General features: G+C 53.8%; 1 protein-coding gene across 1 annotated transcript; it reads right to left on the bottom strand.

Moving 5' to 3' along the window:
• Positions 1-13605: 13605 nt before the first annotated feature.
• Positions 13606-47036, bottom strand: DISP3 (dispatched RND transporter family member 3; the record flags this gene model as incomplete). Its single annotated transcript, XM_080691132.1, has 20 exons — positions 13606-13968; positions 14394-14560; positions 14874-14987; positions 15379-15538; positions 16307-16452; positions 16907-17033; positions 17713-17885; positions 17959-18089; positions 20061-20245; positions 21399-21535; positions 22075-22185; positions 24237-24398; positions 25043-25204; positions 25377-25525; positions 27367-27506; positions 31247-31407; positions 31785-31919; positions 32820-32956; positions 44989-45208; positions 45962-47036. The coding sequence occupies 20 exons, from the start codon at positions 47034-47036 to the stop codon at positions 13606-13608; spliced, it is 4155 nt and encodes a 1384-aa protein (XP_080547258.1).
• Between the last annotated feature and the right edge of the window lie 23676 nt (positions 47037-70712).

Raw genomic sequence — 70712 nt, 5'->3', positions numbered from 1 at the left:
CACCTTGTGGCTGGTTTTATGTGTTGACACATAAAGTTAGCCACGACAGCAGCTAATTAGCCGGTTGTTTTAATCATAAACTGGGTCGTATTGAGCCTAAATGACTGCCAAGGTGGCCAGGCCCTGCCCCACGGCCCCAGCCCGCTTTTCTCCATGTTTTATTTGCATTCTCTGCACGCCATGCACGCTGACCCTGTTATGCTGTCTCACCTCGGTACCTCTGCAGTAGCTGAGCCATTTTAAAGTCTGAATCAGGATCTTGCTAAGTTGTTGAGGCTGGACTGGAACCTGTAGTCTTCCTATCTCAGCCTCCCAAGTCCTGGGATTACAGGTATACACCACACCTGGCTTGCTGAACCCTTTTACTTAGGATGTGTTTAAACTACAACTCAGCTGGGCATGGTAGCATTTTTCTTTTCTATGGTTTTTTTTTTTTTTTTTTGGTCCTGGGAAAACTTTTCCTTCCTTCTCTTGGTACTGGGGATTAAATTCAGGGACGCTCTACATCTGAGCTATACTCCCAGCCCTTTTTATTTTCTATTTTGAAACAGAGTCTTACTGAGTTGATGTCTCAGTGAGGTGCTGAGGCTGGCTTTGAACCTGTGATTCTTCTTTCTCAACCTCCCAAGTATTAGGATTATAGGCATGTGTCACTGAGCCCAGCTTAAAAAAAAAAAAAAAGGTATCCTTAACCCAGTACTTGGGAGGGTGAGACAGGATTATAGGTTTGAACGAGACCTTGTTTCAAATAAAAAGGGCTAGGGCGTAGTTCAAAAGTAGATGCTCCCGGGTTCAATTCCCGGCATCAAAAAATTTAAATATAAAATATGTATTCTTGAATGTAGGTTTCATAAAATAAGATGAGCCCTGGGAGTTCTGAGCTTTTTTTTCACGTACTCTAATAACAATTGTTAACTCTGTGCGACCTGATTTACCTGGGCATTCCTTGAAGTGCGGGTCCCTTGGGAAACCTGGGGATGGGCGTCAGGTGGGGGCCGTGGGAGGTACGTGCTGGGTGTTTTCCCAACCGATCTTCTCATCACACATACATTTTTAATACTGTCAGAATTTGATCTGTTATATAAAGCTGGAAGCAGTAGCGTTGTGTGTAAATAGCAAACCGTGGGAAGATTGCCCTGCAAATACGTTCTGCCAACCCCGCTATTGCCGCGTCCATTTAACGCGGGCCGCTGTCCGCGGTGCTGAAATAGCAGATCCCGCCCGGCCTCGGGCTTCGCGGGCCGCTGTCCGCGGTGCTGAAACGCCCCACGTCCCACGACGGAGCTGCCTGCCCTGCAGTCCCGCACCTCGCCATTGTTGGGTCGCATGCAGCGATACTGCTGGAACCACAGTCTGGATCAGAACTCCTTTCCCACCTGGCATCTCTCAAGCTCATCCGGGGGCTAATACCACCGTTCTGTTCCGCCGTAGGGAGGGTGGAGGGGTATGGGGTGCCAAGCCCTTTCCGCAGCTCCATGCTGTGTGGAACCCCAGGTGTTGCTATCACACCGACGATGCCATGGGGAAATGCAGGGGTGCCGCAATGACAGCTGCCTGTCCAACCACGGGCTGCGTGGTCGGCAGTGGTGCCCGCGCCTGAGGAGTCATGCCGGAGCATTCCCATGTGCACGGCGGCGAGCAGACACGCTCCAATTTCACTTGTGATGGAACATAAGAAGCATGCTCTGTGAATCTTGTGACCCTCGAGATGTAAGAGACGGATGATTTAAACTTTGGGGTGGCCATTTAAAAATATTTGTTAAGCCGGGTGTGGTGGCGCATGCTTGTAATCCCCGCGCTTGGGAGGCAGAGACAGGAGGATCGGGCAGGTTCGAAGCCAGCTGCGCTGGCTTAAGAGACCCTGTTTCAGAATAAAAAATATAAAATAGGTCTGGGAGTGTAGCCCGGAGGTAGAAGGGCTTCCAGGAACCCCAGTACCACCAAAAAAAAAAAAATAAATAAATAAAAAAATTTGTTAAGCTGGGCACAGCGGTGCATGCCTGTAATCCCAGTGCTTGGGAGGCTGACAGAGGAGGATCACAGGTTTGAGTTCAGCCTCAACAATTCAATGAGAACCTGTCTCCAAACCAAAAAAAAAAAAAAAAAAAAAAGTAAAAAAAAAGGCTGAGAGCGTAGCTCAGAGGTAGAACGCCCCTGGTTCAATCCCTGGTACAACAATAACAATTATACAAAACAAATGAAAATTTGAGGCATAACATATAAAGTGCACAAATATTAACTATAAAGCTTAGATAATTTGTGTGTTTGCGTTGCCATTATTCAGATAAAAACACATAACCTTTCCAGCATGCCCTACCTCTGTGCCCCCTAACAGGCATCACCTTCCCCCAAGGATAATTACTTTTCCGACATCTATCACCATAGAATAGTTCTTCTTGTTCTTGAATTTCATATACACGAGATTACTCAGTGTGTAACTTACTGAATTCCACCTCTTTTGTTCAACATTTTGTCTTCAACTTCGCCCATGTTTTTGCACATGGGCGTTTCATTCTTTCCTATTGCTGCATAATAACCTTTTGTGTTTATCCATCCCATTTTCAATGGACTTTGGGGCTGTTTCCAGTCTGAGGCTGTTGTGTATAAGGCTGTGGACGTCCTTGTGCACGCCTCTGATGCACACTCATGTATGTTGGATGGACCCGGGAGTGGAGTTGCTGGATCATAATATATATGTACGTTTTCAAAGTGGTTGTATCAATGTAGTCATTAAATAATTAATTCCTCCTTCTTGATTTTGCTTTTTCTATATTCTCTTGATCAATGGAGAAGCTGCTCTGGGGAGAAGGCTGTATTTAAATAATTGTGGTCTTGGAGTTTTCTAGGGAACTTTATTGATCAGCATTGATTAGATGGCCATTCCCTACTAATTTGCCTAGACATCAGAGACATCCTTCTCTCCCACCTTCCTTCTGTTTGGTTATTGCCATTACTAACTCTGTAATGGAATCCGAATGAGGTAGTTCAATCTAAACGAAGTTTAGAGTGAATAACCTCCTATTCTGCCTCCACACACCAGACTAGAGCATGCCCGAGAGGAGCCTCCTCCCAGAGCAAGAGGAGGGCATGTAGCAGGGGAGGCGAGCTCCTTCTCCTGTGGTCTCCCCAATTCTCGCCTTTCCCCCAGATCTTAGGAGGTTTGGGGCCAAAATATCTACTGCCAGTGTGTTGCGTTTAGGTAATTTTAAGGCTCAAATCAAGCTGTATTAAAGACAGTTCAATACTCTCAGGGGCACACGTGGGATACTTTGCAGACTTCCTACATTTTGATTTATCAGTTAGAGGGCCCAGTGGCCCCATCTCTGCCGTACCCTACCCACTCCTGTCTCCTCTGACGCTGAGGCCATGAGCTTTCCCATTATACGATTACTCCTCTGGGATCTCTCTTTTCTTCTCCTTCTCCTTCTCCTTCTTCTCCTTCTCCCTCTCTCCTCCTCCTCCTCCTCCTCCTCCTCCTCCTCCTCCTCCTCCTCCCTCTTTCTCTCTCTCCTCTCAATACTCAGGATTGAACCTAGAATTGTTTTACCTCTGAGTCACACCCTAAGGCCACTTTTTAAATTTTTTGTTTTGAAATAGAGTCTCACTATGTTGCTGAGACTAATCCTGAACCTGCGAACCTCCAGCTCCCGAATCCTGGTGTTACAGGCCCACACCACCACGCCAGCGCTGTCTCTGTCTTTGTACATCTTATGTCTCTCTTCTTTCTTTCTCTGTCTCTCTCCTCTTTCTCTCCATCTTTCTTTCTTTGTTGCTCTCCTTTTTTATATACTGGGAATTGAACCCGGGGGTATTCTACCTCCAATCTACACACCCCAGCCATTTTTTTGGGTGGTACTGGGGTTCCTGGAAGCCTTCTACCTCCAGGCTATACTCCCAGACCTATTTTATACTTTTTTATTTGGAAACAGGGTCTCTTAAGCCAGCGAGGCTGCTTTGAACCTGCGTGATTCTCCTGTCTCTGCCTCCCAAGCGCGGGGCTTATAAGCGTGCGCCACCATGCCTGGCAACCTATTTTTTTATTTTTTACTTTGAAACAGGGTTTTGCTAAGTTGCTGAAGGTCTTGCTAAACTACTGTGTGCTTGTCTAGAACCTGTGATCCTCTGGCTCAGCCTTCCAAGTGCTGGGATTACAGGCACACACTACCATGCCTGGCTCTCCATTTATTTATTTATTTATTTATTTATTTATTTATTTATTTATTTATTGTTTTTGGTACTGGGGATGAAACCCAGGGGTATTCTATCTCTGAGCTAAAATCCCAACCATATTTTCCATTCTTTATTTTGAAACAGGGTCTCACTGAGTTGCAAAGAGCCTCACTAAGTATTAGCTGAGACTGTGAACCACGATCCTCCCGTCTCAGCCTCCCAACTACTGGGATTACAAGCGTGCGCCGCCACGCCCGGCTCTGTCTCTCCTCTTTTAGCACCAGGTCTTTGGCATCGTCCTCATTCCTTTCTCTGGATCTCTTCTCCCTCCGTTCCCTCTCTCCCCCACATCCTCTGCTCTGTGTACTCTCTGGAGGAAAGTTCTCTGAATTCAGAACATCTAAAACGGCGGGCGCAGAATAATTGAGTAGCTGATACCTGTAAGCTCAGGCCATAAGAAGAATAATTAAGCTTGGTTCCTTGAGATGGAGCCATGAAAACCTTTGGCTCCATCTCAAGGAACACCGGAGCTGCGTGTTAGCAGCAGCAGCAGAGACGGGCAGTGTTTTGTGCTCTGTGAGCTGAGAGTAATCATAGATTCTCAGGAGGCCTTTAGGGGACGCCGAGCCCAAGCTGCAGTCTGGGATCCAGGTCCACCTGTCTCAAGGCTGACCCCCCTACCAGCCATCAAGGCTACCTGCAGGCAATGCAGGCAATGGTCTCTGAATCCCCCACCGCTGCAGGAGCCTCCCCGGCCCTCCCGCCCCTCTGGCCCGAGGATGGTCCCGTCAGCACTTTTTCTCTCTGTGCAGATCAATGGGGCCCTTGGATATGACCTAGAGTTCAATTATGGCTTCAATTATGAAATAAAGAGGCTGTTATCGCACACCTACCTCTTATTATGAACAACGCACCAGGGCCCGGCGGAGACTAGTCCTGGGGGAAATCATTAGCCCACTAATTTGAAATCAATTTAAAGTGCATTTGCTTAATGGCATGAGCATTGTGAATTCTCTGTAAATTGTTAATTTAGTCGCACGTCACACCCGATTTTGGTTTTATAAATTGCACTTTGGGGCTGGCCGGGGTGAGCACCTGGTCCTTCCAATCCCTGCCACCCTCGCCCACTCTTTCTTTCTTTCTCGAAAACCAAGCTTCATTATTCTTCTCATGGTCTGAGCTCGCAGACGTCAGCTACTCAAAAGCCTTTTGTATTTGGAGCAGTAAGGGCAGGAAGGGGCCCCGGGGACAGCTCGCACACCCATGGCCGCCTCTGCGTCGCTGAGTTTGGAGAGGAGGGCGGAGCAGATCAGGAGCCTGGAGGAGCTGCGCTGCCTCAGAGGTGGCTCTGCGTGGCTGAGCAGGGGTGCTCGTGGCCTCTCCTCTGTGGTCGCTGTGTGTCTCTGGGCTGGGGGACGGAGGCGTCGCCCAAGAAGCAGCTTCGCAGGGTCAGCGAGTGTGGAGTGGCCAGCGGCCCGTCTGTCCCCCATGGCCGCCGCCACGGGATCAGGCTGCTGGCGTACGTTCAGCTTCTCCTGTGCACCGCGCACCTTCAGAGACGAGGTGGCACCACGCGCGCCCTGAGCTGGGCAGGGATCCCTACACCCAAACAGCTGGGACGCCCTGGGCTGCTCGAGCGGCCCGGACCTGTGCGGGAAGCCAAAGGTCACGTGTGAACGAGGAGCCGCCCTCAAAAACAGGGGCATCGCTAAATCGCCCTTGGCCTTTAGAGGACCCTTGTTTTGTCCCTTGGTCTGTGCTGGAGCCTTGTCGACTCCTCTCCAGAGCACTGAGTTAGAGTTATCGTTGTCACATTGAACAGAATGAAGTAACTGTTTTCTTTCTTTCTCTCTTTCCTTCTTTCTTTCTCTTCCCTCCTTCCTTTTCTTCTTTCTTTCTTTCTTTCTCCTTCTTTCCCTTTCCCTCCCTCCCTTCCTTCTTTCTTTTGGGGATGAAACCCAGGGGCATTCTACCTCTGAGCTCTACCCCCAGCCCTTTTTAAAATTCTTTGTTTTGAAAGAGGGTCCTGCTAGGCTGCTGAGAGCCTCACTTAGTTGCCGAGTGACTCTGATGGAACCTTTGGTCCTCCTGTCTTGGCCTCTCAAGTACTGGGATTACAGGCACACACCACCATACCTAGCTCGGTGTATCTTTTTTCCAGGAGGGGCGATAAAACAATAAAGGGACAAAAGCCTGGGACAGTGGGATAAGCCCCGGGTGCGGCCAGCGAGTCCTCTTCGGAGCAGAGCATGCTACTTCTCTACCCGTGCCTTTTCAACAGACCCATCACCAGACCCTGATAAGACCAGGGAAGCAGGACGTTTGTGCAAGATGAGATTGTTACTGGGAACCTAGATAAGCCCTCCAGCCTCGCTTGTTCTTAATCAACTTAAGGATCACTAATTCTGGAGGTCACGCAACCAGGCCTGACTTGGTCGGTCTCCCCTGGCTTTGCCGAGCTCGCACCTCCGTGTGTGGGTTATGATGATAACGGTTGCCTAGGTAACGCTTTGGGGACCTGAAGTCGCTTTGGCTGGAAACGCTGACTCTTCACTGGGTTCTGCAGATGTCCGGTGGGTGATGGGAGAGGGAGCTGTCTCTGTGCAGTGGCTGCCCCATCTGTCGCTTCACTTTGGGGACGGACTCTACTCGGCTCTGCGTGCAGACCCGGTGCTGGCCTGCCAGAGCTGGCATTTGATTTCTTCTGGATCACCTGGTGCTTTCAGCGGCTACAGCGACCCTGAGTATCCAAGTCCTCGAGCCCGCTCCTAATGCCCAGACAGAACCTCAGGGGCAGGGGGTTTGCACAGAACCACGAGGAACTCAGCAGTCCCCAGGACGAGTTGGCAGAGACCTCCACACGGGCCAAGCCTCCCACAAGAAGGGGCATCTTTTGGATCCATGCCCCTGGCCAGTCAGAAATCACCAGATTTAGCTCAGCCCAGCAAGTCTGTAGACATCCAGAGACACCCTTTGCTCAGTGTGCGGCCTGGCGCTCCAGCCCGTGCTGTCGCCTTTCCGCGGGGCCCTGGCGGTCCCCATTGGCCACGGCACCAGCTGAAGCCCGGCCCATTTATTTGCTTGCCCTTTGCCCAATTTTGTTTGTTTGTTTGTTTATTTATTTATTTACTTATTTATTTGTGGTACTGGGGTTCCTGGAAGCCCTTCTACCTCCGGGCTACACTCCCAGACCTATTTTTAAATTTTTATTTGGAAACAGGGTCTCCTAAGCTAGCGCACGTGGCTGGCTTCGAACCTGCGCGATCCTCCTGTCTCTGCCTCCCAAGCGCGGGGATTACAAGCGTGCACCACTGCGCCCAGCCCTTTGCCCGATTTTATTCCCACTGGACAATGCCCAAAGTTCTTGTCTCCAGCATCAGGGGGCTCAATCCATCCCATTGTGGGGGCCTGGCATACTTGCATGCATTCCCTGGAAAGCCGCACACCAGGAATGAGCCTGAGCCACCGGCTGGACGGCGACTGACATGTGTCCCTGTGACCCCTGACCCCAGCCCGGCAGCCAGCCAGGTCCCCCACAGCAGAGCCATCTGGCTTAGGTACAGCTGGCTGCTGATGTATGAGGGAACCCGCCAGGGTCAGCAAAAACACCCAGATGAGCCCAACTTAATTTGTGACCCCACAGACTCATGAGAGAAATACATGGCTGTTATTTCAAGTCCCAAGATTCTTAAGTGGTTTGTTAGGCAGCAAGAATTAATCGATACATCAGGACTCAGCGAGATTAAGTGGCTTGCATGGGGTCACACAGCTCCAGGCGGAGCCCAGGAGCTGATGGTCTGGTTCACATCGCAGGATGGGGTTGTCCCCAGGCATCGGGTTCTGCTGGTATTTTCCTCCAGCCCTTAAGGGATGAGAGACACGTGGGTGGCCAGAAGGAGAAGGGAAGGGCAGTGGGCACAGAGGGGTGAAGGCACCAAGCTAGGTCCTCTCCCTGCAGCCATGCAAGGCAAGGGTGTTGCTCTGCACCCGTTCTGATGAGCCTCAAAAGCAGTGTGAAGAAACTTCAAGTGGAGGTAATGGACGGTGCTTCAGTCAGCTACTGCTGCACCGTGCTGTGTAACGACCATCCCCCCACACAATGGCATCAAACAACAGTCATTCGTTGTCAGATGGGAGTGGGCTGATCTCAGGTAGGACCAGTTGGGGTTGGCTCTGGGCCACAGTTCCATGGGTCTCCTAGCCTCCTGGAACCAGTGGGCTCTCAGGCACCTGTCCTTTCCCTAGAGGGGCTGAAGCACAGAGGGCCAGTCCCCCCTTGGCCAGGAATATTTCAAGCCTTTGCTGGCTTCACTCTCACTACATCCCAGTGGACGACAAAGTTCTCCAACAGTACAAGAAAGCAGAGCCCACCCCCAGTGGGAGGGGCCTAGCGGGGAGGGAACAGTTCCTGTTTACTGAGGGCTTTGGTGCTCCCAGCACATACATGCTCTCCCGAGTTGGGAGAGACCTGTCTGCTAAGGACACACTGCTGCAGGGGTAGCAGGTATCGCTGTGGCCACGGCCTGGGCAAACATCTCATTGAAATGCAAAGGCCATGCACGGTGGGCATGATCCTAGTTAATGGATGAGCAAACAGGTAAAGAAAGGGTACGTGACTTGCCCAACTGCTCAGCTAATGGAGGCAGAACGAGGAGGTTTTCCACGAGAGCGGAGCGGGGTGGCCGCAGGGCTCATGTTACCCAGGGCTGCGCCTTCCAGGAAGGGGACACTCCCATTCCCTCTGCCTTTTTGTTCTCCTGCCGCCCCCCCCCCCCCGCCTGCAGCCTGAGTCAGCAAGTGACAGCCACCTCTCTCCCCTGCTTCCAAAAAATCATCTAGATGATGTATCCCTGCAGCCCTAAACCCAAGAGTGCAAAGATTTGTAACAGAAGCCTTCCTCCGCCGCTCCCTGCAGCCGGCTGCTCCCCCCCCACCCCGACACACCCATAGCTATGGTTCTAGTTCTTGTATTTCCTTCAGAATTATTTTATGCATATACAAGAAAAAAAAAACGAGTATAGCTTTTCCCACCTGCCCGTATCTTTGCACGAAAACCAGCATCTCTTACTCGGAGTGGAAACCTTTCCTCCCCCGTTTAGTCTACCTTGGCAGAGTTTCCGCATTAGCACACAGAACACTCTCTCCCTCTCCCTTCACAGCTGCAGAGAATCTGTTGTCTGGTGGACTGAGTGTAATTACTTCGTGGGTCCCCGAGCTGATGGATGATGGGGGCCATGGTCCTCTGTGACACTCAACAAATCTTCAATGAATAACTTCTGCTCTTGGCCAGTGTAAGTTTACCCGTAGGACAGATTCTCAGAAGTGGGACTGCTGAATCGAATGTGTTGTGTGATTATAATTTTGGTAGTTAATGTCAAGTTACCCTCCATGGTTGAACCAGTTTACACTCCCACCAGCAATGCATGGGAGAGCGTTTCCCCTCAGCCAACATGCTAATGGACTTCTGCTTTTTTTTATTTGGTACTGGATTGAACCCAGAGCATTCTACCTCTGAGCTACATCTCCAGCCCTTCTAATTTCCGAAACAAGAACTCACTGAGTTCCCGAGGGTCTCACTAAACTGCTGGGGCTAACCTTGAACCTGTGGCCCTCCTGTCTCAGCCTCCCAGGTACTGGGATTACAGGCATGTGCCACCACACCTGGGTGGTCTTCTGCTTTTAAAAGCCTTTCATTCTTCCGGGCACACATTTGTAATCCCCACTCCACGCTTGGGAGGCTGAGACAGAAGGATCGCACAGGCTCAAAGCCAGCCTCAGCTGGTTTAAGAGACTCTGTTTCCAAATAAAATATAAAATAGGTGTGGGAGTGTAGCCCGGAGGTAGAAGGCCCCTGGGTTCCATCCCCAGTATCACCAAAAATAAATAAATAAATAAAACAAAAGCCTTTCATTCTATCCCCGTACCTTCAGGATAAAGCCCAGTTCCTGGGGCAGATATGAAGGTGGGCAAGTCCTTTCGCAAGGCTTACTGTCAGCTGGGGAGGGGGACAGGAACACAGCTCATGTCGCTGGCCTCTTTAACAGGGGCAAAGGAGCTCCCCTGGAGGCGTCACTGAGATTGACAGGTGTGATACAGCAGGGCAGGTGCCCATAAAAGCTGCCCCCAAACACCTCCTGGCCTCGGAGGGGAGAGGGAAGCAGAGATTCAGCGCCCCGGGTGGGTGTGCGTGTGGGTCCTGCTCCCTTGGCCTCCCCGGTGCCCTCGGCTCCTCCCCGAGCAGGGCTCTACCACCTCAGCACTCCAGGGGCCGGCGCATCCTGGCAGACCCCAGGCTGGCTGCTATGCCCGAGCAAACCAAGAGCATCTCATTAGACTCAGCAGAGCTCATTAAGGCCTCAACGGCAAAGGAAGGTCAAGGTTCTTTTCATGGGAGTTAGTGCTCCTGGGACCCTGTGGTGCCAACATTAAGCAAGATGGAAAGGGATCTGGGTGTAGCAGAGATCCCCAATCATCACCCACACCCTTCTCCCAGCCTTGCCTCTGCGTCCCCCGGGAGGAGACCACTGTCGGCTGGCAGCGGCAGATCTGTCCCCATGCGGTGTCAGGGAACAGGGCAGGTGAGTACGGAGGAGGCAACGCAGATCCGAGGCTGACAGTGCCGCCCCAAAAGCCGGCGTGCGGTGCTCACGTGCCTTCCCCACCCTGGCTCCCGGGCTCCCCTGGGAAATGGGAACCCATCTCGCGGAAGTCTGAGGCTCACGGCAGCTGCGGGCGAGGCCCAGCCACCTTGGGGTGGTGAAGCGATACAGGACCTGCCCCCCACCCCAAGGCACTCTGGAAAGGCAGAGGAAGAGTTGTTCCTTAAAAGAAAACAAGCCAGCGGGGCCTGGTGGCACATATCCTGTAATCCTAGCAACTAGGGAGGCTGAGGCAGGAGGATCACAAGTTCAAGGCCAGCCCGGGCAACTTAAGGAGACTCTGTCTCAAATACTTTTGAAAGGGGGCTGGGGATGGAGCTGTGGAAGAGCGTCCCTGACATCAACCCCCAATACTGCAGAGAGCAGATCAGCAGATAAATAAAAGCAGTAATAAAAGCAGAGAATTAAGTGAAGGCTCTGTGCATGGGCATCATGGGAGCTGCATGCAAATGATATGCAAATGACCACATCTCCACATTATAATGAGGTTACTGGGAAGGTGTCAGGACAAGGCCTTGGAGGCCCCGTCTTTTTTCTACGCACCCTCTAGGGGGCCCGTCAACCTTCCAGTGCCCCTGCCTCCCCCAGCCTGACCTCCGGAAGCACCACCTCTACAGATGTGGCTATTTGGAAGAGGACCGACCCCACAGATGTGACCCCACGCGCAGCCCCGGACCCCTGAGCAGCCCCTCCAGGCCGGTGCTCCAGGTGAGACCCCTCCCCAGCCACAGCGCTCTTGGCTGGGCCCCAAGGGCTCAGAGTGAGGCGCGTACAGACCTGAGGCTTTCCCTCCAGATGTCAGAGCAGGCCTCTCGATCTGACCGCCAACCTCAAACCTCCCAGAGAACACCATTGGCCTCGTGACACCTGTAATGGGAGACTGGGCACGCCCTGGGGACAGCTGGCCGGGCGCAGACTCTGGCTGGCCCTCAGCGGCTACCTGACCTCAGCGAGCCGCTCTCTCTGGGCCGTGGTGTCCAAGGCCATGGTGTCTTAAGGCCGTGGGCACCTTAAGGCTGGCCCGTGAGCAGCTGTGTTGAGCCGCTATAGGATGGACCGCCTCCTTCCCCCTCCCCCGATTGTTCTGGACTCCTGGACCCTGTGCACGTGACCTTCCTGGAAATAGGGTCTTTGCAGCTGATCAAATGCAGGCGAAGTCACTCAGGTGGGGCCTAATCCAGTGTGGCTGGTGCCCCTCCCACAAAGATGAGGATGGGGACAGAGACACAGAAAGGGCAGAGGTCATCCACGAGAAGGCAGCAGCAGACTGGCCTGGCACCTCACAAGCCAGCCAGCACTGAGGACGGCCGGCAGCAGCTGAAGACCCTCCCTCTCCTGCTGACCGGCACCTGGACTTGGGCCGCCAGCGTGGTGGGGGAGGGGCCAGCTCTGCTGTGAGCCAGGGTAAGCCGGTAGAGATGCCTTGCTATGGCGGCCACAGGAGACCAACAGCCGCTCTGATGACATCTGGCTCTTGCGTGCCAGCCGGCACCACTGGTGGCTTCATTTCTCCCCAGAGATGGCGGATCCTAAGGTCTGATGTTCCCTCAACAGTTACTGGGCACTGCTCCGTGCCAGGCACATGCTAGGTGGGTGGGGGGCACAGCAGCGACCATGTCTCTCACCTCAGGCCCCTAGGACCAGGTACGCCAGGCTGGAGGCCACCCTGGATTCCCTTTCTCATCTTCAGGGATTAGTTCCAGCTCAGACTATGTCCAGCTTCATAACACCCAGGAAGCTGTATCTGTCCCCCAAGAAGAGGCCAGTGCCCGATGCCAGGTATCCAGAAGGTGCTTAAACATGTCCCAACTGTGGGGCCAGCCATCCTCGTAAAGACAGACGCACCCCTCAAGCCCCACCCCCCGCGGTGGAGGCCCCAGCACACCCCGTGACCGAGTTCCCGGGAGGGTCGGACACCTCGGTGCTCCTCCGTCCCTGCCGAGGTTCAGTGCCGCCCCGCCGGGCCCTGGCTGGGCTGCATGACGACACCAAGATATTTCAACTTTAGGAGTATGATGAAGCCAACGATGCTACGATGCTCGTGTTGACAGCAGTGTCTGCAGTTTCATTTCACTTTAATGGGAACCACCTGCCGTGAGCGGGCGGCCAGCTCCTCCCCACCAGGGCCGCCCCTTATCCTTGGTGTCAGGTGGGGGAGAGATCTGAGGAAGGTCGTGCTGGCCCGCAGCCCCTGGGGAGGGTCTTAGAAAGGAGCCCCCAAGGCTGGGGCTGGGGCTAGGTCATGCACAACCCCGGGCCGGGTCACTGTCCTCAGTGGCTCCGGTGCCTGGGGAGGGGTGCGGGAGCACCCAGCACTGGTCACACAGGCTGTGGGGAGGAAGGACGGGGACCTAATGGGAGCCAAGCCCCCGGGCCTGTCCTTGAGCACACAGTGCTCTGCCTGCAAGGCCCGGCCAGCTCTGGCTCCACCCTGGCCCCCACAGGGTGGCCACTTTCTCTCTTGGTAACTCAGTTTCCACATCTGCATATTGGGGGCCCCAAGTTCCCACCTTAGAAGCCGTGAGCACCAAGGCAGTGAGAGAAGACCCCGGGACAATGACCAGCCGTGGTGACCAGGCACGGGAGGGGCAGGGCCCGGGGCTGGGTGGCAGCTGGTGCAGCCCCAGCTGGCACTCTGGCTGTGATGAAGGCGGTGTCCACACCGTGTGGGCGCTTGCTGGGCCAGGCCCAGGACCCGCGCTCTCTGGAGCCAGGCTGGGAAACCAAGGCCCTCCAGGGCCAGAGATGGCTGGTCCCATAGGATGCAGGCGTAGGGCTATAAGGCTGTCCCACTGGGCAGGGGGAGCTTGTAGCCGCTGTGCAGGAGCAGGAGGCAGGCGCCCAGCCCCAGCGCCCCCGCCAGCAGCACGGCACCCAGGGCCTTGAGGAAGGAAGTCCTGGTGCGGGTGAAGGAGCCGGGGGCCATGATGCCCAGCAGGGCGGTGCTGACGGTGAGCGTGTAGAGGATGGACACGCCCGTGTTGAGCGCCACGATCTTGCCGAACTTGGCGAACGGGGCGATGATGCAGAAGAACAGGGGCACGGTGGCGACGACCGTGGTGAGGGCGCTGGACACGATGGCCACGCCCACGTGCCGCACGGCCTCCAGCGTCCGCCACTGGCGCTGCGAGTGGGCGTCCTGGGCAGCGGAGAGCGAGAGCTGGGGCTGGCGCCAGGGGCCTCCTGCCTGCCCGACTTTGGAGGGCGGACACACGCTGCTGCCTGGAGCCCCCCCCCTCCCCCCAGGGATCTGAACCGCAGGTCCTCGCAGCCAGGGCCCTGATCAAACCATTTTGTTCTTTTGACCAAAAGCAGTTAATATGCAAATGACTTAATTTTTACATATTTATGAATATCTCCAGACCTGTGTAATTCCAAATCAGGGGAAAAAACCCTAAATTTCACCAGGCCTGAGCTGGTACATGAGCCGCAGCGAGCTGGCTTTAGGGTCATGGTCGGGATGCCCCCCACCCATGCCAGGACAGCACTGGCAAGCCTTGGTTCCCTAGGTACAGCCCGGGGGAATCCAGCTGTCCCCGGCTGGACTCACAGGAGGGTGCTCACCTCGGCCTGGTGCGGGGGCAGGTTCTCTCCGGCCAGCAGGTAGCCCTCTACCAGATGGACGCAGTAGTCCACGGAGGAGCCGACCAGGATGGACAGGGAGATGGCTTCCACGGCGCCCATCTCCCAGCCGCTCCAATACATGATGGTCACCACGAGGCACACGATGCCTGCGGGGGCCGCAGAGGCGGTTCGGACCCAGCCCCACCCACAGGGCCGCAGGGAATAGGGGCACCTAGCCAGAGCCCCACGCAGGGTGACAGGAGGGATGAGGTGTCAGGCCCAGAGAGGACAGGTGCAGCCACAGGCCACAGAGCCAAACCCTGCGATAGGGTCTTTCTGCTTCGGGTGGGGATGGTCATAAAGCCTTCGCCGAGGAGCCTGGGGAGCTTGGGTTCAGAGGAATGAGCTAACTTGCGGTTCCAGGGAGACCCTGCCCATTCCCAGCCCCACTGGACTGGCCAGCGGCCCCCACCTACGTACCCAAGATGCTCAGGAGCACGGGCAGCAGGAGCAGGATGTGGGTGGTGAACACGGCCACCGCAGCCACGCAGATGAGCAAGGAGAGGACCAGGCCGTACAGGGCGCTCTGCACCCCTGCAAGGTGGAGCCGAGGGCCTCAGGGGAGGCCTCCCCTCGCCCCATGGCCCCTGAGCTCCTCTGAGGGGACAGCAGGCCATGCGGCACAGGTGCCAATCTGGAGTTCAGGAGCTAACAGGTCAGGCTCTGTCTCTTAACTGACAGCTGCCAATGGCCACTGGTTACTCTTTGGGTGGCCAAATTCAGGAGCACAAAATGCGGCCAGATGCCCCCAAGCAGGTGAGGACCCAAACTGTGGCTTCCGATCCGCGGCCCAGTGACTGCATCAAATGTCACCAGGGCCCCTGGCCGTGACTCGGGACGTCCAGAGCGTGGCTGGGCCAGCCCTCGCTGCGCCTGGCGGTCTGTGCAGGCCCTGGGCAGCCCGGTGTGAGCCGGGCTCACTCACCTATGATTTCCATGAAGATCTGCTTCCAGTGCTCACAGGTCTGGAAGCCGCGGCGCAGGGCCGAGCCCTCGGGGAAGGCCTGCAGCTGCTGCCGGAGGAAGCTCTCCCAGCGCAGGTAGTCCGAGTAGGTCTGGAAGGAGGACTTGCCCTTGTACGTGGTCTGTGGGGAACACAGCCGGTGAGCTGGGCGGGGGCTGGGGCTCACCCTCCCCAGGGATGGCTGCTTTGCTCTGCGGCCAACGATGGAGAGGGTCATGTGGGCATGACAGTCTCAAATGAGCTCCCACAATCCCGGGACGCAGCATCGTTCTACAGCAGTGCGGCTGAAGCCCGTCCTTCACCAGAGCCACCTGCGGCTCCAGGGACCCCTGTTCTTGTGCCAACTCTGCATCTCCCTCCCTCTGCCCGCACAGCCAGCCCAGGCTGCCAGGCCCTGTCTCCTTTGGGTGGCCTTCCTCCATAGCCCAGATGTGCGTCCTCTGGCTCCCAAGTCTCTGGTGCACCCCAGCACAGCTCCGTCACTGTCTGGCAGCGCTCAGACAGAGGGCAGGAGCAGCCGGCCCGGCTCACAGTGGCCAGCCCTGCCCGGTGCCCCAGGGCACAGAGCCGTGACTGGAGGAAAGGGCGCCAGGCCCGCGCCGGAGCTCTCTTCTGCTATCTCACTGACCCAAGTCTTCTGGGAGACCATCGCCAGGGCCCATGGTTCTGACCTGCCGCCAGGCCATACAGCTCAACAGCTGCAAATCCCCGAGCTCTGCTGGTGAGGCGGAAGGGCTAGCAGCCCAGTGGGGCAGAAAGGGGCAGGCTCTGAGCCCGACACTGACGCCCCGAGCCCCGTGACCTCAAGCAAAGGCCTCCGGATGCCTCTCTGGTCTGGGGATTGGGACACACAGGCCCAAGGCCAGCACCGCGGGGCGCCCGGGCTCACCGACTCGAAGGCCATGGAGATCCACTGCACGCGGCCCTCCCTGACGCCCACCGCCCCGTGGGACAGCTGCCCCGGCAGCAGGTTGGGCTCGGGCAGCTCTTTGCACTCCGGGTGCAACATCTGCAGGAAGGAGGAGATGCTGTAGCCTGTGGGGAGAAGCGAGAGGGCGGTGGGGGCCAGAAGGGCGCTGTCCCCCCACGGGGCACAGGCAGTGGCATTAGGGAACCCACAGCATGCACCTGCTGTGTGGGGCCCTCTCAGGGGCAGCTGAGGATGGAGGCAGGACTCCAGGCAGGTTATCTGTGGGCCAGCCCTGAGCCACGCCCCAATTTTGGAAAAGCTCCTCCTGCAGGTGTGCCTGCACGCTGCACGCACGCCCCTCCACACCAGTCTTGCCTCCGCACAGGCCCGCGCCCATCTGTGGAGCACGAATGCGCAGCCCATCCGTGAGCCCCAGTGTGCATGCACCCCAGCGCAGGTGCCTGTCTGCAGAGGCGCCCACACGCCAGGCACGTGGTCTTGGGCTGGCCCCCAGGGACTGTGGCCCGGGCCACCCCAGCTGCACCTCCCTCCCAGGGCCTGGCTCTCAGCTCCACACACCTGAGGGCAGGCACTGGGCGCCGCCCGGCTTCACCAGCTCTGAGTTGCCCGCGATGGCCTTGCAGAGGCGACAGAGGTGCCCGATCTCTTTGAAGAGGTCAAAGCTGCTGTCGTAGACCACGCTGCCCTTTCCCAAGGAGACACAGCCGCCGGCCCACTCAGTGAGACGGGATGTGGTCCAGCCTCCACTCCCGCCCACCCAGCCGTCATCCTGTCTCAACCCTCGGCATGGCTGCCCACTGTCCACACTGAGCCCGCTCTGCCTGCTCCCTGTGGGCCCCTGGCTCTCCTCCTCTCCTCCTCTGTCCTCAGGGTTTCCTGCTTCTCTCCTTCCCAGCCGGCCACTGAGCCACTGAACACCTGCAGACTCCAACTGGAGCCAACACAGACCTCTCTGCTCCACCTGCTCCCGGCCGCGTTCGCACCGGCCATCCTGGACCCCCGCGCCCCCGGCTGCGGCTTAGGCAGGTGTGTCCACTGGGCCTTCCTACCACAAACCTCAGTGCTTGCTAGTGAGGAGCCCAGTCCATGTCCCAACCCAACCAGCACCTCCAGAGCTCAGTCCAGGGGGGAGGGGTGCTGGAGCAGGCGCCACGCCCACGGCTGGCCAGGAGGGCTCCACGCTGCGCCCACCCTGCGTGCAGGCAGGCAGTCTGCGCAGTCTGCCATGCCCCCAGACTCCCAGGGGACCCTGCAGCCCTGCGCAGCCCCAGTGGGCCGGGCTCCTCAGGGCCCGAGGGGGTCCTCTTGGGCTGGAGGAGCCACTGAGAGGGGCCTCTCTGGGAGCCTGCCGGGGGCCCGCGTACCGGGTCTCCAATGACGTGGTTGTCCACCTGCCGGGTACGGTTAATGCCAACGATGCCGAAGACCACGAAGACCATGGCACCTGTATCGACCAGCGGCCGCGCGGCAGGCTTCCCGCAGCCCGTGTGCACACAGGGGTTGAAGCCGAAGGTGGCCGAGAGGCGGGCCTTGGATGCTGCAGAGGGGAGTCAGCATGGTAAGGGGGGCCCCCAGGCCCCCAAGGACCCCCATAGAGGCCCCACACGTACCTCTCTCGCTAGGCACATAGAAGAAGCCTTTGGTGGGCCCATCAGGGCTGGAGCTGAGCAGGCAGCCGGGAGGCGCCACACACACGCGCCCATGGAAGGGGGGCTTGTGGGACTGCGCAAAGTACAGCTTCCTGTGGAGGCAAGGGAGGCCAGGGCTGAGGCTGGAGAGGCCAGGAGTGGAGGCGAGCACAGCCATGCCAAGGGCCGGGGAGGCTGCGAGGGACACTTGGGCTCCCCGCACGGGGACGGGGCTTGGCCGGGCAGGCCTGCTCTGGTCTTGGACCCAGCTCCAGCCCCTCCCCTGTGGCTCGCAGGGTCCCACAGGTGGCAGGGCAGCTGGGACAGCGGTGTGCTCCGGCTGGCCTCCATTCAGGAGGCCCGGGCGGCCTTGGTGCCCTGCTCAGTAGCCCAGGCCGCCTCAACCCGAGCGGCCGAGCAGCCTGTGTTTACAGCGTGGGTTCCACGGCCACACAACTTGCTGACCGCCAGGCCTGGCGTAGCTCGGAGCTCCATCTCGAAGGTGACTCATCAGCAGCCTGACTGGCCAGGCCCTGCCCCTGCGGTGTGTGCAGAGTGAGCTGGAGGAGACAGACCAGTGCACACGGAGGTGCACGCCTGGAATCCCAGTCCTTGGGAGACCGAGACAGGAGGATCGCAGGTTTGAGGACGGCTTCCGCAACAAAGGGAGAGTCTCTTTCAAAATAAACAACATAAAGGGCTAGGGACGTGGCTTGGAAGTAAAATGCTCCTGGGTTCAACCCCCAATACCAAAAAAAAAAAAAAAGAGAGAGAGAAAAAAAAGGAAAGGAGAGGCAGAAGAAGCCAGGTAAAGGACCCTTCACCCCCCGAGACAATGAGTGTCTGTCTGGAAAAAACCCAGCAAGAGCTGTCTGGGCCCCCCGCCTCTCATGTGCACCCCTTGCCCCAGATGGAGTTCAGCCTGGCGTGGGTGCTGCAGACCCTGAAGCCAGGCTCGGTCAGGGAGCGCAGTCCCCTTGTTACGGGCCGGCCCAGCACCGCGTCCTCCGCCGCTGCTTTCCAGGCACGTGTGGCAATTTGTAATGACACTGCTGTTTACTTGTCAGCTGCCTGTCTCCCGCTAGACGGCCCGAGGGCAGCAGCCACATCTGTCTGTTCAACACCCCCTCCCCTGCCCAAGCACGGGCCGGCACACAGGCGGTGCTGAACGTGCGGTGAATGGACCGGTGGACAGAGCCTCCGTGGGCACAGTCTCAACCACAGAAACGATCGCGAGGCCACGTTCACGGCATGGGAAATGAAAGCTGGGACCGAAGCCCCCAGGTGGCTCAGGGCCCCGCGAGGCAGAGAAAACAGCCTCTCTTCCACAAAACTCGGACATTGCTTGGCGCCAGGCCCCAGGCGGGGACGCAGACAGCCTTCCTCCCTCCCAGTCTAGGGGAGGGCGGATAGAGGGTAAACATTTTCAGAATTAAAGCATACTCAAGACGCATTCAGTCATCGAGTGTTCACCAAGCACCCGCCACTGGCTGGCGTGGAGCAAGGCTGGCACAGCGCACAAGCCCACGGGCCCGCCTCAGGTGGACGTTGTCCTGGGAAGGGTCAGGCCTCACACCAGATCAGAGCAACTGTGGATGGTGACGGGGCCGGGGGAGGGGAAGTGTGTGAAGAGCTGGCCAGGGAGACGTCTGCCTAGGGTCAGTCTATTCGAGGAGGTGACATTTGGGACCTGATTCTCAAGATGTCAACCACCTGAGGGGCTGAGAGAGCATTCTGGGTAGAGGGAACCATGACTGCAAAGGCCCTGGGGCAGAAATGTGGCTAAAGAGCTGTGAGATGGCCACTGTGACCCCACGGAGCTGTCAGGAGGGACAGCGGCAGAGAAGGTCAAGGGCCTGTCCTCATGCCAGAGACATTGGAATAGGTATGTGGAAATAGAGGTTTCTCGAAGTGTCTGCTGGACTCTCTCATGTGATGGAGAGAGGGAGACGGAGAGGGGTAGAGAGAGAGAGAGAGAGAGGGAGGAGGAGGGGGAGAGAGAGAAAGAGAGGGAGAGAGGTGTGTGTCAGTAGGGCAAAGCCAGGCCGGCTGGTGGGAGTGGCTTATGTGCAAGCCTCTGTTACCGGGTGTGCTGCTGCTCCTTGGAGGCCACGTAAAAACTGAAGTCAAACTTCCAGCCCCGCTTGGCGTCGCAGGCCAAGGCCGTCACCATCCACTTGCGGGAGGCGCTCGCGGCCTGGAGCAGCCCTACTGTAGACATACAAGCGGTCAGCTTCTTGGTGAATTCACCAAAAGGCGCTCTATATACCTAGCAGTGGAGCGACAGAGACAAGACACCACGTGACTGGGGGGCCGGCGGGCTGGCCTGGCCAGGGCCTGTGCCCTTCCTCCCCGTCCCGCCCAACCTGGCCCCGCTAAGGCTCGAGGCTCGAGGCTTGGGAGGCCTGGGGTGGAGTCTGAAAACCAGGGAATCGTTTCTTCTCTGAGACTCGCTTCTCCCTTCCCCCACTGCTGGCTGAGCGTCCGTCCTGTGCCAGGCTCGAGGACACGCAGGGAGCAGGTGGGCACCTCCCTGCCCTCGCGGAGCTGGCGGTGAGGAGCCCTCAGGCCCTGGCAAGAGCTGGGTCTCCACGGTCAGGGCAATAAAACAGATTACAAATGGCTGGGGAACAAGAGGGCCCGGGAGAGCCTCGGGGTCCTCATCGTCCAAGTGGAAACAGACCCGGGCCACACCAGCTGGCGCAGGAGCCATCACCTGGAGGCACAAGGTTCAAGAAACCAATGACCCGTGAGGGGAACTGAGGCCCGGGCTGGCCCGGGGAAGAGCTCTTTTGGGTGCTAGAGCAGCTGCCCCAAACATGAACCAAGGGCCGCCACGCGCCAAGCGGGGGCCATGCTCTAGGACAGACCACACAGGCCTCGCCTCCTGCGCCCGCGCCTCCAACAACACTTTATTTTTTGGTCCTGAGGATCAAACCCAGGGACATTCTGTCTCTGCACTACACCCCTACCCCTGTCTTACTTTTGTTTTGAAACAGGGTCTCCTAGGTTGCTGAGTCTCACTACATTGCTGAGGCTGGCGGCAAACCCGCGATCCTCCTGTCTCAGCCTCCCCAAGTACTGGGATTGCAGCTGTGCGCCACCAAGCCTGGCTGGCTGCTACTTTTTATACCCCCCGTTTCACAGATAAAGAAACTGAGGCTCAGACAGATGAAGTAATCTGCCCAGAGTCATACAGGTCATCCATGGCAGAGCCAGGACTCAAGCCCAGGACTGGTGGCCCAATGCCCACACCTCTGCCACCCTGCGCCACGCTGCAGGTCCGTCACAGAGCTGATGGTGTGTAGGGGCCCTCACCCACCTGCAACAGCTCCGTCCTCGAGGGCCCCGCACCCTCCCCATGTGCGGCACCGAGGGCCCCTCCCTGGCCGCGCAGTCGCCTCCCGACAGCGCTGGCTCACCTGGAAGGAGGGCACCTCTCCATCCCCGAGGGCCATGGCCTGCCAAGGGGCAGGCAGGCTGGCGTTGAGGGACAGTCTGTAGACAGCTGGGTGGCCTTCACGCTTTGCTTTGGAGACATACACGGTGCCCACGGACCCTGGGGAAGATGGAGGGGCGGAAGAGCAATGGACAGTCATCGCGACAGCCTCTGACCCTGAGCGGCCTGCCTCTGCTGCACCCTGGCCCCGGGCTCCTCTCCACGTGCTGGACCAGATCCTGGCAGCATGGAGGGTGGGCGGTGGCACACTCTGAGGAAGTCGCGGTGACGAGGTGCAGCGGGGGCTGGGGTAGCAACACCATCAGCGCGTCACGAGATAAGAGCGAGGCTGGTGTGGTGATCACGCAGAGTCAGGCACAGCGGCCCGTGGGGGTGCCGTCCCCTGACGGAGACCCCAGCAGGGAAAGCCGGCCTCCAGAGCTCCGGCGCCCCTCCTGGCCTCAGGACAGCTCTGGGGAGCAGGTGGGGTAGTGGGTGGTGGGAGGAGCTCAGAGTTCTGGCCTACAAGGGCTGCTGGGATGGGGGCCAGGGCCCCGAGTTCGCCCCACACCCAGCCCTTCCACAGTGCAGGAGAATCAAGCCTGAAATCCATGTCCTTCTGGTTCAGGGCCGCGCACCCAGCACCGCGGAGGACTCACCCTGTGGGGCGGCCTCCGGCCGGACCCAGGACGCCCCTGAGCCTCGCCTCCTCTTCTCGGGGGATGTCCGGATGCTGCTCTGGAGGCTGTAGGGTTTCTCCTGGAACAGACCTGCCCCCACCCCACGTCAGGGGCAGCAGGGCCTCCCTGGCTACACCCCGTGGGATGAGGGCAGGGCTGGGATCCCTGGTGGGCCCAGGGACTGGGGAGGGGAGATGGTCAGGGGTCTGACAAAGGCTAGACAGAGCTGACAGACATCTAAGCCTAAATTGTATTCTCTGGGCCAGGCCTCCCCAGAGAGAGCCAGGCCTCCCCTCCCTACTTGTCCATCCTGTGCCTCAGTTTCTCTGCCAGGCAGAGACGATGCTGCGCCTCCCCCAGGGGGGCTGGAGAAGGAAGCAGGATGCGCCCCCCCTGCACCTACCATGTGCTTGGCACGTGAGGAGTGCTGGACTGTGGGAGCGGGTGGGAATGGGGCAACTGGCTGGCAGAGAGGACGGGCGTCGGCCTGCTTTGTGCGCGCTGTGGATGAGGCCTTTGGTTCTTTTTAAATTGGAGGCTGAATCCAGGGCCATTCTACCTGAGCTGCACCTCCAGCCCTATTTTTTTTTTTTTTTTTGAGATAGGGTCTCATTAAGTTGCAGAGGGTCTCACTAAGTTGCTGAGACAGGACTTGAACCTGTGATCCTCCTGTCTCAGCCTCCCAAGCGCTGCAATTCAGGCGCATGCCACATGCCTGGCTAAGGTTTTTGTTTGAATGAATCTTCATGCATTGAATGTGCCTGTCCTCACAGCAACCCCAGGAGGTCACTGTCATTAACTCCGCTTGAGAGAGGAGAAAGCTGTGTTCAGGAGGCCAGAGACAGGCACAGGCCAGCAGCGGGGAGCCTGCCGGGGCTGGCCTGGGCTGCCCTCTAACAGCCAAGCCCTCCTCGTGAGAATACCAGGAGCCCTCTAAGAGAGACCGCTGCTTCAGAGACCAGGGGCGCAGGCCGGGCTGCCTCGGCTTCTGGTTCGCGCCAGATGTTCAGGGGATGAGACCACCCTGGGGTCTGTCTGCCCAGGGCCTGGGAGCCAGTCCAACGGGGGGGGGGGGGCAGGAGGCCCTACAACGGCCGTGCAAATGGAGCAGAGCTCTGTGCCCAGGGACGGGCTGGGGCTGGCCCCGATTTATGAGGGGCTCCTCGCGCGGGCGCCTCTCTGAGCTGGAGTCGATTATCATGCGCTCTGCTAATGCCATGGCCAAGGGGAAGCCAGGTTAATCTGAACACCGCCCTAATTAAATGAAGGCAATTACAGCCGGCGGCTCTTCTCCCAGGAGCTGGGGCTGCTCACTCGAGCATCCTTTCTATCTGCCCAGCGCAGAGGTTTGCTGTGGGGCCCACTTCACCCACCCGCGACCTCGGCTCCCCTCACCCAGACGCCTCTGGGGCAAGGAAGCGTGTGGCCCCGCCCTGCTCATCTGAGCTGGCCCCAGCACCATGCCCTAAGGAAACTAAGTCACCCCGAAGCCCTCAGGGCTCCAGGGCGCTGTCAGGTGGCCCAGCGCCCCGCGCCTCCTCCACCTGGCCTCCCAGCCCAGCCCTCCGTCTCTTTCCACACAGCCCCCGCCACACTCACCATCCTCCTTGGCTCAAACCCCTACACTAGTCTCTAGGGACAACTAGAACAAAATCCAGGCCTTTCGCCCACCTGCCCGGGAACGGCTCTTGCGCCCTGAGTTGGCCCTGCTCTTCCCCACCGCTGCCGCCTACCCCAAAACGTTCCTCCCCGCCCTCCCTGACCAACTCCTCTCCTCTCCCAGCCTACGAACTCCTTCCTATCTTTGAGTCTCAGCTTAGACATCACCTCCTCCAGGAAGCCTTCCATGACACGGTGCCCCCAAGGCACTCTGTTTTTCCTCCACCAAAGCTCACGTCTAAACCAACAGCTGGTCCTGAATGCTGGAATGAGGACTCCCAGAGCTTAGGAAGCCTGGCCCACCAGCCCATGGCATCTCCCCAGAGCCTGCTCACAGCAGCACCCATGAAATGTTTAATGAATGGGGGGGGGCTGAGGCTCAGAAGTGAGTGTAACGTGCCCGAGGTCACCCCGCAAAGGAGCCCAGGTCTCGTCCCACAGGCCCAGTCTGATGCCCAGACCTGCCAGCTGGAGCCCCTCACCTGAACAGGTGATGCAGGAGATGCCCTCGGCGCTCAGGTTGTACTTGAGGTCCAGCAGCACCTGGATATTGGTATCGGGTCGAAAGAGCAGCGGGGCCCGGCTGGCGGGGCGGAGCCGGCTGGCGAACACCAGGGACAGGACGAGGATGGAGATGAAGAGCCCTGGGGGGAGGGCAGGAGGGCGCTGTGCTGGGCGCGGGCCAGCCCTGGCGACAGCTGCTCTCGGACGGGCCGGAGGCGCAAGGCAGCGGGCAGGGCCCGATGCTGGCCACGGGTGACGCTTAAGGACTGGTCCTCTGGCCTTGGGGGTTGGCGGCTACATGTGGAGCCTCGTGGGGCTGCCTATAAGCTGCACTCCTGGGTGAGAACCAGCCCAGCTCTAACGCTGTGGAAGGGATGACAGCAGTGCACACTTGTTGAGCGCCTTCTGTATGCCTCGCCCTGCTAAGGCCTTCACAAACACGACCGCGTTCCCTCGAGCTGTCTTCCTAGGTGCTATTCTAATCCCTATTACAGAATAGGAAACAGAGCGTCGGGCACAGCCAAGGTCACAGAGGACAGGTGGCAGAATGGGGATTCGATCTCTGCCAAGCTGGGCTAACTCCAGAGCCTAGCGCCAGAGCTCAGCAGGTCCTCGGTACGCGCAGGCTCACAGGCTACGGCAGGACCAGCTGAGAGGGCGAGGCTCCAGCCAGCCCTGGGCCCTGAGCTCCTGCTCACCTGCAGGAGGCGGCGGGCTCCCTGTGTGTCCCCTGCGGGAGTCTCCCCAGCACCTTCCCTGGGGCGGGCAGGGGGCCGGCACTTACCCACAATCACCCAGCGGCTCTTGACCGCCGACCACAGGACCCAGTGGTGCAGCAGCTCCTGCAGCTGCACGAGGAGCTGGCCTCGGCTGCCCCTGCCCGGAGCTGGCCACAGGCCCTCGGGAGGCACAGACACCAGGGACACGTCTCCCAGCTCCAGCGACACTGCGGGAGAGCAGAGGCCTGTCAAAGCCTGAGTCACGCCCTCCTGGTCCACGCCCTGTCCAGGGAAGCCCGTGTGCTGGGTGAGGGTCCTCAGGTGCCTTGTCTAGCCTGCCTGGGGACCAGCCTGTCCCCAGCGTGGTCAGGGGTGGCCCTAGGTGGGGCCAGCTCTCACCTGGCTCCTCCTCCACGTTCAGCAAGGGGATGTCATCGTCCAGGTAGGGGATGGGGCCCTGGGCAGGGCTGTCCCCAGCCGTCTCGGGAGCAGCAAACACGTCCCCAGGGAAGTGCAGGGAGCTCCTGCGGCCGCACTTCTCATGGCAGCTGCGGAGAGAGCGGCCTGGGCTTGCACATGCGCACAGCACTCTTTTTTTTTTTTTTTTTTTTTTGCAGGTCTGGGGATGGAAGCCAGGGTCATTCTTCCTCTGACCTATACCCCCAGCCCTATTTTTTATTTTGAAACCGGGTCTCACTGAGTTGCAGAGGGCCTCACGGAGTAGCTGAGGCTGTCCATGAACCGCGATCCTCCAGTCTCAGCCTCCAGAATGCTGGGATGACAAGCGTGTGCCTCCACACCTGGCACCGAGTTCTTTCTAGTACCATCTACCCTCAGCCGTCCTCTGGGGAGAGGAATGTGACTCATTACCCAGAAGAGGGGATGACAACACAGGTGGTCCACACACCCAGGAGACCAAAGCAGGCACCATTTCTCTGCTGCAAGGGGTGCCGGGGCTTTAACACCCACACAGACTCTGGAAGCCAGCAGGAAGCCAGTGCAGGCAGGGCCTGGGGGAGGGGTGGTCCGCATGGCCAAGGATCTGGCCGGGTGGGTGTGGGGGAGAAGAGGGCCAGGGACGCTCCACACGGCTAACACAAGCAGTGTGCCAGGCAGTGGGCCGTCAGCCCTATGCCGACGAGCTCACTGAATCCCGCAGGGCACCTACACAGTGGATGTGCCTGCTTTACAGAGAGTGAAACAGGCAAGAGTGGTTTGAGGGACCTGCCTGAGGTTCCAGGGCTGCCAACCCCAAGCCTGACTGTCCAGGAGGGCTATGGGGGAAGACACACTCCAGGTGGGGATCCCTATAGATGTTGTAAAAAAGAGCTCTCTCCCCAAGACACTCTGCTTCAGTTTCACACAGCTGTCAGAGTCAGTAGTGAGCTGGGCGTGGTGACGCACGCTTGGAATCCCAGCATCTGGGAGGCCAAGACAGGAAGATCGCGGTTCGTGGACAGCCTCAGCTACTTGTGAGGCCCTCTGCAACTCAGTGAGACCCTGTTTCAGAATAAAGAATAAAAAAAAAAAAATAGGGCTGGGGCTGTAGCTCAGAGGTAGAATGCCCCTGGGTTCCATTCTCAGGACTGTAAAAAAAAAAAAAAAAGTCAGTAGTGAACCTGAATGTCCACAGTGCAGATGTCAGGGCCTCAGCCAGGGCCTCGTGCAGTGCCAGCTTACACCAGGCAGCCCCGAGGGCAGAGGGCATGGCTGAAAGGGCCGGGGAGTCCATGTGGGCTCCATGGCCCTCTAGTTGCCCATGGCTCACCCTGGTCACTTGGGCATGAGCATGGACCCAAACACCACCGAGCGAGTCCTTCACATGCTCGGTCCCCAGCCCCGAGATCCTCCGGCACCCGCAGTACCCCTAACTCCGGGCAGCCAGCCACGCCAGACTCCACTTGACCACCTCCATTCCTCCCTGTCCATCTTCCCCACGGGACTCCTCCCACGCCGGACCACCTCACTGCTGCCCATGGCTCTCTACATCTGCTGATGGTGTGTCCGTAATATAAGAACTTGATAGCTGAACCTGGGGGTCAAGAGCCAGGGATCCAGCCAAGTGTTCTGGGGTTTAAATCCTGGCTCTGCTATCTACTAAATGGGTGACCTCAAGAGAGCTGCCTGGTGTCTCCAACCCTTGTTCCCACCTGTACAGTGTGCACAGGAGGAGGACCCAGCCCCTAGGCTTCTTGGCGGGGACTGGTGGCATCACAGTGACCAACGGACAGGACCATCTTCTCCCTCAATTGTCCCTGTCTAGCCAGGACTGGGCATACAGAAGGTGCTCACTGAAGATCCCCTAAGGCTCTTGGAAGGGAGGCTGGTGTGCTGAGCGCCCCGAGGGCCTGCCATGGCTCCTCGGGGAGGGAAGGGTGCAGCGGCTCACCTGGTCTGGCAGGAGCTCTCCAGCGGCGCCACGTATAGGCTCCAGAGGCCCAGGGCCGCGGGCATGGTGAAGAGCACGGCCAGCCAGCAGCAGGACACGATGAGAGACATGAACAGGCCAAAGTCGTGGACGGCTGGGATCTGCAGGGGCCGGGGGAGGGGTGGGGCTCGTCAGGACCCCAGCCACTCCCAGATCCAGGCAGGAGGAGGCCCCGGCCATGGGCCCGAGAACCCCCAAGCAAAGGCGTAGCAAGACACTGAAGCCAAGGCCTGGTGTGCTGCCCAGAGCAGAGGGGCCTGTCCACTGCAGCCCACTGCCAGGTGCAGCACCTGGCCCAGAGAAAGCACTCGCTGTCATTAAACAACGAACAGGGACGGAAAGGGACGTGTCCCTCCAGGCCAGGCCCTGTTAGTGAGGGGAGAGAGAGCATGCTGCCATCCCTGCAGATCTGGAAAGCCCTGGAGTCTCGCGTGATCAGAGGTGGGACTTTGAGGAAGTGACTGGATCCTGAGGGTTCTGACCTCATCAGTTGAGCAGCACATTGATAGCTGAGTGGATTGCCGATAGGACCTCGCTGGAGGAAGTAGTAGGTCATGGGGGTGGCGCGCCCTGGAAGGGCTTGTCTTCTCTTAGCCCCTGCCTCCCTCTCTCTCTGCTTCCCTGCTGACATGAGCGGAGCAGCTCTCCTCCGCCACCCCCTGCCACCCTGACGTTCCGCCTCACCGCAGGCCCAGAGTACTGGAGCCAGCCCACCCTGGACTGAGCCCTCTAAAATCACAAGCTCCAATAAACCTCCCCTTCCCCAAGCTGTTCCCGTCGGATGTCTTGGTACCAGGAATAGGGCTGTTTTTGACAACGGCACAACTGACCACGTGGCTCAGCAGTATTTGGCACTGGCTTGTGGGAGGAGCTTGGAAAGGTCTGAACATGCACATTAAGGAAATCTCAGTGTTGCCAACAGAACTTACTGGATGATGCTGGTGGGAGCCTGAAAGAGCAGAAAGCCAGAGGAGTGTACGCAGTAAAGGCTGTGCTCCTGGGGCCACTGGAAATCAGGACTCTGCTGGGAATGGACTAGAGCCCACACATGCTACATTCTAGCAAAGGACCTGTCTACATTCTGCCCATGTCTTGAGACTTTTTGTGAGGCAAAAATTAAAGGTGATGGGCTAATTAATCTGGTGGAGAACATTTCAAGGAAGCACAGTATTCAGGTAGTCGCATGGGTATTGCTGACTGCTTGTGCCCAAATTTACTGTGATAATAACAAGAGGGACCACACACGGTGGCACACAGCTGTAATCCTGGTAGTTGGGAAGCTAAGACAGGAGGATCGCAGGCTCGAAGCCAGCCTCAGGAACCTCGTGAGGCCCTCTGAAACTTACTGAGACCCTGTTTCAAAACAAAAGACAGAATAGGGCTGGGGGTGTAGTTCAGAGGTGGAATGCCTCTAGGTTCAATCCCACCAAAAAAAAAAAAATTAGAAAAAGAAAAAAATAAAGAAAATGTATAGCAGGAAGATTTCAAGAGCTTGCAGTTTGGCAGGAAAAGCCTGTGTAAAATTGGGGCCAAGGAAGCTGTGGTTGCTGAAATGATTAGCACCATTAACGAGAAACCAAGTACTCTGCACAGAGACAATAGGAAAGGTGCCTTGAGGGCATCTCAGGAATCAGCAAGGACCTCATCACAGGCTAAAGGGGATAAAAGTGAAAACTGAAGAGTCTGAAGGATGTGCTTGGGGAAGCGAGCACCCTGCTTGCCCGGGGGCCATCCGAGGAAGTCCTTATCCTCCGGGTTCTTCCTCTGTGCTCGGTCACTCCAGGCCGCCGCAGCCGTGGGCCGGGAGGGCTCGGTGCTGCTCAAGCTGGCAGCAGACCTCCGTGTACCCACATGCTGGTTCTGCAGGAATGCAGGATGCGTGAGATACAGGCTCTTGGAGGCTTCCACCCAGATTTCAAAGGAGAGCGTGAGAGACTGAGCCATGTGTGCCAGAGCCGGAATCCCTCTGGGCTAGCCCTGAGAGCACAGTGCATGAAGCTGTGAGAATGACGCTGAGGCTGTGATGGAGAGCCCAGGGATGCAGACGCAAGCATGTGGGGGTCTGCTGCCATTCGGCAGGGCCAACCCGAGGCCATAGCGACAGGGCTGCCCAAGTCCTGTGGGGCCCACATCTTGCCACCACATGATCCATGCTGGACATGAAGCTCCAGGACCTAATATTTTATTATCCCTGCTGGCTTCAGTGCTGCTCTGGTCCTATCCCTTCTTTCTTGCTCCCTTTTCTTCCTTTTGGGTGGGAATGTTTACCCTGCACCACTGTATGCTGGAAGCATATGACTTGCTTTCTGATTTGTACAGGGACTCAGAGCTGAGTGTGCCTTGAGTCTTGGGGGGACTTTGCAGCAGTGCTGTCAGGACCACGGGGGCCTTGGAGATGGATGGAAAACACTGCACTGTGGGATGGCGCGAGTCTCTGGGGTCAGAGGTAGGATGCTGGGGGTGTGATCTGGAGTGTCCCCCAAAGTCTCGTGTGTTCAGAGGTGGAGCTTTGGGGAAGTGGTTGCATCCTGAGGGCTCTGAGCTCCTCCATGGATTAATCCACTGGTGTCTGAATGGACCACTGAGGGGTTGGACCTCGCTGGAGGAAGTCGGTCAAGGCAGTAGCGGGGAGGTGAGGATGTGTCCTAGAAGGGTTTATCTTCTCCCAGCCCCTTCCCTCTTCATCCCAGCTGCTATGAGCAGAGCAACTTTCCTCCACCATGCCCTTCCATCAGGATGCTCCGCCTGGCCTCAGGCCCAGAGTGATGGAGCCAGCCAACCAAGGACTGAATCCTCTGAAACCAGGAGACAAATGTTTCCTTCTCTGAGTTGCTCCTGTTTGCTGTTTTGACACAGTGTTGCTAAACTGAGTAACACTAAGTGTGTTGGAGACAGAAACCCAGAAATCCCATGGGGACCTGGCCCAGGGAGATGCCAGTTCAAAAAATTCTTTAAGCCCGGTGTGGTGGTGGCCCACGCTTGTAATCCCAGCACTTGGGAGGCTGAGACAGGAGGCTCCCACAGGTTCAAAGACAGCCTCAGCTACTTAGTGAGGCTCACAGCAACTTAGTGAGACCCTGATTCCAAATAAAATACAAAATAGGTCTGGGATTATAGCCCGAAGGTAGAAAGCCTCTGGGTTCCATCCCCAGTACCGCAAAAAAAAAAAAAAAAAAAAAAAAAAGCCTTCTGTATTTCACTTAAATTGGCGGTGGCCCTCCTCAGCAATGCAGGAATGTTCAGAGGTAAAATAACTGGATCAGAACTCTAACCTCATGAGTGGGTGAAACCATTGATGGATTAATAATTGGAATGGGTCGGGCATGGTGGCACATTCTTGTAATTGTATTTGTTTCCAAATAAAAATATAAAATTGGTCTGGGAGTGTAACCCAGAGGTAGAAAGCCCTTGGGTTTCATGCCCAGTACCACCACAAAAAAAAAAAAAAAATTCTTTAACCCACGAGCTAAGAAGCCTACATGCTTTGTGAAATACCTTCACCATCATCTTATTTCACCCACAGAAGAGTCCACTTGTGAGGAAAGTGTGGCTCAGAGAAGTTAAACAACCTGCCCAGAGTCACACGGAGGCCTGGCACCGCTGCCTGCTCTCTGGATGCGGTCCCCTAGGAGTGCTAGGTAATCTCAAAGTATCCGAGGATTGCTAGAGAGGCTGCTCGGCCCAGGCCATAAGGCCTCTCAGAGAAGTGGACCAGCTCACTTTTAGGTAATAAGGTCATAGCCCAAACGCTCTGCTTCTCCCAAGCCTGGCTCAGGAGCCTGGACCGGATAGTGCAGGGTGGGAAGACGTGTTGTGACGTGGGCGGGTGGGCGGGCGGCACCTGGGAGAAGACGTTGGCGGCGTAGGCGGCGGCCGTGGTCAGGGAGGTGAAGAAGGTGGCCTTGCCCGCCGTCTGGATCGTGTGGATCATCCGCAGCTGCGGGTCCTCCAGGTGGGTGGCCTGGCGGTAAGTGTTGATGAACACAAAGACGTCGTCCACACCTGCGGAAGGGGTCCCGGGCCGGAGGCAGGCTCAGATGCAGCCCTTCCGGGGCCTCCTGCGAGGCCAGGCCCCGCAGAGTTCTGCTCCTCAGCTGGCAGCCCCCCATGCTCCTTGGCCCCACCCGACCCTTCCTCCAAGTCCTGGCCTGCTTCCTGCGCTTTTGGCCCCTGCCAGCCCTGCCTCCCTCAGCCTACCTTCTCGCTCTTTCTGCCCCCATGAGCCATATGTGTACGCATGATGCATGCTTAACCCCCACACTCCAAGGCTCTAAGGCCGGGAGGGGCTTTTTAGGGAAGTCAGGCCGTGGTCCAGGAGGAGGCCCTCAGAGGCAGCGTTCCCAAGTGGGGCCGCTGCCATGGTAACGCAGGTGACTCACCAATGCCCACTATCACGAAGGCGGCCACCCCATTGAGGATGCCCAAGTACTGGATGCCAAAGACCACGTGGTACAGGAAGAGTGCCACCAGGCAGCTGAGGCCGATGCTGGCGATCCCGAAGAAGGACAGGAACACTGGGCAGGGTGAGAGGCACAGGGGTAAGGGGGAGAAGACCCTCATGGGCGCAAGCCCCTTCAGTGTCCCTGACCTCAGCCGGGAGCTGCCTTATCTCCCCATCCTGGGGCGCCCTCCACCACCCTGTCTGCTCCACCACAGGCGTAGAGACAATTCCCAATTCTCCAACTTCCAAAGAAGGGGCTGGGCAGGGGGCCTGAGGGGCAGGTGAAGCCATTTCTGAGAAAGTCAGGATGCCCGTGGGCTCTTCTTTGCAGAATTCAATTCAAGTACAAACAGAGAATTGCAGATGTAACACCTGTGTGTAGCGTCTACCACCTACACAGCCAGAGGTTCTGCAGGGCGGGGACTGTGTCTGTCAGGTTCAATCACTAGAGCCCAACTAAGATTTGCGGCATGGGTGAATGCGTGCCTTTTCCATTTCTGAAGGCATTGCCATCTTTTGTTTTGGCAAATAGAGCTTGCCAACTGTATACAGACAGCAGCAAGCAGCAGCTATTGTGGAGAGGGAGGCAGAGGCCCAAAAGTGCATTGGGGGAGGAGGGCAGCTGACTTGGGAGATAAAACAGGCGACTGAAGGGCCCATAACTGAGGGCCCGATGCCCCAGACTCCTCGGCATGAGGCATCAACGGGAGAGAGCTGGTCCAAGGGCAGAAGGTCAATGGGTGTGAAGTCCTGGGGTTGGGGATGGCCCAATCTGCCTCCAGGCTGCACCTGCGCCTGCCGCCGGGGGGGGGGGGGGTTGGAAGGTGATTTCTGAGCACGGCCTCCCTCGGCAGTGGCTCCGCCATGAGGGGTCTGGCACTCCCCCTACCTCTCCGAGAAGGCAGGCTCTGCGACCAGGGGCACGCTGGAGAGGAGGCAGCGGCTCCACGGAGGGCCTTCGGAGAAGCCCTACCTGAGCAGGAGGTGAGGATGTAGACCAGGGCAGCGATGCAGCTGCTGCTGATGACGGCCAGGAGCATGTCGTTGTTGAAGGTCCTCCGCACCTCGTAATCAAAGAGGTCCGTTCCCCCGTAGAGGACCTGGACTTTGCTGGGGAGAGGGGAGGGGAACAAAGATGGCGGCGAGCACCTGGAGGACTGGGAGCTAGCCACTGCGCCGTGGCTCTTTACCTTGGCTATCTTAGAGTCACCCGGGGGCCCCCCAAATTCCTGATACTCAGGCCAGGCTCCAGACAAATTATGTCAGAATCTCTCAGGTAGAGCTGAATCATCAGTGTTTTAAAAACTCTCCCTGGTGATTCAGATGGACGGCCACAGCTGAGAACCTCTCTATAATCAATTATAACCACGTTCGGTATCATCTTCCAACTTTCAACTATCTACAGCAAAAACTGAATTCAAACTGGCTTCCAGGTACTCCGTTTTACTGCTATTCAGTGTGTGCTTAACGCAAGAAATTTTTAATAAGGAAAACACAACCAAGCCTGGTCAAATTGTGTTTCAAAATAACCAATAGGTGTAAGCCGGGCGTGGTGGCACGCTTGTGATCCCAGCATTTGGGAGGCTAAGACAGGAGGATCTGGGTTCATGGCCTGCATCGGCTTAGTGAGGCGCTCCACAACTTCGTGAGATCCTGTCTCAAAATAAAAAAAAAAAAATACGGCTGGGGGTTCAGCTCGGAGGTAGAATGCCCCTGGGTGCCATCCCCAATACCGCCAAAAAAAAAAAAAAAAAAAAAAGGTGCGGTCATCTTGAGTGGTCAAGATGGAACAACAGCACGGAGTGAGGATGTACGTCCCCCTGGAACCTACAAGGGTATGAGGAACACAAGAGACTGCACCTAAGGACGATGAGCCCCGAGAGACGAAACAAAACTGGTCCTATGGTTACCCCGATTTACCGCCTTTAGAGACTTTACCGTCCATAGTGCTGCCTAATGTATAACGTATGTTACTGCACTCCCCAAAGAGACAGAAAACTCTCCAACCTCGATGAAAACCAAGAACCCATGGATCCAAGCAGTGTGGGAGAAAACGCCAGGCAAAAAAAGAAAAGAAAAGATAGACGTACAACGTCGCGCATCATAATTAAATTGCTCAACAATGTCGAACAAGGGAATACCTTAGAAGCATCCAGAGGAAAAAAGAGACACATCACATACAGAGGAACAAAGATAAGGATGACAGCCAACTTCTCGCTGGAAACAATGCCAGTTAGAAAACAGGGCAGCAGCATCTTTTACACACGGGGAAAACAGTCGACCCTGAATTATCTAAAGCCAGCAAAAATATATTTCAGAAACAAAGGCAAAATAAAGACTTTTTCAGATGTACAAAAGCTAAAATCAATCCCTAGTACAGCCACATTATGAGAGATGTTAAAGTCCTTCAAGCGGAAGAGAAATGATAATACATGGAAATACAGATAATACACAACAGAACAAAAAATCACCGGAAATGAAAATAACCTGAATATGTACACGTGTGTACATAAATTTTTTTTATTAGTGAGGCCTCTTTAAAAGATAACGACTGCTTAAAAACCTGACAAGAGAGCACGGGGTTTATCACATAAATGAAATGTGTGACGCTAGCGTAGGGCCAGCAAGGGAGATGGTAGAATATGAGATTCTTATGAATGGTGCTACACATGACGTAGTGTAACCACTCAAATTATGATAACTTAAAGACCTATACTATAAACCCCGAAGCAAACGCTAAAATAGTTATGGCTAAAAAGTAAGCAAAAAATTAAGTAGAAAAGTACTCATATAGAAGAAAGCAAAATAAAGAAACAGCTCAGCAAATAGGTTAAAATAAAATAGACCTAAGTCTAACACATCAATTAAAGGCGGAGACTTTTATACTTAAAAAAATAAAGAGCAAGCTGCCCACAAAAAATCCACTTCCAATATAAATATAGAAATATATTAAAAGAGGAGGATATACAAAAGATATACCATGCTAGCACAAATAAAAAAAATGATAAAGCGGTTACAGTTACAACAAGTAAAGTAAATTTCAGAGCAAAGAATATTACCGGGGATAAATAAGGTAATTTCAAAATGACAAATGGGTCAATTCATCAAGAGAACACAATGATCCTAAATGTTTTTGTACCTAGTAACAGAGCTCAAAGACAAGAAACAAAAACCGAAAGCTATGAAAAAAAAAACAGACAAATCCACAATTATATGTGAACATTTCAATTTCCCTCTTGTAATAATTGGTAGGACAATTAGAAAATCAGTAAGAATCGAGAAGACTTGAAGAGCACAATCAACCATCTTGGTCTAATTAACATTAATAGAAAACGCCACCAAACAACACAAGAATACATTCTTTTAACGTACACAGGGAAGAGTTCACAAGAAAGACCATGCAATGAACCATAAATAAGACTCCATGAATGTAGAAGGACTAAAGTCGTAAGTCATACAAACTATGTTCTCTGACTGTATGGAATTAGATTTAAAATCAGCAAAAAAAAAAAAGATACCTGGAAAATTCCCAAATATTTGGAAACTCAGTAACACTTAAAATAACACGTGTGTCAAAAGGAAAATAAAAAACAGCATAAAAGAGGAAATCAATTAAACCAAAATGTAATTATCTGAGGAAAATCCATAAAATTGATAAGCCTTCAGACACACCGATGATGAAAGAGAGAGAAGAGAGAACATGAAAGAGGTTGACACCACTATGGTTCCCACAATTATTAAAAAGCTAACAAGGAAATATTATGATTCACTTTATACCAGCAAATCTGGTCATATAAATGAAGTCAACAGATTTCATGAAGGACTCAAACCACCAAAACTCATACAAAAAGGAAAGAGCATCTCAGAAGCCATGTATATGCTTATTACCGTATTTTACCATATATATATACTTATTACCGTATTTTACCATATATATATACTTATTACCGTATTTTACCATATATATATTGCTAGAAATGGAACCCAGGGGCATTCTACCTCCAGCTACACCCCCAGCCCTATTTTTGATTCTTTATTTTGTTTGTTTGTTTGTTTGTTTGTTTTGGTGGTACTGGGGTTCCTGGAAGCCCTTCTACCTCCGGGCTACACTCCCACACCTATTTTATATTTTTGAAACAGGGTCTCTTAAGCCAGTGCACACGGCTGGCTTCGAACCTGCGCGATCCTCCTGTCTCCGCCTCCCAAGCGCGGGGATGACAAGTGTGCACCACCACGCCCGGCTGATTCTTTATTTTGAAACAGGGCCTCACTGAGTTGCAGAGGGCCTCACTAAGGAGCAGAGGCTGGCTGTAAACTGCTATCATCCTTCCGTCTCGGCCTCCTGAGTGCCGGATTGAAAGCGTGCACCACTACACCTGGCTGCCTTTTATATATATATTTTAAAATTAGATTTGTAGTTAAAGACTTTCTCATAAAGAAAACTCCAGGCTTGCACAGTTTCATCGGCAAATTCTTCCAAACGTTTACAGAAGAACTAGCATCGGTTCTATACAAACGCTCTAGTAAAGTGAAGAAGAGACAGTATTTCCCAATTCATCCGAGGCAGAGAGAACTGCCCTGCTCCCAAATAAGAGAAAGATATCATAAGAAAAGCAAGCCCAGTGTCTATCATGAACAGAACGCAGAATGCAAACACAACTTAACATTACATGAAAACATAATAAAACCAAGGGGGTTTACCCTAGGGATAAAGAGTTCAGTGTAATCCACTATATTAAAAAGTAGAAACAATGGTTCTCTCTTTAAGATGAAGAAAGAACACGTAGAAAAATCCAACATTTATTGTTGATTTTTTTAAAAAAAGATAATCAGACAAGAAATAGAACTTCTTGAGCCTGAGAACCTACCAAAAAAAAAAAAAAAACATATTTCTATTAGGAATCAGATAAGGACATCCACTCTCATCACTTCTGGTCAACAATGTACTAGAGATACTAGCTGGTGCCACCAGGTAAGAAAAAGAAATAAAACATATCTAAATTGGACAAGAAGAAGTAAAAACTGTCTTTACTAGAAGATGTGACTACTGCCGGGCGTGGTGGCGCACGCTTGTAATCCCAGCATTTGGGAGGCTGAGACAGGAGGATCTTGGATTGAGGACAGCCTTAGCTACTTAGTGAGGCCCTTTGCAACTCAGTGAGACTGTTTCAAAATAAAGAATAATAAAAAATATATAGGGCTTGGGGGTACAGCTCGGAAGTAGAATGCCCCTGGATTCCATCCCCAGTACACACACACACACACACACACACACACACACACACACAAGACGTGCCTACTGTATAGAAAATCTAATCTAAAAACAAAAAACCAAAACTGGGAACAGTATATTAAAACTAGTAAGTTTATAGAACACAAAAGAAATTCTATTTCTACATACTAGCAACTAACAAATGGAAATGAAAGTTTTAAAAAATACCAGTTACAATAGCATAAAATATGGAATACTTAGGACAATATGATAAGTGATGTGAGATAAAGCATATTTATGGGTCTGAAGACTCAATATTATGATATCAGATCTCCTAAAATTGATCTATGGATTATATACGATCATATTCTAGATCCCAGACTTTTATTTTTTCAGAAACAAACAAGTTGATTCTAGAACTCATATGGAAATGCAAAGAACCTAAAATAACTAGAACAAGTTCATAAAAGAACACGGTTGGAAGACAACCTGGTATTGAGCTACAGTAATAAAGACTATGTCCTAGTGTGCAGAAAAAAAATGAATTCTATCAATAAAATAGAATACAAAGTCCAGAAACAGACTCGTACATATATGGACAATAAATTTTGGTCCAAGGTACAAAAGCAATTCAGTAAAGAAAGAAGAGTTTTTTTTTTTAACATGCTTGAAAGATTTTATATCCATGTAAAAATAATAAAACTTAATCCATATCTTGTACTATATATACATATGTAAAGATTAACTCAAATGGGCAAAAGTTCTGCATTGACTCTCCATCAAAAAAGGTAAGTGGATGTCAAATAAAAACACGAAAAGATGCCCACCACCACTAGTAACCAGAGAAATACAAACTAAAAATCAAGAGTGAAATGTTACTATACCCTTACTAAAATAGTGAAAATGCTTTACACTGACCACACCAAGTATTCTTCTACTGGGAGGAACTGGGATTCTCATACACCACTGGTAGGAATATAAAATGGTATCATCAATTGGGAAAACGATTTGGTAGTTTTCTAAGAAACTTACTGTATGATTTAGGAATTGCATTCCTAGGCATTTATCTAAGACAAAGGAAAGTATATGCCCGTGCAAAGGCTTACGCACGACTGTTCATGGAAACATCTCTAAGAGCTACATCTGGAAATAACCACCAGTAGGTGGATGGATGAATACACCGTGGTGTCGTCGTAGAATGGAGCACTACTCAGCAAAAGAAGAAGGTGTTCTTATATGGAGTAACACGAAACAACTCAGCTTAGATGGGGTGAAAGAGGTCGGTTAAAAGAGTACATACTATATGACATCATGTATATGAGACTCTAGAAAACAAACAACGTGCAATGACAAAAAAAAGAAAACGTTTGCCTAGTGGGATGGGGAGGCACGAAGGACCGATTACCAGGGAGACATAAGGAATGTACTGGACATGGGGATATGGTCACTGTCTTGACTACAGTGAAGGTTTCGTAGAATGTACATGTGTCAAACTAGTCCAACTGCAAAGCTTCAGTATGTGTGCTTAATTATATGTCATTATACCTCAATAAAGTTGTGAAAAAATACAAAGAGGACACATAAAAGCCAAGAAAAGAAGATCTCTAACGACTGAGTTTGTTGAATTAAATAGCCAACTGTTCTTTCATTCAAGGAAAAAACTGCAAGGTAAATCATTTATTTGTTCACACCCCCACTTTCTCAACATTCACAGGGTGTCTCTGAGGTTCTAGGTCCTGCTCTCGTTCCCATCTATAGACATAGGTCCAGCGGGATGTGCTGGTGTACCTCGGTAATCCTAGGATTTGGGAGGCGGAGACAGGAGGACCGCAGGTAAGTGGTCAGCTTCAGCAATTTAGCAAGCCCATCTACAACATAGTGAGAACCTGTTTCAAAATTTAAAGAGCCGGGCGTGGTGGCGCACGCTTGTAATCCCAGCACTTGGGAGGTGGAGACAGGAGGATCGCGCAGGTTCGAAGCCAGCCTCGCTGGCTTAAGAGACCCTGTTTCCAAATTTAAAAAAATAGGTCTGAGAGTGTAGCTCGGACGTAGAAGGGCTTCCAGGAACCCCAGTACCACCACCACCACTACCACCACCACCAACAACAACAAACAAAACAAAAAATTTTAAAAAAGGACTAGGGGTGTGGATTAAAGGCAAAATGCATCTGGGTTGAATTCCAAGTACCCCCCCCAAAATAAGATATAGGTCCAAAAGTTTATACTCAAGTAGTAAGAATAGCTCATAGAAGACAAGTATCCCTGCCTAAAACTACAGGGGTCCCTACGTATCCCTGGGCAACTAGTTCCAAGACTCCACTCGAATACTCAAATCCACAGATTCTCAAGTCCCTTGTGTAAAATTGTGTAGTATTTGCACAGAACCTATGTATATCATGCACGTTTCTGTGCATACTCTAACTCATCTCTAGATTGCTTACAATACCTAATACAATGTAAAAAGTATGTAAATAATTGTTCTACTGTATTATTTAACGAACAATGACTAGAACAAAGTCTGTACATGTCTGGTAGAGATGCAAGTTTTTTTTTTCTGAATATTCTCAATCCTTGGCTGGTTGAATCTGAGGATGTAGACTTTGTGGATACAGAGGGCTGACAGTATTAAAATGTCAGATAAAATTCTGAAATCATCTGTCTGCTCACAGCAGAGCTGCTGAAGTAACGAGAACTCGGGGGCTAAGACTCCAGGAAGGGAAGGATGTAGAGCAGTTAACCTGCCCTTGCATGGCCACCTTCGCCCTGGAGGCATTTGCTACTTCTGAGCATGAGCAGAAGGCTGAAGTCTAGGCTGGGAGTCAGATAAATTATCAGGGCTTAGGGTAGAAACTTGCAAACCAGAAGAACACCAGCCAATTTTCCCTCAGCTCTTGTGCTTAAATGGGTGTATGGAGAAATTCAGTCAAAAGACTTAGGTAAAGCCAGGTGTGATGGTACACCCTTATAATCCCAGCATTTGCGAGGCTAAGACAGGAGGATCACACTTTCATGGATAGCCTCAGCTGCTTAGTGAGGCTCTTTGCAACTTAGTGAGATTCTGTTTCAAAATAATAATAATAAAAAAATAAGCCAGGCGTGGTGGCGCACGCTTGTAATTCCCGTGCTTGGGAGACACAGACAGGAGAATCGCGCAGGTTCAAAGCCAGCCGTGTGCGCTGGCTTAGGAGACCCTGTTTCCAAATAAAAATATATATAAAAAATAGGTCTGGGAGTGTAGCCCGGAGGTTGAAGGGCTTCCAGGAACCCCAGTACCACACACAAAAAAAAAAAAAAAAAGGAAAAAAGGAAAAGAAAAAAATAAGGCTCGGAGTGTAGCTTGGAGGTAGAATGCCGCTGGGTTCCAACCCCAGTGAAGAAAAAAACAGAAAACAAAAAAAACCACACCTAAGCAGAAAGCCCCAGGAAAAAAGCAGGGTATTTTGCTTTGTCTGGTTTTAGCAGCTTTGAGAGAGAAAAATGAACGAGAGTTTGGAAATTGTCAGGGGAAGGGAATCTGCAGAATACACCAGGCTCTCAGTTGAAAATCCTAGAAAACTTAGTGCAAACTAAAGGTAGACTGAGACCTTTAGGGCTGCAAACCCTCCTTGACTCTGAGCAGTAACTGACTGTTAAAGTTGACCAGTCACACTGCCCTCTGCCTAGTGGAGGGAAGAATAAGCTTCCTATGGAAACAAACATCACTTGGACCTCTGTGTTTTTTATACAAATGTTCATGATGTAAATTACCAGGCTACTCACAGCCACGACCATGTGACAAAAAAAAAAAAAAAACCAAATGAAAGAACAGACTACAGAAAGAAATCCAGAGGTAACTCAAATATTGAAGTTAGAGGACTTCCGGGAAGATGGCGACCGAGAAAAGCAGGGCTTAAGAGCCCCGCTAACAACCAATCTCCATTACCACAAAATCAGCGCCTTTCATAGCCAGAAAACACCATCACCAGAGAAACAAAAAAATCACCAGGCTCCAGAAAAAAGCGGACTGAGAACAGAGCTCAGAGCACAGAGGAGATACACCGGCCTCTCGCCTGAGGACGCAGCAACAGCGCTTTACTGCCGGCGGCAGCGGTGAATTCACCGGACGGCTACAGCAAGCCGAGGTGAGCCGCTGTGGAACAGCTAGGCGGGATTTCTCGCCACAGATAAAATCTAAAGCTCCCAGTGGCTGAGCTCAGCACACGCTGCAGGGATTCAGAGTGGAAATCAAAACCAAGAAGAAATACGCCAGCCTCGCGGCCGAGGGCGTAGCACCGGCGCCATATTGCCACCGGCGGCAGCAGCAAAGAATTCACCGAATCCAGTACAGCTACATCTGCGTACTCAAGAACAGTGAGTCAAATTGCGGGCCACAGAGGAGAAATCCCAGTACTGTACTCCCTGGGACTTGACCCAGTGGGAGAGGGGCGGTGGCAGAGATATCACACCATAGGAGAACGAACAACCTGGCACCCCCCACAGTCTAAAGCAGCCTCTATCGACTCTCTGGGTCGGAGACTCTGTGATACAACCCAGTAAAGGAGTAGTGGGGTCTGAGATACTACTGACTCGAGATCCAGAACACCTTAAGTGAAGTCATAGTGACCCAAGGGAAGAACCCAGAGAAGGCACAAACTTCCGAAATCATGGGAAAGAGAAATAATACTGGAGCAATGAATGCCCACAACCCCACAACATCAGAACCCGATAAAACAGAAAATCAGAGATTTCTAGAAGATCAAATCAGGAAAATAACTGTAGAAATAATAGAGGTGCTTCGAAAAGAACTCAGAGAGAGCCAAAAAGAGATAAAGGATGCAATTAATGAAGTAAAGGCCTCAATTCAAAGCACAAACAACCGATTAGACCACATGGAGAACAGAATCTCGCTCTTAGAAGATGATCATTCCAAAAATGAACGCATAGTTTCTGATCTAGGAAAAAATATCCGACAGCAGGAATATTATATTGAAGAAATATGGGCCCATTTTAAGAGAGCTAACCTAAGAATAATTGGAATAGAGGAGGGAAAAGAAAGTGAAACCAAAGGGATCAACAATCTCTTCAAGGAAGTAATAGCAGAAAATTTTCCAAACACAGAGCAAGAGGTTGATACACAGGTCCAGGAAACTTATAGAACTCCCTTTAGACAGGATCGGAGAAGAGGATCCCCATGCCACATAATTGTCAAAATGACCAATGTGGAAGCCAAGCAGAGAATCTTCAAGGCAACAAAAACAAAGGGCCAAGTGACATTCAGAGGCAAGCCAATTAGAATCACTCCAGACTTCCCAAACCAAGTCATGAAAGCCAGAAGGGCTTGGAGTAACATATTCCAAACTCTGAAAGAAAACAACTTCCAGCCAAAAATTTCCTACCCAGCAAAACTTTCTATCAAATTAGATGGAGAAATAAGAAGCTTCCATGACAAACAGAAACTGAAGGAATTTATGTCTTCAAAACCAGCACTAGAGAAAATACTCAAAGAGATTAACTACAAAGAAGAAATAGGTAATCTGTGGAGATTCATTATTTATGTTAGTCTTTTACCTATCTCTAAATGGTATTGTTTGCCTTTATTGTTGTTAATTTTTAGGATTTCTAGTTGGAATGTTAATATACCTTCAGATATAGCATTTGGAAATATTTTATCCCATTCTATTAGTAACTGTTAACTCTGTTTACATTGTCTTTGGATATACAATATATTTTTTTTATTTTTTAGGAAGTGTGTATACTCTTCTGTTGCCTGTGCCATTGAAATCATATCCAAGAAATCACTGCCAATTTCAATGTGAGGTTTTATGACCCAGATTTTCTCCTAAAAGTTTATAGTCTTAAGATTTATATTTAGGTCTTTTATCTATTTTGAGTTAATATTTGTATATGGGATTAGGTAAGGGTCCAACTTTATTCTTTTCCATGTGATTATTATGTTTCAACAATATTTATGTTCGTGGAAACCTTGTCAAAAATAACTTGGCAATATAGGGAAGAATTTAGCTCTAGGCTTGTATTTAACTCCAATGGTTTATATATCTGCCTTTAGAATAGTACTACACTGTTTCAATTATTGTAGCTTTATATGGTTTGAAATCAGAAAATATATATCTTCTAGCTTTGTTCTTTTTCAAGATCGTTTTGGGTATCTAGAGTCCATATTCCATATTAGGATAGATTTTTTTTCTGAAAAATAAATATATAAATATATGATAGTTTCACCTAAAAAAATAGAAAAAAATATTCTCTGGTAAGAAAGAAAGTAAAAAGAAATATTGAAATGTTATCTTTAAGTCATCAAAAGCTTGGTATCAGACAAATGAAACTGTTATGTGAGATTATCATTTTTAATTTTGGATAAATTGCTATAATACTAGATGTCAACCACTAAGCCAAGCATGGGAGGGAGGGATGAGGAGAGAATGGGGTGGGCATCAGGTGGGGGCTGACTGGGCGATGTGTGCATGTATGTCTACAAAAGTTTGTATCCCACTATGATGTATGAATACAGTGCACCAATTAAAAAAAAGGAAAGAGAAAAAAAATTGAAGTTAGATGCCAAGAATTTTTATGTTATTACAATTAGTATGTTTAAGAACAGACAGGAGTCTATGGGTAAAATAAGTAAAATAAAAAGACATATAGATAAATAGATAGATATAGATATATAATAAAGAATGGAAATGGAAATTCTCAACAGAAAAGCAGAACATTAACATTAAAAACAACAGACACTAAATGACAGATTAGACATAAAATAAGACAGGATTAGTGAACCGGAATACTCAAACCAAAGCATAGAAAAAAATGAGATAAAACCTAGAAGAGTATAAAAGACATTTGGGGCTTAATGAAAAGATTCAACATGTGTGTAATTAGAGTCCTAGAGGAAAGGGCACAAAGAACAAGACAGAAGCAAGATTTGAAGAGATAATAGTCATAAAGTTCCTAAAACTGACTCCAGTCATCAACCTACAGACTCAAGAAGCTCTGTGACCCAAGCAGACCAAGAACAAAGAAAACCACAACAGCACACCTCATAGTAAAACGAGTAAGAACAAACACAAATAGAAATCCTAAAACCAGAGGGAAAAACGATACCATTAAGGGAGCACCACCAACAAAATAAGATTTACAGCCAACTTTTCTACAGATACGATGAAAATCAAAGGCGATGGAGTGACATCTTAGAGCGGTATAAGAAAATAACCACGATTTATAACTTTATGCCAGCCAAAATGGACTTCAAAAGTGAAAGCAAAATATTTTTAGTAAATAAAACGGATTTTTTCCCCTAGCAAACCTGCACTTACAGAATACTAGAGAGAGTTCTTCAGACACAAAGAAAATGATCCCAGAGAGGAACATGAAATTGTAGAAAGTAATGAAGAGCAACAGGAAAGGTAAATATGTGAATAAACATAAATAAAGACAGACTCTGTACAATAATGTAGGATCTTGTGGGATTTAAAAAATGTATACAGAATTAAGAAGCACAAGATAAGAATGCAAACGCCTAAAGAACAATAAATGCAGGGGAAATGTCAGGCATTAGAGGTAGGGAGAAACCCTTTACAACTTGGCTAACGATCTTTTCAAAAAGACCTCCAGCATCACCTCAGGAGAAAAAGCAGTCACCAAGCCACCCAGGGCAAGAATTCTAGGATTTCCTTCATCCCGCCAAGCTCTTCACGTCCACTAACCATTAGCACGATCAAGAAAAGGAGCCTTTCACCTGACAGAGTGGCAGTAAGGAAGTACCTGGAGCTACCTCTGATTTGGAAAGAAAGACTCTGCAAGAAAAGGGTTGTGGGGAAAGCGACCAGGGCTAAATGAGTAAGATGTAACTTGAAACAAATCCCCTACCCTACTACGGCTCTTGCCTGGTCCACAAAGGAGCAGGCATACACCAGGTGGCGTCTGGGCGTCCTACCTAGTAGACTGCTTGGCCAACATGGCCACATAGGTGACCACGAAGCTCTGGAACTTGGCCCGTTGCTCCTCCCAGCGGTCATCCACCGAGTAGTAGTTGGGCAGGGGTGCTCCGAACAGGATCTCACTGCGCAGGAGGGAGCTCTTCAGGTTGTCTGCAGAGAGGCCCTCGTCCACGTACCAGTAGAACTCAGGGTGCGTCATGGCCAGCTCTAGGGAGCCTGCAGGGAAGGGTGGAGCCCAAAGCACTCAGTGCGCAGCTCCCACCAGCCCTCCACACCACCTCACCCCCGTTTGGAAGGAGGTAGAAAGCTCCCATTCAGACTGCCTGAAGGATCATAATATGGGACACACAGATGGTTTAAAAAAAAACCACACACACACACTCAGTTTCCCAAGAACAGCCCCTGCTAATGCAGCTCCAACTACATTGACATTTTCATTCCAGTTTAAACCCCATCTAATTCCAAGGCTCTGTCTCTGCGGCTCTATAACAAATTCCACCTTCTGAGTCCCATTCCAGTGTCCTCTCCCAGGGCTCTGCCCTTCTCTTAAATGTCTTCCCTTAAATGATACACACAAACCTGGCTTGAGCCCCCACAGCCATTCCCAGCCCTTCCCGCCATTCCTCAAGACCCATCCCTAATTCACTTAAAATGAACCCTAACTCAGCCTTCCTCCGACCCCACTCTCTTCTTGTCTTCCCCGATCCTCTCTCTAACGCCTCCACGTCCAAGCCCACATCGCGCTATCACACACCGGTCACAGCATCAGCACCCTCCCATCAGGGTAGGCATCCTCACCCCCTGCCTACCTCCCTCTGGCCTTTACCTGGTACCCAAGCCTCGCCCCGCGTCCCTCCCAGGCTGTCCTCGCCCTGCCCAGCTCCCGCTCCAGCCCTGCAGCGCTCACTGCCAGGCTCCTACAGGCCTCAGAAGCAGTCGATCAAGCCACGGCCCGCCCGGCCAGCTCACCCCGGATGTCGGCCAGGTCCTGGCCCATGCCGTCGTAGTAAATCTTGCCGCCCCTCTCGGTGGGGAAGAAGTAGGTCATGAGCGAGCTGGGCGGAGAGCAGTAGGAGTAGGAGCCCAGCGGCAGGTCCTTGAGCACCTCGTGGGGCTTCCAGCAGAACTCCCGGAAGCCTGGGTGGTCCATGATCTTGCGCTCGATCTCGTGGATCGTCACCAGCCTCTCGCTGGTGAAGATGTTGCGCTCGGCGTCGCCGCGCGCCAGAAAGATGAGCTCGATGCGCCAGTGCGCATGCGTCTGGGTGTTGGCGCTCACGTAAGTGCGTGAATAGTCCCAGCGCGAGGTGCCCCGGCGGGAACGGTTCTGATTGGTCGCCGCTGAGGCGGGAGGTGGAGCGCTGGGCGGGCGCCGCCCGCTCTGAGCCTGCGCCTGATCCCGTGGGGCTTTACTCTGGTTGGCTGCCAGATCCGCCGGGGGCGGGGCCTCGCGCCGAAGGCGCCCTCTCCGATTGGCTGCGGGCTTTGGGGCCGCGGAGGTGCCCCAGGTGGCCCCGGGGCCCGCGCGCGGGGCTCTGGGCACCGGCCGCGAGCGGTTCCCCAGGTGCAGCTGCTGCAGCTGCTCCGAGATGAGGCGCTGAAGCGTCTCCGAGGTGAAGTCGGCCAAGTCGCGCCGGCTGCGCCCCCAGGATCCGAACTGGGACTTGAGTGCCAAAGCGAGGGCGTCAAAACGCTGCGAGGCCTCGTGGTTGCGGATCTCAAAGGCGTTGTAGGAGATGTCGATGTCCAGCGGCGGGTAGTAGAGGAACATGAAGGCCGACAGGGCCATGGGGATGCTGCAGCCCAGGAACAGTACCAGCGCCGCGCAGCACGGATTGGTGAAGGCCCAGCCCAGGGTGCTCCAGAAGCCCGAGGCTGGGGGCCGGGAAGGCAAGGTCCAGCGCCGCCAGCAACACTGCCCCCCGGCTCCCGGGCGGGGCCCCGGCTTCCCGGCCCCCATAAAGGCCTCACCCACTGCTTCTTCCTCCTCCTGGTCCTCCTCTAACCACACATCCTGCAGCAGAGGGTCGTCCTCTGAGTCCATATCCTACAAGAGAGGGAGAGGGTCAGCGGCCCAGAGAGAGGAAAAGGATGGCGCCCCGTGGCAGGATTTGCCCCGCCTTGGGTACAGACCCACTCACTCTTAACCGAATACTACTACAACGGGATTGCACCCAGCAGGAAGGAATTTCAAAGTACCGAATTCAACCTCATGAGAACCAAACAGAAAGAAAAATCCTGTTATTTGCCCCATCGCCTCTCCCAATGAGATCTTGCTTTTAAGGCCATAGAAAAAGGAGAATTACAGCCCCAGCTGAAAAGACGCGCTTCCCCATGGAGGAAATATGCGAGAATTTTGACTGCACGGGATTTTCCAATTTTTGCTGCATTCTCTAACTTTAGGACTCAAGGCCAGCGTCTTGATGTGACTCCACAGGGCCACTCTAATGGGCAGCTCTAAAGGACCTCCAGGAAGGATCAGGGTAGAAGGGAAAGACTGTGGTTTTTGAAAGCAGACAGATCCAGTTTCACTCCCTGGCAGTGCAGACACTGGCAAGGCAGTGAGCCTTTTTGAACTTGTGAATCGTCTACAGGATGGGGGTGGCCATTCCTGCCTTACACGGGTGTGGGGTCAGAGGCGGAAGTGCTCTCGAATCCTGTAGCACATTAGGTACTGCCTGTCTCCGCAGCAGATTTTTTTTTCTCTCTCCTCGGGGGACTATAACGTGCTCAGCCATTGCCCGGGGGTCTGGGCCAGAGGTAGGTGCCTATCATAACTCTCCTCAAGAGCCCTCGACAGCTCCCCACCCCCTCCCTAGGACGCTGCAGCTGCAGTCGCTGTTTGCAGGCTCAGACCACTTAATATGCAGCTCCAGCAACAGCAAACCTTTGGGCTCTGGCAGGGGCCAGGCATCCGCCTCCCCAAGACTTTAACCAAGCAGCAGGCGTGCGGGCGGGCAGGGCCGGGCAGCCCGAGGACTCCGGCGGGTGGCCCAAAGGCAGCACACCTTCTGGCACCCCAGGGCACGGCCTGTCCCCTTGTCCTGCCTGCCTTCTGTTGAGATGGAGAGGGGCTCATTATCCAGTTAGACGGCAGGCAGTGAGAGGAGGAAGCTAATTATGCCAGCGCTGGCTAATTAATGCTGCCTTTCCTATTAACATTCTCTGGAGTGCTCCATTTCAATTAGATGGTCTGTCCAGGAAGAAGGGGGGCCGCCGTCAGTCCAGAGGAAGCGAGGGCCAGGGGAAGTGGGGTAACAGGGATAGACACGGGAGAGATTCGAGACAGAAAGAAGGGCGAGAGACGGCGAGAAGAATGGAATAAGGAGGCGGCTGGAAGACAGATACAGAGAAGCAAAAGTTGGAGAAAGAGTGGCCGGATTGGGGGGGGGGTTCTAGGGTTCACAGCAGAAGGGGCAGGAACTGCTCTTGTAACATGCGAGATTCCTATCAGTGAGATAATTAGACTTCCCACTTGCGATGCCCCAGAGCGAGCCGGCCAGCTGCCTCGGGAGTGCGAGCGCTCCCTGTTCTGAGACTGGAGTTGTATTTGCAGGGAGGGGGCAGCCCGGGCTCCCCCCTTCCCAGGGCTGTAGCTGGAGGGGTGAGGCCTGGAAGGAGGATGTTCGTGTTATCTAATAAAGAGGTGGGGACTAAGTCCCTCCAGCCTGCCCCCACTTCAGTCTGCCTTGTGGCGTGCAGTTCACGACGTGTGATGTGTGGGTGTGTGAGGAGGTCAAAGGTCAGGACTCCAGGTCCCAGCAACCCTTCCTGGTGATCTGGAGGCCCCTCTGTTTCTGTGGCTACCCCACCAGGAATTCAGACCCCTTCCAAAGGTGTCTTTCAAGGCTTTCTTTGTTATCATCTCTGCCAAGAAGCCTTCCAGGGTCTGAACCCCTGCCCCCCAGCAGCCTCAGCTTCTCACCACCCTCACCACAATCACCTGGGGGTAAAAATTACTTGGGGGGAGGAGTGTAGCAGAGCATTAGAAGCTAGGGTCCAGAAGCAGACAGACTTAGGTGCAAATCCCAACCAGGTGATTTGGGGCAGGCAGCACGGCCTTTCCGAGCCTCCGTTTCCCCATTTGAAAGAACAGGGAGAGCAGCACGGAGGGGTGATGTAGCCCGAGGCTGTGGACCAGCTGGCTGGTAGCCAGCCTCGCCGGCATGTGACCTGAGATTGCCTGCAGGTAATCCCAGCCTGGTCCTGGAGTAGCCCCAGTCTCCCTAGATACCGTGGGGCATGGGCGCCCCCCCCACCCAGGGCAGACTCCCCAGCACAGCGCAATGGCTGCTACCCATCACGACGGCTGGGACGGGGCGCGGCACCTGCTGTGGAGGTGAGGATGGCAGCCAGCCCTGTTCATCTGTGACAGTCCAGGCCCTGCAGACGGCCTCTGCAGGATGTATTCATTTATTTATTGTGGTACTGGGGACTGAATCCAAGGGCATTCTACCTCCAAGCTACACCTTCAGCCCCTTTTTATTTCTTCTTTTGAAACAAGGTCTCACTAGGTCACTGAGAGCCTCACTCCTTGCTGAGGCTGTCCTCAAACCTGCGATCCTCCTGTCTCAGCCTCCCGAGTACTAGGATTACAGATGTGTGCCACCACACCTGGCTTGCAGGAGTCAAGTGAGCAGGGAACATAGCAGAGGCACCCAGCCTCCCAGTGAGAAGCCCACAGCTGGCGGCCACAAGTTCCCAGGAAGCTGGGCTGGCTTTCACTTTCCTGCTGGCTTCCTGTGGCCTGATGTGCTCCTGGAGGAGGCCCCCGGTGCTCCGCACACTTGTGTTCAGTGAAGAAAAAGGAGTCTCTGAAGACCTCGGTGAGGTGCTCCTGGAAGCCGCCCCGGACAGAAGGACCGCGGGGCGCCAAGTGCAGGGCAGAAAGCAGAGCCCCTCTGGGTGGGGAAGGATCCAGAAGCTCCTGAAGTGGACCCCGTGAGTTCCTGCTCTGCCACACCCTCTGCTTCCTAGCCCTGCCTTCTGAGTCCACCCCTGCAACAAAGAGCACCCGTGTGGGAAGCCCCGCCAAACTGGTGACCAGCTGCTACGTCTCCAGGCAGCATCAGCCACCGGCTTTCTGTGCCGCTCTGTGGCTCCTCCCCCTTAGGGCCATGTCTCACCCACTTTTTTCTTTTGGTACTAGACATTGAACCCAGGGGTGCTCTACCACCAAGCTACTCCCTAGGCCTATTCCATCCATCCATCCATCCATCCATCCATCCATCCATCCATCCCTTATCCATCTGCCTATTTCATCTGTCTGTCTATCAACCTACCTACCTTTCTATCTTCCTGTTTCATCTATCATCTATCTATCTATCTATCTATCTATCTATCTATCATTGTGGCAACTGTGGGTTCAGAATCATTCTACCTCTGAGATATACCCCCAGCCCTTTTTATTTTTATTTTTTAATGTTTAAACAGGGTCTCACTGAGTTGCAGAGGGCCTTCACTAAGTAGCTGAGGCTGGTTGCAAACCCACAATCCTCCTGCCTCAGCCTCCCAAGGGATTCCAGGCGTGCACTACCACGCCCAGCTTATCTTTTATTTTAAAACAGGGTCTCACTAAGTTGCCGAGGCTGGCCTCGCACCTGCGATCCTTCTATCTCAACCTCCCTAGTGCTGGGATTGTAGGAGTGTGCCACTGTTCCTGGCTTGTCTAGACCATCTAAGAGCGGGATGGTGAAGGCCCAGTCCCTCCAACTGTAACACCCAAGTCTCCAAGGAGCCCTGGGCACCATGCATTCTTTTCTTCCTAGGTTGCAAATGAAGGAGGGTAGACATGACCAGAGAGGTGCTCCCCAAAACTGCACCCAAACTGAGGCCTGGCTGGCGGCAGTGTCTGCCCCCTGCGCCTCAGCTGGCAACCGCCTCCTCGGCACCTCCAAGTGGGCAGGATGGGCAGAAGAGCGTAAGTTTGTTTCTTTTCTTAAGTGATAGAAATGGATTCGGTCAGCAAGGAGCTTCAACTGCTCAGTGGAAAGGAGTGAGGGTGACGAGGCCTGTGGTCCCGGGGTTGTGGCCACGCCTTCCATCTCCATTACAGCCGCCCTTGGAGTGCCCACCTTCTCAGTGACCCTCAATCACTCTCTCTCTCTCTCTCTCTCTCTCTCTGCATCTCTGTTCTTCTGTCTATGTCTTTTCCTTACACACACACACACACACACACACACACACTCAGAGTAGTTAAAATTTAAACTCTGGGTCTTCAGGGGCTTGTTTATTTACTTTTGTGGTACAGGGGATTGACTTGACCCCGGGGCATTCTACCTCTGAGCTATAGCCCCAGCCCTATTTCTCTTTCTTTTCTTTTCTTTTCTTCTCTTTTCTTTTCGAGGCACTGGGGATGGAACCCAGGGGCATCTTACCTCCAAGCTACACGCCAAGCCCTAGTTTTTATTCTTTATTTTGAAACAGGGTCTCACTGAGTTGCAAAGGACCTCATTAAGTAGTTGAAGCTGTCCTCGAACCATGATCCTCTTGTCTCAGCCTCCCAGATGCTGGGATTACACACGTACACCACCACACCCGGCTTCCCCAAGCTGTTTTATTTTTTTTCTTTGGAAACAGTCTCATTAAGTTGCTGAGAGCCTCCCTAAGTTGGTGAGGCTGGCCACCAACTGTGGTCCTCCTGTCTCAGGCTCCCAAATACTGGCATTACAAGTGTGCACCACCACACCCAACTCCCATTTTAGTTTTTACGTTTTATTGTTTTGGGTACCAGGGATTGAATCCAGAGCCATTCATTCTACCTCTGAGCTACATCCCAACCTTTATTTTAGATTTTGAAACAGGGCCTTGAACCTATGATCCTCCTGTCTCAGCCTCTCAAAGACTCGAATTATAGGTATGCACCACCATGCCTGGCTTCCAGGAGCCCATTAAACCAAAGTGGACACATATCCTGAGAACGGGGCCTCCCCCTCCGGGAAGGACCAGGGGCAGCCACCTAAGAGGCTGGCAGACCTGGGAGCCGAGGCAGAGAGAACTTCAGACAGAGTCAAGACCCGAAGCCACATCTGTGGCCCAAATCCAATTTTAGAATAAGAGAGAAGAGCCGGGCGTGGTGGGCACGCTTGTCATCCCCGCGCTCGGGAGGCGGAGACAGGAGGATCGCGCAGGTTCGAAGCCAGCCGCGCGCGCTGGCTTAGGAGACCCTGTTTCCAAATAAAAATGTAAAAATAGGTCTGGGAGTGTAGCCCGGAGGCAGAAGGGCTTCCAGGAACCCCAGTACCACACACACACACACAAAAAGAATAAGAGAGAATAAAAACCCCAAACCCATATGTCCGTATTTAAATAAAACCCATTAATAGTGGTTATCGCTGTTTGGGAAGATTATGGATGATTTTTATATTCCCTTTTATACTTGTCTATTTCCAATTTTTCAGTACCGATCAGGTACAGCCTTACTTTTTAGAATCAGAAATAATGTTATTTAAAAATAGAAAGCGTGTGTATGCGGGTGGAAGGGATTTTGTTAACAGCCTTGAACTCTTTTTGAGGAGTCAGTATAACGGGCCTGGGTGGAGGGCTTTGCCTCTCGGGGAGAACCCAGGGGAGCTGGCTTGGGTCATAGCAGGAGGGAGTCAGGCACGAAAGCGGGGCCGGGGACAGAGGCACTTGGGGAACGCTCGGTGGGGGGCCGAGTGTGGCAATTCTTCCATTTTCCTCGATGGGGGGTGGGGGACCCTTGTAATGAACCAGAAGTAGACTGTGGTTCATCAGACCCAAAAGGGACCTCAGGCCATACCTAGCCCAACACCTCCATTACCCACATAGGGAAATATGACCAGCAAAGAGGAGTGCCAGGATCCCCAAGGCCATACCAGCGGTGGCAGGCCAGGGCTCCTGGTTGCACATTTTCAGCCTATCCGTCTATCCATCACCTGATTCTGAGGTGCTTTTTGGTAGCCCCAAGAAACAACCAGGCCTGGAGATGGTGGCTTATTGATAAGCTAAAACAGGGAAGATTTTTTTTTTTTAAGTCTAAGGGGAAGGCATTCTTCAAGACCTAATTCAGATGCCCATCTGGGTAGAATGGGGCTTTGGTGGGAGGCAGTGTTGACACCCCCGGCACCCTGCCACCCCCCTCTTCTCCCCAGCAGCTCCCAGGGATGTGGCCTTAGGCTGAAGTTTCTATTTGGCCCCGTTTATAACTCCCTTCTGTCTGGCAGAGGATGACAGAACCCTTCCTTCTCCATTCCCCATCCCAGCCAGACTATTAAAATGCAATCAGAAAATCACATTAGACATGCAAATTCGACTTAAAATACGTATATGTATATATAATTTAACGGCAATTAGGAGCTAATCAGCTTTTTCTTCCTGACTTGGGGTATTTTGTCTCCCTGGTTCAGCTCTGGGCCTTGAACATCTCATAGTCTTTGATTCTTACCCCTGGGTTAAGAGATTTGGACAGAAGTTTCACATATTTTCAGTTGAGTACCCCATTTACCACGGAGAGGCTGGAGGTGGGCACCTGTCTCTCTTCCTCCGCTCTGTGTGAGCGCGAGGGGGCTACGGTCTCCCTTAGGTATTACTGTCCTGAGAATCTGTGCCCCTCCAGAAACCCCCTACACATGCCCGTCACTTAGAACCCCAAATCTTTACTCCCTGTCAGCCAGGAGACTGGAGAAGCACACTTGTAATAGTACTTGGGAGGCTGAGACAGGAGGATTGCAGATTTGAGGCCAGCCTCAGCAACTTGGAGACATTCTCAGTAACTTAGCAAGGCACTGTTAAAAAATAAAAAGGGCTCGGGGGTGTAGCTCAGAGTTAGAATGCCTTTAGGTTTTGGCCGGGCGTGGTGGGCGCGCTCGTCATCCCCGCGCTCGGGAGGCGGAGACAGGAGGATTGCGCAGGTTCGAAGCCAGCCGCGCTGGCGTAAGAGACCCTGTTTCCAAATAAAAAAATACAAAAATAGGTCTGGGAGTGTAGCCCGGAGATAGAAGGGCTTCCAGGAACCCCAGAACCACCACCAAAAAAAAAAAAAAAAAAGAATGCCTTTAGGTTTTATCCCCAATACTAAAAAAGAAAATGGAAACCTAATGATAGAATGAGGTAAAACCTCACACATGGGGTGACGCGCAGGGCCCAGCTAGCTCAACGCAAGAACTCTGAGACCCATTAAGATAATAATAATTATTATTATTAATTTTTGTGGTACTGGAGGTGGAACCCAGAGGCTTTCTACTTCTGGGCTATATTCCCAGAGAAGACCTGTTTTATATTTTATTTGGAAACAGGGTCTCACTAATTTGCTGAGAGCCTCACTAAATATTTGAGGCTGGCTTTGAACCTGCGCGATCCTCCTGTCTCAGCCTCCCAAGCACGTGGATTACAAGTGTGCGCCTCCACACCCGACCATTAAGATAATTATAGCAAGTCAGGTGTGGTGGCGCACGCTTATAATCCCAGCATTTGGGAGGCTGAGACAGGAGGATCGTGGTTCGCAGACAGCCTCAGCTACTTAGTGAGATCTTTGCAACTCAGACCCTGTTTCAAAATAAAAAAAAAAATAGGGCTGGGGGTGTCGCCCGGAGGTAGAACGCCCTTGGGTTCCATCCCCAGTACCACACACAAAAAGATAATCACAGCATGACCGTTAACTCTGCATCCACACAGGAGAATCCCCATTTTATAGAAGAAAAAATCAGAATCAGAGAGGGTAAGTGACCTCCTCGCGGTCACACAGCTAATGAGGTAGTGTGAACCCCAGTTCTACCGATCCCGAAGCCCAGGATTTTTTTTTTTTTGCCATTCCAGGCAGCCCCTGAGTTTACACACACACACACACACACACACACACACACACGTCTGTGTATATATGTGTAGATAGATAGAGATCTATAGAGATAGAGCTATAGATAGTATTAGAGAAAAGGTGTATATCTAGAGAGATATGTATATACACATATATCACATATCGTTGGAGATAAGGACACATAGACGTGTATCCCTCTATATAGACAGAGAGGTGGAGACAGACGTATATGGAGATACGTGTGTCCACATACACGGACACCGGTATACACACATGTATCTCGCCTTTGTCTGTCCCTATCTCGAGTTCTAGCTCATCGGTTGTTTCTGTCTCTCTGAAGAACCCTGACTAGTAACCAGCGGGCATGAGGCACCCCAGGGAGAAAGTGGGGAAGCGCAGAGCCCCCTTCTACCAAGTGGACTCTAGGCCTCCCAGAGGCTCCTTTTTATATTTTTTTATTTTTTATTTCTTCTGTACTGGGGGTGGAGCCCAGAGGCGTTCTACCTCCGAGCAATACCCCCAGCCCTATTTTTTATTCTTTATTTTGGAACAGGGTCTCACTGAGTTTCAAAGGGCCTTGGTAAGTAGCTGAGGCTTCCTACTATCCCCCATCCTCCTGTCTCAGCCTCCTGAATGCTGGGATTACAAGCGTGCGCCGCCACGCCAGAGTCTTGAGTCCTACCCAGAATCTCAAATGAAAGAGGCAGTGGAGCCAGGGAATGCCTCCCGACCTCTAGAGGCTGGGTGTGGCACTTGTCTTAGGTCCTCCCCCACCAAGAAGATCCTGCCGGACCACCCGGTCCTCCCTGGGCCACCCCGTCCTCCCTGGGCCACCCCATCCTCCCTGGACCACCCCGTCCTCCCTGGGCCACCCCATCCTCCCTGGGCCACCCTGTCCTCCCTGGACCACCTCATCCTCGTCCTCCCTACCCGGCTCCAGGAACAGGCTTTGTGGCTGCATCTGCACCTGCCACTGGCCCTTCCAAACACCATCCCATTGGCTCAGTTCGGCAGCCGGAGATTCCGAGGGTGCGCATATGACCTGGGCTTATTTACTGGAAGCCCGGGTGGGGATGGGGATGGGGATGGGGATGGGGATGGCAGGCAGGCAGATGGGGGCTCTGTGGCAAGCCTCCCTGAGCCCCTCATTCCTCAGAGAAAGGCGGACTGCAGAGATGGCGCGGATGAGGGACGGCTGGCCTTGCCGGGCTGACAGCTGGTGAGGAAACTGTGAGCGCTGGTTCGTAAACCCAGCAGCTCAATATATATCAGGCAAACAAGCTCTGCTCCGGGCAATATTTCAGCCGAGGGAACGAGGAACCTAACAGCAGTGGGACGGCGGCCCCCACCGCTTCCCCCATTCTGTGTTCCCACCAGCGGGCTCAGGGCACAGAACCGCTCCCCCAACTTGAAGAGGTTTGTCATGGGGCGAGAAACCAGGGACCGCTTTTCGGGGTATGGGGGGGGGCAAACAAAAAGGCATCATAGATTGTGCAGTAGACAAAGGCTCAGCCTCGGCTCTGTCCCTAGCCAGGTCTGAGGTCGAGCCTCAGTTTCCCCAACTCTAAAATGGGATGGTGACGCCCTGCCCCTTGCTTAATCACAGCAGCTAGTAGGATTATCATGAACTTCTCAGGAGGCAGGACCCCCAAACCTGGCCCCTGCTTCTGGGCACGTCTGCAAGCCAGCTGAAGCTGCCTCCTCTTCTCTGCCACAGGGGCTCCTGGACTTCAGTGCACTTCAGTGTTACTTCTGAAAATGCAAATTCCACACCCCAGAAGCTCGGAGACTGAGGCAGCAGAATCCTGAGTTCAAGGCCAGTCTGACTTAGGGAGACCCTGTCTTAAAATAAAAACAATAGAGCCGGGTGTGGTGGCGCACGCTTGTAATCCCCGTGCTTGGGAGGATGGGACAGGAGGATCGCGCAGGTTCGAAGCCAGCCTCAGCTACTTAGTGAGGCTCTCAGCAACTTAGTGAGACCCTGTTTCCAAATAAAGTATAAAATAGGTCTGGGAGTATAGCCCAGAGGTAGAAAGGCCCTGAGTTCCATCCTCAGTACCAAACAACCAACCAATAAACAAATAAACAAAACAATTGAAAAGGTTTGGCGTATAGCTCAGTGGTATAATATCCCTGTGTTGAGTTCTCAATACCACTACTGCTACTACTACTAATAATAAAGTTGCAAACAATAATAACACAAAAATAAATTGCAAAATCTAAGGCCAGACCCCACATCATAGGTGAGTGGGGCCCACGAAATCTGTGTATAAACAATTGATCCAATCAATGCAGGCCACCCCAGGACAGGTCACGGTAAGACTGCAGCGCTGGTCACCCTTCCCAGCTTCCTCCAGCAGGGGACACAGCCTCTGTCCTTCCCCAGCGGCTCAGAGTCAGAACCCAGCCTTGTAGACACCACACCAAGAGCTGCTGCCCACAGGAATTTACCCCACAGGGAGGCTGCGGCCATCCCCCAGCTGCACAACTCAGGCCCATTGGCTTCGGCTCTTAGAGCCTCGGAACAGCTCAGCATCATGGGAAAAAAAGGACAATAAAAGCTTAATTAAATCTGCAACATGTACAGAACTCCTGAAATACAACCAGACTCCCAGATGTCCCCAGCCTGAAGGGTCAGGGCCGTCCCTCCACCACCTCTCCCCCTCGTCCCAGCTGCTGCCTGGAGTTCCCTGGGGCGCTGGGGACTGCGGCTGTGGAGGCCGGGGACCTATAGGGCCCAGCAGCCAGTCTGGCTCCTCAGTCCCCGGGCTGCTGGGCTAATACGAAATAAAAAGATTCCACAATATATGACCAATAACCAGGGCTATAAAAGCCAAATTGGATTCTTTCCTGGCTGATGAGCTCATGGTCCTCTCTCTCTCCCCCCCCCTCTCCCTCTCTCTCCAAGATTAGCAAATATGTAAAACAATTCTCCTTGCCTCTCAGCCCAGGCAGCTCTCCCTCCAAGCTCAGGGGAAGGAGGAAGCTAGCAGTTGCAGAAGTGGGGGGGGGGGCTGTGAGTACTGACCTGCTGCCTGCCAGCAACCTACCGTGTCACCAGCATCTCTGGGTGCGCAGTCTCCACACTTGCCAGGTGGCGGGTGGGAATAATTGTCCTCTATACCTCTGCCTCTGGGGGAGGCAGAGGAAGGGGGTGCTGGGGGCCTTCACTCCTATTTAGAAGCTGCTGTACAGCTGGAGGGGTGGTACGCAGGTCAAGAAGGCAGAAATAGTCCAAGAGCCGTCAGCTGCCTGCTGGATGCCCCCAGGCCCTGGGACTCGGTGGGCGGGCAGCCACTTGCCAGTCCCTGACTCTGGGAAAGGCCTGGGGCTGCTCTCCCTCCCTCCCTGATCCCAATCCCTGGGTCCAGGGATGTCGCAACACTCCCTGTGGCACTGGGGATCCGAGTAACCCTGCTGGCTCTAGTACAAAGAAAGGAGGACCCTCTGGGAATGAATTTGGGGGTCCCCTGCCTGCCGCTGCCTGGGGCAGCACCAGATGAGAGAGGTGTAGCATGGAGAGGCTGCTCGGCCCTGGGACCCCAGGCCAGAGCCATTTCCTGTCCTACCCTGGATCCGCTCAACCTGGGGGACCGAGCGATAGCGCAGCCCAGCCGCTCACAGACCATTTCACACTCACTCCCGCCCCGGCTCCACTGCCTTTCCCCAGGAAAGATTTCCAATTTGCAAACAAGAGAACAGAGGCAAAAGAAGTAAAGGGGCACACTGGAGCCTGACTTCGATAAGCTCGGGAGTCTTCTCACTACAGTAGATTTTATTTGAGTCTGTTTGAAAACTCTCAGTCCTAGAGTTAACCCTCCTAACCCCCACTGGGGTGTGTGTGTGTGTGTGTGTGTGTGTGTGTGTGTGTGTGTGTGTCTGCCTGAGTCATTAGCTGGACGGAACCCCGGGAAGGGAGAACGGGGAGCCTTGGGGTGTCCGGGCAGAAGCTGGCCGCAGTGTCTGCTGAGTCAGTGGCCCTGGGAGGGGCTTCCTGGCTACTCCACTGACTGACAGCTCGGGCATGGCTAGGGGAAAGGACCTCAGCCCAGGAGGTGGGCTTGGCACCCCTCTGCACTTGCCAGGATGGGGAGTCCGATGCTGCCTTCAGCATCAGCACCACGATGATGGTGGTGCCCATGGAGACAGACAGGGATCCAGGTCACAGCTGAGCGGCTGGGGCAGATGGAGAGCAAATTCTCAAGTAACCTCACCTCTTTCCCATAAAATGCCCCGGAGGTTCAGAGCCCCGTGGGGACTAGGAACTGCTGCTCCCGGGCCCACAGGCCAGTAGGGACCAGTTAAAGCTACTTAGGTTTAGGAATCCTAGAATACCCCATCCCGCCTGCGACCCCACTCAGCCAAGCAGTTCTGTCCACAGCCGAGTGGGAACACTTCCCCCCTCCCCATCCACCCGTGGCTCCTATGTGCTTGTGACCTAGAGCAAATCTTTCCTCCCCTCTCTCTGTTCCTCAGTTTATCCATCTGTCAAATGGGAGGGCTGGATTCCATGAGCTTTCAGGGCCCCCATTATGTCATTTAGAGTCCCAAAGGACCAGGCTGCAGGAGTGTGGCGGGAGAGGAGACTGGGGCCCCTGGGCAGGGGAAGGGGCTGCACGTGTCTCAGGGGCCTGGGGCTGCAGCCTCCTAGGTGCCAAAACACGCAAGAACCAGGAGCCAGAGGAACCCAGTGACCAGAGGGCCTGTAAAATGGGGGGTGCAGAGGGTCAGACCATCTCTCCCCACATCCTCGCAGGAAGGAATAGGTCAGGGCTGCAATCCAGAACCATGGCTCCCTCTCCCCAGGCATCCCGGGCCCAGGACCTCCTCTAGAAAGCAGGGCAGCGCCTCAGCTCCTCCCGGATGGGGGAAGTTCTCGGAGGACGGGGGACAGGAGCACGAACAAGACCTTTCCCTTTGTCAATACTCAGGGTCAGGTCCTGCCAAATCAAAGCCCTGCCTGTCAAAGCCCATCACTCCCCGATCAGCCATGCATGCATGCAGGCATCCACCCACCGGCTGACTTCATTCTCTCGCTGCTTGCCATATAAAATGAGGACTGTTCTGTTAAATCATTCTGGTCTTAACTCGCGATGTCTTTTTTTTTTTTTCCTTGCGGGTCTGGGGGTGGAACCCAGGAGCATTCGACCTCCGAGCTACACCCCCTGCCCAATATTTTATTCTTTATTTTGAAACAGGGTCTCGCTGAGTTGCGGAGGGCCTCACTAAGTAGCTGAGGCTGTCCGCGAACCGTGATCCTCCGGTCTCAGCCTCCCGAATGCTGGGATTACAAGCGTGCCCACCACGCCCGGCTCCCGGGGATGTCTTGAACTCTGTTCCTCCATGAACTCTCTCACCCCTGTGCCATGCTCAAGCTCCTTAATGCCTACGAATGCGTCTTGGCTGATGAGCCCGGTCAGCACGGATCCCTGACTCTTACTCTGGGATCTGGAAGAGCCCTGGCGGCAGAGGCAGGCAGCCTTGCTGAGGACACGCACAGCTCCCAGCCTCCATACTCATCCTCAGACCAAGAGGGGCTTTCTCCTTCAAGAGCCAACATGGTTCCAAAGCCTGGTTCCTTTCGGGCTAAAGAGTAATGTTAGCCTGGCCTGGTGAAACATGTCTGTAATCCCCGTACTTGGGAGGCTGAGACAGGAGGATCGCTGGTTTGAGGCCAGTCTGGATTGCAGGGCAGAACCAAGACCAACATCCTGCCTCCGTGAAGTTTCAAGATGATGTTTTAGAACCAGAGGAAGCCTTTCAGCCAAAAATTCCCCGCCTGCAATTGCATCCAGAGGGACGCAAGCCCCAGCTGTGCCTACGAGGGTGAAAAGGGGAAACATCTGGATGACACCCAGAGAGGTCCCGCCAGTCTGCCAGATGCTACTCACATCTGGATAGCAGAAAAAGCAATCCTTTCCATTGCTTGGCAGTCAGGAAGCAAATGGCCAATCCCCGACACACGGGATGGAGCCCGAGTCCACACACACAAATTACCCAGATGACTGAAGGATCCAAAGGTCCTTTGGCTTCCCTCATGCCCATCCGTAGAGACCCAAATCAGATTAATGCAAAGGCCAGCATGGCCCTCATCGGCGCGCGGTGGTTACGCGGGCACCTGCGGTCAGCTGGGTTCAGTGCTATTTCTCCTGCTTACTGGCCGGTTGCGCAGTCTCTACGCTTCTGATTTCTCACCTTTGAGATGGAGATGATGATACTACCCACTGCTAGGCAGGCGTGAGGAGGAGGGGAGATGATGTCTCTAAGACTCTGAGACCAGGTAGCAAACGTTCACATCTTTCTTTTGTTGTTGTTTGGTATCGAAGATTGAATCCAGGGACATTTCACCTCCAAGCCATACCCCTACCCCTTTTTATTTGGAATATTTTTTAAAGGGGTCTCGTTAAGTTGCTGAAGAGTCTCACTAGGTAGCTGAGGCTGCCTTCAGACCTGCGATCCTCCTGTCTCAGCCTCCCAAGTACTGGGATTACAGGCGTGCATCACTGCACCAAGCCCAGGTAGCAAACATTCAAAATATGTCGCCATCATCACTGGGGTGACCACTCTGCAGTCTCCCCACAAAGAACACAAGCAGCCCTCCAGGACACGGCCGAGGTCAGGACGGCTGGAAAACACGTCCCGACATCCCAGGGCACCAACATGGCACGACCTTCCCCGCCCTGCCCGGGGCCCAGGGCCGTAAGACCACCGCCTTCTCACCACAACAGCAACGGCTTCCTGCCGGCCGCTGCGTCTTCGCTCTTAACAAGCTTTGGCAAAGGACAGACTGTCCAGGTGCCAGCGTGTGTGTAGCTGCCTCGAGCAGATGGTGGCACAGGGATGAGCCTTCCACACCGCACCCCGCTGCCACCAGGACACGGAAGCCGGGGAGCTGCCCAGTTACACTGGGGGCACCACCGTGGGAAACAGTGACCTCTGGACCTTGGGATGACCACTTGCCTGGATTATATCTGCTCAGCCTCAGAAACACCTCTTCCCCCACCCCCGGTGGGCCTTAGCTTATCACCCATCGCCTCTGTTCCGGGGCAAGAGGATCTGGGGGTGGGCACAGGGGTCTCTAGTGTGCTCACCAAGGACAGAGACATTCTGCTGGCATGTGCCGGCACCTCACACACAACAGGGCTGCAGAGGCAGGTGCTTGGATAGAGGTTAAAGAAAAGACCTTCTCCTCCTCCTTCTTTTGTTTATTTACATTTTATTTATTTATTTATTTATTTATTTATTTATTTATTATTTATTTATTTATTGTGGTACTGGGGATGAAACCCAGGGACATTCTATCTCTGAGCTAGCCTCTTTTTTTATTCTTTATTTTGAAACAGGGTCTCACTGAGTGGCAAAGAGCCTCACTAAGTAGCTGAGGCTGTCCGCAAACCTGCCATCCTCCTGTCTCAGCCTCACAAGTGCTGGGAGTACAAGCGTGCACCACCACGCCCGACTTTTTTTATTTTTTATTTATTTTTTTTTTTTTTGTGGTACTGGGGATGGAATCCTTCTACCTCCGGGCTACACTCCCAGACCTATTTTATATTTTTGTTTGGAAACAGGGTCTCAAGCCAGCAAGGCTGGCTTCGAACCTGCGCGATCCTGTCTCCACCTCACAAGCGCAGGGATTACAAGTGTGGGCCACCACGTCTGGCCTCGGCTTTTCTTTTTTTATATATATACTGGAGATTGAACCTTCAAGCCACAACCTTAACCCTCTTTATTTTGAAACAGGGTCTTGCCAGGTTGCTGAAAGCCTCACTAAGTTGCTGAGGCTGGCCTTAAACCTGTGATTCTCCTGTCTCAGCTTCCCAAGAACTGGGATTGCAGACATGCATCACCATGCCAGGCTAAGAGAAAACCGGTTCTGGTAGTGCGCTATCTCCCAGGGTATCATTTCTTGGTTCCAAAGAGTACCTTCTGTAAGGGACCTGAATGCTGGCACCTGCATCTAAATCCCCGGCGAGCGCTCCCCGTTCCCCGTGGTCTCACTCTATATATACCAAGTGTCTGTCTAACCTGCCACTTGGCATCCAGTTCCAAACCGCCCAGGTTCCCAGGCTGATTTGTCCGTGGGAGGAGCAAAAGGAGGGACCAAGGGCGCACGGTCTGTGTGCAGCGATGCTCCCCCCAGAGTTCAGGGAAAAACATTCCCAGAGCCCACGCTTCAGTGATGTCCTCCCGTCGCTGGTCCAGAACGCGCTGCACCGGGTTTCTTCCTTCCAGGTTTTGGCAGGGACACAGCTGCTGCTGGTACACAGACCAGCAAGCCTGCCGAGGAGGCCAGGAGGTGCGATATAAATAGCCTGGGGCTGCCCACCAGCTCCTCCTCCCCCTGGGCTGGGTTCCAAGCCTCCCCTCCCTCCCTCCAGAAGGCACCTGCCAGCAGGGCCTCTGCTGGGCTCCACCTGCCCCTTCACGAGCTCTGTGACCTTGAGCAGGTGACTCAAACTGGAGTCTCAGTCCCTTCCACTGAGACATGAATGAAGAACACCTGCCCCTAGGGTGGCGCGGGGATTACATCGGCTAGTAGCTAGAACGCGTGTAGCTCTCCCTGTCACACGCCCCGAATTCCCTGTGGTTATTGTTGTTATGACAGCGAGGGACCCGGGGTAGGACACCGCAGACGGGCTGATGTCAAGGGAGATGGACAGCATGCATTGGTTCACCTCTGTGCCTGGGGAGGTGTCAGGGCTCCTGCCTGCATCACTGCTGACAATAGACACTTGTCACTCATCTAAGAAAGCCACTGTGGCCACATGGGAAGAGACCCAGTCTGGGAGCCTGAGACTCGAGCCGTGGCACCAACATGCTGTGTGGCGCTGGGCAATTCACCGGCCCTCTCTGGAGTAACTTTCCCATCTGCAGAGGCCTCGCCAGCCCTGACGGCTGCAGAGCTGTCTTTTGTTGTCCCAGCTTCCCAGTGGGCTCCTGCCTGAGCCCTTCTCCTTGGACACACACGGGACTCTCAAGATTGGGGACAACAAGACCCGAAGTACACAGGTGAGGCGCCCAGCCACAGCTCAGAGGCCTTGCGTGCCCAGGCCTGGCCACTGAACACACTAGACACAGTGCAAGGTCCTAGACACAAATCACTAGACACAGTGCAAGGTCCTGGGTAAAATGGGGACTTTTCCTTAATTCAGATCAAAACCTGAAGCGGATGGGAAGCTGAAACAGGAGAACTGCAAGTTCGAGGTCAGCTTCAGCACTTCAGGAGGCTGTTTCAAAATATAAAAATAGCCACGCATGCCGGTGCCCATTTATAATCTCAGTACTCGGGAGGCTGAGACAGGAGGATCGCAGGTTCAAAGCCAGCCTCAGCTACTTAGTGAGGCCCTCTGCAACTTAGTGAGACCCTGTTTCAAAATAAAGAATAAAAAATGGGGCTGGGAGTATAGATCAGAGGTAGAATGCCCCTGGGTTCGATCCCCAGCACCACCCACACAAAGAATCTGAAGTTAGCTTCTTCAAGCTGTGTGACCTTGAACAAGTCTCCTCACTTCTCTGAGCCCTGATGTTCCCACGCTTTCGGTGAGAATAACCATGTCTGTGCCATGAGGTTTAAGTGAGATAGTGTGTGTGAATGCCCGGCACACAGTAGGTGTTTGATAACTGGCAGTCGCTGTTACTGGTATTGCTACCCAGCCTCCCCTTGTGAGGCAGGAAACCGGAGGCCATCGGCCTCGCCTGGCGCCCCTTTGCAAAGAGCGCTGTCTAATGCACAGACGTATATTAATCGCTGTCATCTCAGCAGGCACCTTCCAGCCGGATGTGCCATCCCAGCAGCTGGGCACGAGGCGAGCTGGCCAGCCGAGGCGCTGCCACCTCCCCTGGACAAGTCCCAGCAGCAGCATCTCTGCCTCTGGCCTCTGTGGACATCTCCTGGGAGATGGGATGAGGCAGGAATCCACTGTGAAGCTCTGCGGGCTACGCTGTCTGCCCACGATATGCGACTCTTGGAAAAACACGCGTATTTGTGACTGGGTGTGTGTTTCTATTTCAGGGCAACACTGCTCTCTTTATTTATTTTCCCTGGATCTTGGTACTTTGGAATTCAGCTTGGAAGGCTGTTTTGACAGATTTGGACACCTCTCCAGGCTCTTCTGGCAAAAAATAAAAAATAAAAAAAATCATGCTCTGGTGGGGAGAGGTGGGCAGAGAGAGGAGGAGGATTGTAAGTGGCAAGCCCTATCCCCTGGCTAGGACCACCAGACACCCTTCCTCACTGCCCACACCTCCGTTTCTCCACATGTGGGGACTGGGAGGGCATAAATGGGCTTTATATGGGGAGACGCTTTCCAGGAGGGGGAAGGGAAGCAAAAAGGCCAATTACTGAACTTCCTACTAAAATAATGCTAACGTGGTTACCAACACCAATAGCTTGCGGTGGGCTGGTATTGGGGATGGAACTCAAGGGCATTCCACCTCTGAGCTACACCCACAGCCCTATGTTATTTTATTATTTATTTATTTATTTATTCATTCAATTAGGGAAAGCACCAACGCAGTCTCTATTTTATTTCATTATTTGGAAACAAAAGTCTTGCTAAGCAGAGCATGGTGGCGCACGCTTGTAATCCCCGCGCTTGGGAGGCAGAAACGGGAGGATCGCGCAGGTTTGAAGCCAGCCTTGCTGGCTTAAGAGACCCTGTTTCCAAATAAAAAGTATTTAAAAAAAAATAGGTCTGGGAGTGTATGTAGCCCGGAGGTAGAAAGGATTTCCAGGAACCCCAGTACCACCAAAAAAAAAAAAACAAAAACAACTCACTAAGTTGTTGAGAGCCTTGCTAAATTGCAGAGGCTGGCTTTGAAACTGCAATCCTCCGGTCTCAGCCTCCCAAGTACTAGGATTCCAGGCACCAATAACATGTTGCTTATCACCTCCCATCACTGGCACTGTTTGGGGCGGTACCTAATTTTATGATTGACAGCAGGCTGGCCAATTACCCTTTGGGAAACCACCTCATCCCCCTGCATCTCACTTTGCTCATTTTAAAGGCTACGTGTGCAGCCCCCAGGTCAGGCTCTGAGAAGAAGCTGTCCACCCAAATGATGGTACTGGCCGTCTTCCTCCTGGGTGCACACCCTGGCCAGCAACCACGCACCCCTGGGCTAGTGAGGCCGAGGGACTCAGGACTGGTTGCTAAGCACTTTCCCACTGTCACGGCCTCTAGAGCTGTTCTTAACATCTTCACATCTTAGCCCGGCTAAGTGTACAGCATCCATCCATTCAGTCAGCCACCAAGCACCTGCCAGCAGAATTGGTGGTTCATGCAGAGGATGTATTGAGGGTCTCCCAGTGCCCACCTTTGTGGGGATTATACATCAGTGGTGCAATCTCAAGAAAATTACTTGACACTTCTGGCCATTAAGAAAGTCAAGCCGCGTGGTGGCGCACACTTGTAATTCCCGCGCTTGGGAGGCTGAGACAGGAGGATCGCACAGGTTTGAAGCCAGCCTCAGCTACTTAGTGAGGCTCTCAGCAACTTAGTGAGACCCTGTTTCCAAATAAAGTATAAAACAGGTTTGGGAGTATAACCCAGAGGTAGAAACCCCTGGGTTCCATCCCCTGTACCACCAAAACAAATAAAAAATAAAAAAAAAAGAAAGAAAGTCAAGCCAGGCATGGTGGCATACGCTTGTAATCCCAGTACTTGGCAGACTGAGACAGGAGGACCGCAGGTTTGCAGCCAGCCTCAGCTACTTAGTGAGGCTCTCTGCAACTTACTGAGACCCTGTTACAAAATAAAGAATAAAATGGGGTGGAGGGGGGTGTAGTTTGGAAGTAGAATGCCCTGGGTTCCATCCCCAGTACCACACATACACACACATACACACACAAAAAAAGTCAGAATATCACTGGCTTTGGGGACAGGAGGACTGTAACAGTGGTGAGTGTTCTAAAGAGGGAAAGTTACTATAACCTCGGGTTTTGACCACAGTTTTCAATCCTGCCCAATTCAAGGGACTCACTAGACAGACAACGCTCCAAGTTATGATGGTGGAAACGGGACCCACTGGTCACCTCAGCTGGCTCTGTCCTTTTACAGTGGAGGAGCCTGACGCCCCTGGGATCTGTGGTCGTCCAGGCCTCCTACTTCAATCTTCCACCAACCAGGACGACTGCTTTCTCACTCCATTTTTCTGGACTTGAAGGGCAACCGCAGAAAGTGTCGTGATACATGCCAGGGAATGGGTACCATGTCCCTCAAGAAGCCAAGTCTCCAGGGCGTGGGGATCGCTGTCATCCCAGAACCCTCCACCTCTGGGTTCCTGGCCCTTTGCAGAGACCCTGGGGGACCTGGGGGCATCCAGCCCCAGAGAATTTCCTGGGGAGAGAGGGAAGCTACCCAGGCCATGGCCAGGGAGGCTCAGATTTCCAAAGAGCCAGGAGCAGGGCCGCAGCCGAGGAAGGCAAGTCTGTGAGAAGGGACCCAGCTTCCCCTAAGGTTCGGCTTGGATCAGAGCCGAGAGTTGTAGAGAGGACAGAGGGCAACGGGAGGGGTGGCTGGGAAGATCCAGTAAAGTGGCGGGGGAGGGGAGGGAGGAGAGTGCGAGCCATAATCTGGGGAGGACACTGAGCGGGGAAACAAAGAAACGGGCAAAGACCGCGGGCCCTGGAGGGAGCAGGTGCTGGGATGGTACTGAGTCGTTGTGGGGGTGGGGAGCCAAAATGGACCCCAGGCAAACCAAGATTCAAAAAGGCATCTGCTGGCCACTCCAGGCTCCTACACTGGGTTTCCTCTGAGCCACGGTCTCCTCTGTCCTTTGGGCAGATGCCTGGCTTCTTGGGAGGTCTGCAGTAGGTGAACAGGGGTTGATTGCCCCTTAGGAGCCCGTGTGTGTGTGTGTGTGTGTGTGTGTGTGTGTGTGTGTGTGTGTACGCCGCATGCTGCACACACGTGTCTGTGCCGCGAGCCTGAGCAGCTCTGGGAGGAGCAGCGAACCCATGGGAGCACTATGTCGCGGCCTCTGGAGTCTGGGGCTTAGTGTGTCTGGAAAGAGCAGCTGGGAGCGAGGACCTGCAGTGAGATGCTGCCGGAGTCCCCAGGCCTGTCCACGCGCCGGTAAATCCTGGGTCTGTGCGTGGACTGTGCGCCTGTGGACGCGTGTGTATTTTCACGAGTGGGCTATGACTCTGGAGGTGGAAGGCGGATGATGTGAGTGCGCGCGGACTGCGAGTCTGTGCCTGTGGGTGGGTACCGCAGCGCCCGGGAGCCAGGCGCAGGGTCGCTCGGTGCGCTGTCCGTGGTGCTGACCCGGGCGCGCCGCCCACGGGGACCTGAGCCCAGCATCTGGAGGGACCGCGGGGAGCACAGAGGGCCTGACCAGGGGAAGCCCCCAAAAGGAGCCTTCCCAGCCCAGTTTGGGCCTCCCCAGGGAGTTGGGAAAAGTTCTCCAGCGGCGGGGCTGCTTCTCCGGACTCCGAGCCGCTCCGGATGGGAATCTCTCTCCGACCCTCGGCGCGGTCACAGCCCAGATGGCCGTCCCACTCCCACGTTCATTCGCGTCCTCGGCGGAGCCCAGGGACCCTCTAGCACTGCGCCCCCATTGCCCGCCCGCCCCCGAGCCCCCAAGCCCCCAAGCACGCGGGGCCGTACCTGCGGCCGGGTTCATTGCATCCCAGAGCTCAAAAAATACCGCACGGAGCGCTTGGGTGCGCTAAGGTAGAGGTGGGTGGAGAGGGAGGTCATTAACCTTTCCTGTCCCTCCCGATCTGCGGACAGCCCGATCGCAGGCGGCCTCGGACCGGGCGCTGAACTTTTATGGAACCAGACATCCACCCGCTGGGACGAGCAGGGGGGCCTAGCGTAGGTCGGGCCGTTTCTGGACATCAAACTAGTCCGGGCAGACGGAGGCTGCTCTGGCTCCGCAGGGAGCCGGTGTGAGACTGGGGCTTGGCCTGGGGGGGGCTGGCACTGGGCTCTGCCCCACCGGCCGGCTTTCCCGGGGGGCTCCGAGGCCCGCATCCCAGGCAGGCAGGTGCGCGGGAGAACTTCACACCGCGCCCGGCTCAGGCCGGGGTGCAGAGGACCTGCCCCCTCCTCCGAGCCGCGCATCCCCAGCCCAGAGATGGATGGCGCCCCGCACTCACCTCGGCCGGCCGCGCTGAGCTGCACTGAGCCGCGGGCGCTGGAGGGGACGCGCCGGGGCGGCGGGGAGCTGCGGCCACCTCGCCCGCAGACCCGTCCCCTCGCGGGGGTGGCAGCAGGCAGCTCCTGGGGCTGCAGAAGGTCGGCGTTGGCCGCTCTGCTCCAGGGCGTACAGCTCGCCGACGAGCCGGTGCGGTCCCCAGTCCCCTGCGCGCAACTGGAGAGCTCAGCACCGCCGCCGCCTTTTATTCGCCGCCCGCCTTTGTTTGGGTCCGGGCTCCTACCACGAGCTGTGGGGGTGTCCGGGGCAATCGCTGGCTCGCGCCGCCCCTCCCAGCTACTGGTGCCTCCGGCCTCCGCGCCTCGGGCCTTGCTCTGCGGCCAGCGAGGGCCTGCGCTCCGCCGCTCAGTGCTGTCTTCAAAATCCGCCGCCAGGCGCCGCCGTGGCTGCCGCCCCCCCTGCGGGAGCCGGGCAGTGGTACAGCCAGGCTCCCAACGCCAGCCGGCGGGGGCCGAGCGCAGCGCAGCGACCCCTGGGGGTCAGTCCCCGCCTCTGCAAACCTCCCTGGCCGCGTCCCCTGCACCGCCTCCCCGCCCCCCCCCCCCGAGGTTCCCACGTCTTTCCCCGGTCCGGCTCCTACTCCTCTCCAGCCAGTTTGCCCAGCCATGGACGGCTGCCAGCCTCCTGGACACTCGAGGGCATCCCCGATGCCCTCCAGAGGGAGCTGCCAAGTCCGGGCTCCTGGCGCCGTCTCTTCCTCATTCTCCATTCACCTCGCTGGCACCAGAGCCCAGAGCCCTGGCCAGCCCCTGGGACCGGGCATTCCTCCAGCAATAGCACACGGCCTGCCTAACACCCCTGGCCGGAGGGCCGCAGGAGAAGGAGCTTGGGAGACGACGCTGGTGGCATGGCCCACTTCTCACCATCAAAAGGCATTGGCATTGGTGTCCTCCACGGAGGACCAGCTGAAGTCCTAAAGAGGGCCAGCTGCAGGATCGAGGGGGTGTTAACGTTGGAGACCTGGAAAAGGGAGGACATTAGCACTGCTGGCCGAGGGGTGAGCCGGGAGTTTATCCCACATCACCATCAGAGTGTGGACCCACGGGGGAGCTAGGGAGAGAGGGAGGGAGAGAGGGAGGGAGAGAGAGAGAGAGAGAGAGAGAGAGAGAGAGAGAGAGAGAGAGAGAGAGAGAGAGTGTTGAGGCCCAGTCTCTACCTTTGGGAAGCTTCCAGGTGATGGGAGACATAAGAATATAGTAAAGTTATAAAATGCAACGCCAGGCTCTTCCATCCCTCACCCACAGCTGCTCAGTCCATGCTAGCCTCCCATCTGACCCCCGGCACTTGTTTTCAAAAGAAGGAACTGAGGTGGGGGGCACCCATCACTTTGGGTGCTGAATGAGCTCCCGCTGTCACTCACCTGCCGCTGCTGCCCTGTGTTTCTGGTGTGAGTTTCCCTGGGAGCTGGACCCACTGGCTGGCTGCCAGGTGAAAACATTGGTATTTATGACCCCGGTGCCTGGAGAGCTCATCTATGCAGAAGCAAATGGGCCGAGCCCGTGTTCCTGCCCCAGCACTCACACTCCATGTGCTCAGGGTCCTCAGGGGACCTCTTAGCAGGCTGGCCGAGTCTGTCAGGGCACCCCCAGGGGTTCCACGTAGCCTTAAAGACATTGAGGTTGGGGGGCAGCTCCTGGCACCAAGGGCGCCTCTCTGAGCTGCCAAAGGAAAGAGAGCGATCTCTCCATGAAATGGAGGGTGTGCGTGTTGCTACTCCAAGAACAGAGGCCAGATCCGACACACAAATGCAGAAGAACAGCCCAGCCCTGCTCTGCAAACTCC

The sequence above is a fragment of the Muscardinus avellanarius genome (assembly GCF_963383645.1).
Source record: "Muscardinus avellanarius genome assembly, chromosome: 3".
In the NCBI taxonomy this organism is placed as follows: domain Eukaryota; kingdom Metazoa; phylum Chordata; class Mammalia; order Rodentia; family Gliridae; genus Muscardinus; species Muscardinus avellanarius.
The sequence above is the reverse complement of the archived record's forward strand: the minus strand, read 5'-3'. Positions and strand labels throughout refer to the sequence as shown.